We start from the raw sequence: 72,089 nt of genomic DNA on the forward strand, positions 1-72,089 counted from the left end.
CATAGTTTTGATGTCTATTATTGTACAGTGTGGAAAATAGTCAAACTAAAGATAAACCCTTGAATGAGTAGGTGTGTCCAAACTTTTGACTGGTACTGTATATATTTGGCATTAATGATTGTGGAGGATGTCTTCATTAATCACAGCTTTCATTACACATTGGATATATGTTATGGAAGTTATAGATTTTCTGTATATTTTGTTGGGTAATGTCCCATTTTTCTGCCTAATCTACTGTAATTTACAGTACTGTAGCATATTACTTTTCGCACTTCTAAAGGAGATTTGAAACACGCATCTTGCATTGTTTACTATTGGCTTGACTGGTAGTTAAAATGACTAAATTGAAAACATGTATGTTGTGCTTTGGTGATTAAACCAATGTTCTCATTACATTTCACAAACTTAGATTTGGAATAAATGGTTGTGTGGTAAAACACATGACAATGAATGCACAGTGACAGGTTTTGAATGAAAGGCATTACAAGTGTGACGAGTTTGTAGTTTTGTACTAAGAGTTGTGAAAATGTACCACATACTTGCAGTATGTGAGTAAAATCACTTGGGAAGCAAAGCCCCCCCCCCCCCCCCCCCCAAATCCATATTACAACATATGTGTTGTGATAATTGCCTTGTTTGCTCGATAACCTGTTAGTTCATATGCCTTGCCACTGTGACATATAGGCCGGAGGCAGAGACAATAAGAAGACACAGTGGCAGAATAAATTCAACCACAACGTTGTTTTTATCACCAACCCGATAGCAACCTCTGTCCAGTGAGTTCCACAAAGCATATTGCATGTACAGTTGCATGACCTACAGTATGGTTAAAGCAAGTTAATGTTTCCAACATTTTCAGATCACTAAACATGATTGATTTAGAAGTCGCCAAGAAAACAGAAGCTGCCTCCGCTATTCCAGCACCATTTCAACATCACCAAATCACCTCTGCTTAGTCTAATACAGTCAAAACTAAAAGATACCAAAAACAATTTAGTCCAATCAACATAAGCTAAATATGATGTGGCTGTCCATGGTTCTGATTTCTGTGTGTGTGCACATTCGTGCAAGTAGAAAAACGTGTTGGCTCACACTACTTGTAGTGAAATGCCAGTGCCATCCTCCCCTCTTTCATGTTGACGAATCGGTCTATGACTCTGTCATACAGTACACGCTTTAAGTTTTTGTTGTCATAGGCTACCTTGCTAAAAATGCTTGCTCGCTATCCTAACTTCCATTCATGGGCCAGGTTAGCTAGTTAACATTAGACTTTTACATCTAGCTACATATTGAACTTCCATCCTCTCAGGCCAGGGGTACAACAATGTATGAATTAATGGTTGGATTAGAATTGCCATTACAATCATTGGCCAGTACAGAGAATTAAGTAAAACCACAAGTCCATCTATGGCAGATTTAGGAAAGGGACACTTTTAGCTAGCTGGCTAGCTAGCCACCTGAAGACAACAACAATTCCAAGATGTAACAGTTCAAGTTTTTCTGTCAACGACTATATGCTCTCAATGGGATTTGATAGGAGTGACTCCAAATCCAAGCTGGCTTCCCTTGACACTTGTTTTTGGTACGCCAGGACCATTCACAGTTGAGCCTGCAAAGTATAGCTCAACACGGATTGGCTAATAAAATTTTTTGTCAAGGAAGGCCAAATTTTGCTGGCTTCCCTTGCCTTCAATGCTATGGGCGGCAACAATGTCATACTCATTTGGACCAGACAGCATCAGATAGATGGCCTACACGTAGAGAGACAGAGGGGCGCTGTTTCACTCGCTCGGATGCTTTCTCCTGTGAGATACATTTATCCTCTTGTGAATTTAAGGAAAATGTTGAAACTCAGAGAGACGAAATAAAAAAAAAGTATGTTTTTCAAATGTTTTATTGGTCCATTTTTGGGGGAAGCCTGGCTTCTCTTGGCATCCATGAATACACGGCACCGCATACTTGAGAAAATAATACCAAAGCAGGCCACGTTTTTCCTTTTTTCAAATCTGAAGTAGAATTGCAAAAACGATCTACATGTATAAAAACAGTGAAGAAGTGTCCTCTTTTGAGCCATTCATTCTACAAGGTCAGGTCATTCAGGGAGTAGCTCCTCTTTATTGCTACTTCTCCCAGTTCCAATAACACAATGGTTGAATTCCTATTCTCCCTCAGAGACCTAGTGATTAAAGGGACACCTCTCCAGAAGATTCCATCATTCTTAATGTGAGATGGGGGTCTGGAGGGGTACGCCAACCCCCCAAAGGGGTGCTCTGTGGCCCTCTGTGGTGAACAGACTGATCTGAATGGGCCCCTTTCAAGGGAAAGAAAAGAGCCTCACCAGAGGTTGGTTTTGGGATCTGTCTCATTGATCCAGCTGCCTTTGAAATGAATGTATTGGCCCAGTTTCCCCTGTTCATATGGAGTATGGACAATGACACTCAGCATTTATTATAGCGCTGTACTATTCAAGGAATGCCTCATAATGCCTGAGTTTGAGTATGACTCCCCTGTCGTACAACTCATCACCTCACTCGAACATACAAGGACATCAGAGGACAGGCAAAGCAAATCAATAGAGAATGGCTAAATTAATTTCAGTTGGTACAAGGACTTCCATTTAGTCTAAAGTGTCACTCGAGGCTAAATAAAAATATATGATGACAAAACAATATTGAACGCGATCTTGAGACTCTGGTTTACAATGAAGCCGAAAATGTGTCCTCAAAAGTGACTAGATGGAGGCCTTGGAAAGCCAAAATGAACACAAGTAATTTACAGTGAGGGGCTTTATCAGAGCATTTTCATTATCAGTCTAGTTGACAGGCTGATGCTAAGCCACACCCTGTTAGGAGCACAACCAGGACAGAGCCAAATGTGAGGAAGACATCAGGAATGAAAAGGCCAGTTCCTAAAGTTAATTTCTTTATTTGTTTCTGTTTAACTTTGGAACTGTAAAATGCTGTTGCCTGTAGCCAGTTTACACATGCTACTGTAACTCCTGAAATAAATAAAAGCAGTGGTGTAGTGTCATAATGTAAACAAACAGCAATGCTATGTATTACATTCAAGCAGCACTTTTCACTGAGGTCTTTAAAACACTCATAATTGCATGGGGTTAATTCATCCCATCCACTGACAATATGTAGCATCCACCTGGGTGATGCACAGCAGCCATTTTGGATTGTAAATAACATTGTGGGCTTTTCAACACATGGGTCGTGTTCCCCTGCTCAGACGTTACATGCATCAACCAATGATTGCGTGCCACATCATCAACTGTGCGGTCGGGGACCAGATATGCCTATACACGATGTGGTTAGCTGATACGTAAAATACCTATCCAGGTGTTGTAAGATCTGGCATGCATCAGTATGACTGACTGACTGACTGTCATCAGATTCCTGCTTACCATATCAGAGAGTGAGTCTAACTTTTCTCCACATTAAACCAAATAAGTTAAACATAGGTCATAATAAGGCATGACAAAGAAAATTACAAAACAAATGCCACTATTTAAATTCAAGACTCAAATTCAGACAATTTGAGTCTTGAATTTCAATTTCAATTCAGACAATGTATAAAATCAGTAAGTTTTTCCACTCAGTAAAAATAAGTAATTACTTGCCTGTTATAGTCTACAGAGAACTGTTAAATCATTGGGAATAATTTCACTATACACACACACAGTGTGCCAAACAGTATAAACTCACTGTTGTCAAAACCACATTCAAACAGGAAAGAATGGTTCTCCTGTTATGATTTTGAGAAGAGAGCACAGAGAGGTGTCGACACAGAGAGAGGGACAATATAAGGACACATGGTTGTGTTCCCCTGCTCAGGTGTTGTTGATGCATGCCAATCTTACAATTCCTGGATTGGTATTTAACGTATCAGCTAACCATGTCAGATAGAAATCTGGTGCTAGACTCCACAGTCGATGACATGGCACTTCAAGGAAAAATCCACTCATCTGTATTTTTTTCCTTTGGGACTATATCAACAGTGGACTAAGTGTTTTGCATGTCAGCAGTAAAGTTTTCAAGATATTGGACTTTCAAGAAGCAAAGTTGTCACTTGAAACTTCATGATGAAGTGACACTTGGCTTCTTAAAAGCTGCTGACATGCAAAACACTTTGGGACTGTATCAACAGTAGACTAAGGAAAAAAAAGACCAAATGATAGTTTTTGAGTGGAGTTTTCCTTTAACCCATGCAACATCTGAGCAGGGTAACTCAGCCCTTTACACAGGGAGTCTTTGGCAAGGCATCACTTTTGTCCATTTGTTTTGTACTGAACACACGTATCAGACAATACTGAAACACTAGGAAATAATTCAAATTGAAGCTAATGTTTTTCACTGGTAACATATGGATTAATATGAGTCTGGACACTATTGTCACGTGGCCTAACTCTTTCTAATCATCATCCAACAGCTGCCTGAAGTCAAATACTACAACAGATGCCATCATAATAATAATGCTGATAATGGATTGGATTTATATAGAGCCTTTCTACCGAGGTACTGAAAGCACTTTACACAGTAAGTGGGAAACTCACCTCATCTACAACCAATGATGACTCACTATATTAACACTTGTCCATTGGAAAATTGCTGCATTATTGAGTCAGAAACTGGCAACAGCTTTCAAGAAGAGGTACATACATGTATGCCATGCCTCTAGTGGCACTCTTCATTCCATCCTACAGTGGGTCATTCCTGCAGCGGGTCATCCCTGCAGTGGGTCCCTCCTACAGTGGGTCATCCCTGCAGTGGGTCCTTCCTGCAGTGTCCATGACTCTGGCGCATAGAGTTCAAGTGATCAGCGGTCTAAAGGTCCTCGATAATATTTCAGAACAAACCGGTTAAAAAATACAAATGTTTTAGATAATATAATCTTGAATGTAACCTCTCATGCAGTTTAAGTGTAATGGTTACTCAATCATGCCACTGCTGGCCTAGCCTGGCCACTGGGATAGGAACCCTCAGACATAAAACATTTGCTTTTCCTTGTGCTGTGCTTCAACTTGGCCAATTAGCAACCAGTAAGTCAGTAATTGGAAATTCTTGAGATTGAAAACAAATTCTAAAAATATATATATCTATTTTAATTTAAAGACAAACTAAACCAGAAATAATAAACACATGGAAATGTAGAAATACTGTTGAACCCAAATAAAGAAATACAAAAAAAGAAGAAAAAGAATTGCAAATGGTGACAGACGAGACAAACGATGCCTTTTTGGCCAATGCATTGTAAACGTATCTCAGCTTCTCCTCGATTGACATGTCAGGGAACAAATTAAAGATACCATTTTCAATTGATTTGTCTTGAACACATTTCTGAACTGAAACATTGTACAGTCCAATAACACATTGGTTGGTGTTAAGATTAGAAATGATTAGATACGGGCCCTCAAATACTGTATATACTGAACAGAAATATAAACACAACATGCAACAATTTCAGTGAGTTTACAGAGTTACAGTTCATATGAGGAAATCAGTCAATTGAAATAAATGAATTAGGCCCAGCCATTGGTGGGCATAGGGCCACCCACTGGGGAGACAGCTTTTCCCCACAAAAGGGATTTATTACAGACAGGAATACTCCTCCGTTTCATCAGCTGTCTGGGTGGCTGGCCTCAAGACGATCCCACAGGTGAAAATGCCGGATGTGGAGGTCCTGGGCTGGTGTGGTTAAAAGTGGTCTGCGGTTGTGAGGCCGGTTGGACGTACTGCCAAATTCTCTAAAACGTCATTGGAGGCAGTTTATGGTAGAGAAAATGACTTTAAATTCTCTGGCAACAGCTCTGGGGGACATTCCTGCAGTCTACATGCCAATTGCACGCTCCCTCAAAACTTGAGACATCTGTGGAATTGTTTTGTGACAAAACTGCACATTTTAGAGTGGCCTTTTATTATCCCCAGCACAAGGTGCACCTGTGTAATGATCATGCTGTTTAATCAGCTAATGTTATGGCAGACCTGTCTGGTGGATGGATTATCTTGGCAAAGGAGAAATGCTCACTAACATGGATGTAAACAAATGTGTGCATATGGAACATTTCTGGGATTTTTTTAATTTCAGCTCATGAAACATGGGATCAACACTTCACATGTTGCATTTATATTTTTGTTCAGTATACAATACATTTTTTTTAAAAATGATTTAACATAAAACGTGGTGTTCGTAGAGGTTCAATAAATCTTCTGTTGAACTAGTCACGAGGCATAGGGCTGGTAATAAGAGCCATGTGCAGCCGTTAACCGTTGAAGGTAACAATTTAAATCATGGACGCCAAACACTTTCATCATAAGAACAAGCTGAAATTAGGCAGGATTTATACATTCAGTGTGCACACTCCCCACCTTTCAAGAGAGGAACAAGTTAAGGTAAGACTGACAGAAAGCCTTCACAGGAAACAAAACAATGATTTTGTCATCCGATATAATGCTGTGTGAACATGTTGACTCAGTGAAATGACGTTCCCACGAGCAGCACAGCAGATATTGAGACGAGCGAGATGCAAGACTTCACTCTCACACAGTATCTGTGCTTGTGCACGGGTTCGCTTCACGCTGTTCACAGCTTGGTAGCCAGGGCACCAAAACAGCGGAGAAGTTGAGCTTCGCGCTTCAACGCTCTTAGTTGTTGTGGAAATTGACCAACTATGCGGTTTACTTTCTGCATCTACGTCACATCGCTGAATCTACATATCAATACGGAGTTAGTGTTACGATAACCATTGACCAAAACAAAGCTCTCTCTGAACTCTGATGGGTATACTGCAAAGATCAAGGGGGCTCCCGAGTGGTGCAGCAGTCTAAGGCACTGCATCTCAGTGCTAGAGGCGTCACTACAGACACCCTGGTTCGAATCCGGGCTGTATCATAACCAGCCGTAATGGGAGTCCCATAGGGCGTCGCACAATTGGCCCAGCGTCGTCGGGGTTTGGCCGGCGTAGGCAGTCATTGTAAATAAGAATTTGTTCTTATCTGACTTGCCTAATTAAATGTTAAATAAAAATATAAGATCAAAGAGTTAGCTAGCTTACTTGCCTAAATATTCTGAAATACGTTTTTAGAAAGATATGCTTGAAATGGGCATAGTCTGACTGACCAAACGTACATATCTACGTATAGCGTTCTTAATGATCCAGAAAATGGATTGTTATTTCTGGTTGTTTATCAGTTAGCAGACTAACTCATTGACCCTGCTTTGTAGTATACCCCTCTCTCCAGACACAACTGTCTTTTATTCCTGAACGGGCTGGACAATCATCCCTGTGTTCAAGCACATGACTGTGTGTGCGCATGCATGTCAGTAAGCCTGTGAATGTCTTGCTGCACATAAAAGATATGCACAAGCATATGAGTACACACTTGTGGTCTATTGATTCCTCATTAGGACTCTGAAGACAGAAGGCCGCAGGGTTGCTAGCAGACATCAAACAGACATCAAAACTAGCAGACATCAAATCCAAAGCCCACTGGAAGGGTCAATCTAACTTGGCATCTCTTTCAAAAAAAATATTCATAAATTCACAGAAAATCATAGTTTCTCTACTGGCTCTACAATGGGTGGAGGAGGGGAGAAGAGAGTTGAGGAGGGTGGAGGAGAGTGCAAGATGGCCGAGGAGAGTAGAGGGTCGAGGGTGGAGGAAAAGAGTCTGTGGCTTATAAGTGGCAGTTGACTTAACTCTTCTCCTCTGGATCAAAATGCCCTTTTAGTTTTTAACCGCTAGGCTATCTGCTGCCCACGGGCATAATGTATGCCAACATGACAGCAGGGATCTTACTCACATTCACATAGATACACACACATAACACATACACACATGCCAATCTTAGTTAACCCAGAACTAAAGTCTTGTGTAATTGGTAAAATGCTCATTTAAGTTCTGGTTCCACACGTTAAGAGAAGATAGCGAAAAAGGATCAGACCCGGAACGAAGACCTCCACCTTCTCTCTCTCTGCAGGTTACGGCATGTCTATGGGTCAAATGTCCCCTCTCCTTCCGAAACACCTGGGAAATCGCGATTTGTCCAAAGTACCGGAACTAATACCGCTCGTTATCTCACTCATCCCATTGCATCATTACAGATCTACAATACAATTTCTGTTTACTTTAGTCTGCACACACACACACGAGTATTAATCTACAGGGCTCACCTGTAAAAGAGACATTGGTGTGATTTCCCTGTCAAACTAAAAGATTAAATTAAACATCAGATGTTATTCCATTGAACATGCCCTGTGTGCTGCCCTACCTGACTGCTGTCACAGCTTGTCAGAAGGGGCACAAGTTTCTCTCAGCTCTTTCAGTATGGCACAGTTTGTACCAGGGTCAGGTAATATATACACCACAAACCATAAGAACACATTGCACAGTTTCAAGTGATGGGATCTCAGCAAGGAATGTCCCAGGTTCCCCTCCTCCTCTTCCAGCGGGAATAGCATCGCTTCCAGCTGTCCCTTCTCAAACCGTGACTTGCGAGCAGTGGTTTAGCTCTCATGTCCCATCACACCATCCACAGGTCCCAAGCCCCCACCACAGTATGCAGAGACAAGGTCGTTTCTGCTGCTCTGTTTAAGACTGTACTCACATTGAGTGTACAAAATATGATGAACACCTGCTCTTTCCATGACAGACTGACCAAGGAAATCCAGGTGAAAGCTACTGAATGATCCCTTATTGATGACACTTGTTCAATCCACTTCAAATTCCGTGTAGATGAAGGAGGGACAACAGGTTAAAGGAATTCTACGTTTTCAGACATGGATGGTGTATGTGTGCCATTCAGAGGGTGAATGGGCAAGACAAATATTTAAGTGCCTTTGAAAGGGGTATGGTAGTAGGTGCCAGGCGCACTGGTTTGAGTGTGTCAAGAACTACAACACTGCTGGGTTTTTAATGCGCAACAGTTTTCTGTCTGTATCAAGAATGGTCCACCCCCCCAAAATAAGTATTTGGTCAATAACAAAAGTTTCTCAATACTTTGTTATATACCCTTTGTTGGCAATGACAGAGGTCAAACGCTTTTGGTCCCAGCTCTCTGCAGGTCATTGACTAGGTCCCCCCGTGTGGTTCTGGGATTTTTGCTCACCGTTCTTGTGATCATTTTGACCCCACAGGGTGAGATCTTGCGTGGAGCCCCAGATCGAGGCAGATTATCAGTGGTCTTGTATGTCTTCCATTTCCTAATAATTTCTCCCACAGTTGATTTCTTCAAACCAAGCTGCTTACCTTTTGCAGATTCAGTCTTCCCAGCCTGGTGCAGGTCTACAATTTTGTTTCTGGTGTCCTTTGACAGCTCTTTGGTCTTGGCCATAGCGGAGTTTGGAGTGTGACTGTTTGAGGTTGTGGACAGGTGTCTTTTATACTGATAACAAGTTCAAACAGGTGCCATTAATACAGGTAACGAGTGGAGGACAGAGGAGCCTCTTAACGAAGAAGTTACAGGTATGTGAGAGCCAGAAATCTTGCTTGTTTGTAGGTGACCAAATACTTATTTTCCACCATAAAAATCCTACAATGTGATTTTCTGGATTTCTTTCCCCTCATTTTGTCTGTCATAGTTGAAGTGAACCTATGATGAAAATTACAGGCCTCTCTCATTTTTTAAGTGAGGGGGCATGCACAATTGGTGGCTGACTAAATACTTTTTTGCCCCACTGTAGCTGAATAAAACACAAAGGTCTTTTTTCAAACGATTTCTGTGGGAGAGCGCACACATGGCTATTCTGTGTTAGGTTACCAAAGAAACAAGTTCTCCTATATGCTTCATTTAGAGTTATTTCTGCAACCTTAGTTGTGATAAAGGTTGGGCTATATGTTTAGATTTTTAATACATTCTAAGCCTGTAAGATGCGAATGAGGATTTGAAAAAAAATGCATTAAAGGCATGACCTCTGCTTTCTTGTGCAGGCTGCACACACTTCATCAGTAACACCCCCTAAAAAACCCATGCCTTTTGCAGCCAAAGTGGACATTATGCCCTTGGGCTGAACATAATCATTATAATTCCCTTCTCCCGGCTGCCAATCGCCTTGCTCCAAAGCACCTCTCACTCACATGGCTCTCTCAGATATCTCAATTATTTTTAACCAATGCCCGTCATGTGATCGTGTCCTTCTTACAGGCATCTCAGCTAAGTAGGCTACAAGTGAAGACAGACACCCGCAACTGCGCTCGTCCCTCTTATCGAATTCCGAAGCGCATACTGAAGATGTTAGAAGAACTGTCCACATTTACATTTCGTCAGCCAACAAGATGAGTAGGCCGAACGAAGGGCAAAAACACTAGCCTATGTCAATCTGCTATCCACCGTACCACAAAAGTTTACCTATTCTATTGGTCAACTTGCCCTTCTGTGCAATAAATAAATATTCTAAACATAGTCTGAGACAGTTATGAGATGCGATAGATCCCAAATGAATACAACCACTCACATCAAAATTCATTTTAAAAGCAATGAGGCTGATCAGCACGTTTAACTTAAAATGTTGATAAATTAGGCTTTTTCTTTATATTATAAGCTGAGCAATGTGCGCACCGCAGTAGGGAAAACACACATTTTAATGGTAGGTTTATTTGAACAGTGAGACAGAATAACAACAAAAAAATCCAGAAAAACGCATGTCATAAATTGTATAAATTGATTTGCATTTTAATGAGGGAAATAAGTGATTGACCCCCTCTCAATCAGAAAGATTTCTGGCTTCCAGGTGTCTTTTATACAGGTAACGAGCTGAGATTAGGAGCACACGCTTAAAGGGAGTGCTTCTAATCTCAGCTTGTTACCTGTATAAAAGACACAGAAGCAATCCATCAATCAGATTCCAAACTCTCCACCATGGCCAAGACCAAAGAGCTCTCCAAGGATGTCAGGGACAAGATTGTAGACCTACACAAGGCTGGAATGGGCTATAAAACCATCGCCAAGCAGCTTGGTGAGAAGGTGACAACACTTGGTGCGATTATTCGCAAATGGAAGAAATATAAAAGAACTGTCAACTCCCTCAGCCTGGGGCTCCATGCAAGATCTCACCTCGTGGAGTTGCAATGATCATGAGAACGGTGAGGAATCAGCCCAGAACTACACGGGAGGATCTTGTCAATGATCTCAAGCCAGCTGGGACCATAGTCACCAAGAAAACAATTGGTAACACACTGCGCCGTGAAGGACTGAAATCCTGCAGCCCCCGCAAGGTCTCTGCTCAAGAAAGCACATATACATACCCGTCTGAAGTCTGCAAATGAACATCTGAATGATTCAGAGGACAACTGGGTGAAAGTGTTGTGGTCAGATGAGACCAAATTGGAGCTCTTTCGGCATCAACTCAACACGCCGTGTTTGGAGGAGGAGGGATGCTGCCTATGGCCCCAAGAACACCATCCCCACCGTCAAACATGGAGGTGGAAACATTATGCTTTGGGGGTGTTTTTCTGCTAAGGAGACAGGACAACTTCACCGAATCAAAGGGACAATGAACGGGGCCATGTACCATCAAACCTTGGGTGAGAACCTCCTTCCCTCAGCCAGGGCATTAAAAATGGGTCATGGATGGGTATTCCAGCATGAATATGACCCAAAACACACGGCCAAGGCAACAAAGGAGTGGCTCAAGAAGAAGCACAATAAGGTCCTGGAGTGGCCTAGCCAGTCTCCAGACCTTAATTCCATAGAAAATCTGTGGAGGGAGCTGAAGGTTTGAGTTGCCAAACGTCAGCCTCGAAACCTTAATGACTTGGAGAAGATCTGCAAAGAGGAGTGGGACAAAATCCCTTCTGAGTTGTGTGCAAACCTGGTGGCCAACTACAAGAAACGTCTGACCTCTGTGATTGCCAACAAGGGTTTTGCCAGCAAGTACTAAGTCATGTTTTGCAGAGGGGTCAAATACTTCCCTCATTAAAATGCAAATCAATTTATAACATTTTTGACATGCGTTTTTCTGGATTTTGTTGTTGTTATTCTGTCTCTCACTGTTCAAATAAACCAACCATTAAAATTATAGACTGGTCATTTCTTTGTCAGGGGGCAAACGTACAAAATCAGCAGGGGATCATACTTTTTTCCCTCACTGTACATAGCTGATGACTCCTGGACTGTTTCAATAACACGGTACCTCATTTTGTTAACCTGTCGGCCCCAGCCTCAAACTCAGGTCCTGTATGTACCTAACTGACCCACTCTGCCCATTCATCGCCATTTACCCGTTGTTGTCTTAGCTCTTCTGATCAACACCTGTGTTTGCTTTATGTCTCTCTCTAATGTCAATATGCCTTGTCTACTGCTGGCTTGGCTAGTTTTTATATCACTGTAGAGCCCTCAGTCCCACTCAAAATGCCTTAGCTCTTTTGTTCCACCCCACACACATGCGGCGACCTCACCTGGCTTAACTGGTGCCTCCGGAGACGAAACCTCTCATCATCACTCAACGCCTAGGTTTAACACCACTGTACTCACATCCTACCATAGTCTATACATTATGCCCTGAATCTATTCTACCATGCCCGGAAATCTGCTCCTTCTATTCTCTGTCCCCAAAGCACTAGACAACCAGTTCTTATAGCCTTTAGCAATGCCCTTATCCTACTCCTCCTCTGTTCTTCTGGTGATGTTGAGGTTAACCCAGGCCATGTAGCCCTCAGTTCCATTCCTATTCCCCAAGCGCTATCATTTGTTGACTTCTGTAACCGTAAAAACCATGGTTTCATGCATGTTATCAGACGCCTCCTCCCTAAGTGTGTTTTATTCATTGCTTTAGCACAGTCCTCCAATCCTGATGTCCTAGCCGTGTCTGAATCCTGGCTTAGGAAAGCAACCAAAAATTCAGAAATGTCCTTCCCCAACTACAACATTTTCCACCAAGATAGAACTGCCAAAGGGGGTGGAGTTAGCCTGCAGAGGTCTGTCATGCTATCCAGGTCTGTGCCCAAACAGTTCGAGTTTCTACTTTTAAAAATCCACCTTTCCAGAAATAAGTCTCTCACTTTTGTTATTGACCCCCCTCAGCCCCCAACTGTGCCCTGGACACCATATGTGAATTAACTGCCCCCCATTTAGCTTCAGAGTTTGTACTGTTAGGTGACCTAAACTGGGATATGCTTAACACCCCAGCTCTCCTACAATCTAAGCTAGATGCCCTCGATCTCACACAAATTATCAAGGAACCTATCAGGTACAACCCTAAATCCGTAAACACGGGCACCTTCATAGATATCATCCTGACTAACCTGACTGCCTGCATCCATAATGGGTCCGCGATCAAACGACCACCCCTCATCACTGTCAAACGCTCCCTAAAACACTTCAGCGAGCAGGCCTTTCTAATCGACCTGGCCCAGGTATCCTGGAAGGATATTGACCTCATTCTGTCAGTAGAGGATGCCTGGTTATTCTTTAAAAGTGCCTTCCTCACCATCTTAAATAAGCATGCCCTATTCAAAATAAATGTAGAACTAAGAACAGATAAAGCCCCTGGTTCACTCCAGACTTGACTGCCTTTGAGCAGCACAAAAACATCCTGTGGCGTACTGCATTAGCATCGAATTGCCCCCACGATATGCAACTTTTCAGGGAAGTCAGGAACCAATATACACATGCAGTTAGGAAAGCAAAGGCTAGCTTTTTCAAACAAAAATGTGCATCCTGTAGCACTTACCCCAAAAAGTCCATGGAGATAAAGAGCACCTCCTCCCAGCTGCCCACTGCACTGAGGCTCGGAAACACTGTCACCACCGATAAATCTACAATAACCAAGAATTTCAATAAGCATTTTTCTACAGCTGGCCATGCTTTCCACCTGGCTACCCCTACCTGGGTCAACAGCTCTGCACCCCCCACAGCAACTTGCCCAAGCCTCCCCCATTTCTCATTCACCCAAATCCAGATAGCTGATGTTCTGAAAGAGCTGCAAAATCTAACACCTACAAATCAGCTGGGCTAGATAATCTAGACACTCTCTTTCTAAAATTATCCACCACAAATAGTTGCAACCCCTATTACTAGCCTGTTCAACCTCTCTTTCATATCGTCTGAGATCCCTAAAGATTGGAAAACTGCCGAGTTCATCCCCCTCTTCAAAGGGGGAGACACTCTAGACCCAAACTGTTAAGGGCCTATATCTATTCTACCCTGCCTTTCTAAAGTCTTTGAAAGCCAAGTTAACAAACAGATCACCAACCATTTTGAATCCCACCGTACCTTATCCGCTCTACAATCTGGTGCACCTCAGCCCCGCTCAAGGTCCTAAACGATATCATAACCGCCATCCATAAAAGACAGTACTGTGCAGCAGTCTTCATCAACCTGGCCAAGGCTTTCGACTCTGTCAATCACCACATTCTTATCGGGAGAATCCACAGCCTTGGTCTCTCAAATGACTGCTTCACCAACTACTTCTCAGATATACATTACTGTTTCAAATCGGAGGGCCTGTTGTCCGGACCTCTGGCAGTCTCTATGGGGGTGCCACAAGGTTCAATTCTCGGGCCGACTCTTTTCTCTGTATACATCAATGATGTCGCTATTGCTGCTGGTGGTTTTCTGATCCACCTCTACGCAGACGACACCATTCTGGATACTTCTGGCCCTTCTTTGGACCCTGTGTTAACAAACATCCAGACGAGCTTCAATTCCATGCAACACTCCTTCCGTGGCCTCCAACTGCTCTTAAATGCAAGTAAAACTAAATGCATGCTCTTCAACCGATTGCTGCCCGCACCCGCCCACCTGTCTAGCATCACGACACTGGACAGTTCTGACTTAGAATATGTGGACAACTACAAAGACCTAGGTGTCTGGTTATACTGTAAACTCACCCTCCAGACTCACATTAAGCATCTCCAATCCAAAATTACATCTAGAATCGACATCCTATTTCACAACAAAGCATCCTTCCCTCATGCTATCCTACCGATCCTTGACTTCGGCGATGTAATTTACAAAATAGCCCCCGACACTACTCATCAAACTGGATGTAGTCTATCACAGTGCCATCAGTCTTGTCACCAAAGCCCCATATACTAACCACCACTGCAACTTGTATGCTCTCATTGGCTGGCCCTTGCTTCATATTTGTCACCAAGCCCACTGGTTCCAGGTCATCTATAAAGTCTTGCTAGGTAAAGCCTCACCTTATCTCAGCTCACCGGTCACCACAGCAGCACCCACCCGTAGCACATGCTCCACCAGGTATATTTCACTGGTCATCCCCAAAGCCAACTCCTCCTTTGGCCACCTTTCCTTCCAGGTCTCTGCTGCCAATGACTGGAATCAATTTCAAAAATAACTGAAGCTGGAGTCATATATCTCCCTCACTAATTTTAAGCATCAGCTGTCAGAGCAGCTTACCGATCATTGCATCTGTACACAGCCCATCTCTAAATAGCCCACCGAACTACCTCATCCCCATATGGTTATTTTTTTTTTTGCTTCTTTGCACCCCAGTATCTCTACTTGTACATTTCATCTTCTGCACATCTATCACTCCAGTGTTAATGCTAAATTGTAATTACTTCACCACTATGGTCTATTTATTGCCTTACCTCCCTAATCTTACTACATTTGCACACACTGTATATTGATTTTTCTATTGACTGTATGTTTGTTTATCCCATGTGTAACTCTGTTGTTTGTGTCTCACTGCTTTGCTCCATCTTGGCCTGCTCACATTTTTAAATGAGAAGTTGTTCTCAACTGGCCTACCTGGTTAAATAAACGTGAAATATAACATAAAAATAGAGGCCATCAAAACTCTGTTTTCTCACGCAATTGCATAGCCTATAGAAATGTTGCACATGAGCTCATGGGCTCACATGGAGTGTTTGATTTTCAATTTCTTTGTATTGATGTCAGAGTGACAATAGTGTGCTGAGTACCAGGCATTAAGCAGGTTTGGTAGTCTACTAATGACCATCAGCAGCAGAGCTTGAAGAAGCCAAGTTACCGTGACTAAATGGTCACATGGAATTTGACTGCTGTCATGAACGCCAGTGTGGCGGTAATACGATCACCATAACAGCCCCTAGGAAGGTGTTCTTAATGTTTTGTACACTCAGTGTATATTATCACTACCCTCATTTACATTAGTCTCATGGTAAGGATTTGTGAATCCTGCTCTCAAAAATAAGGTTGTAAAAAAACAAGGTTTAGAGTCATCCATGGAGGAAGCATTAGGGCCCCTAATGACAACTCAGTCACTTCTGAACTGGCCTAGAACAGAGCCTTGTGGGACACCACACTGACCCTGGGGCAATGCTGCTATGCCGCCATAAGATACTGATGATAGAAGAGGCCGAATATTGATGTGGAGAAGAGGCAGGCAGCGATCCACCAGGTGAAGAAGGAGAGGAGGCCGCGGAAAAGCAGGGGTGTGAACACTGTCCGCAGGCCCCCGAGAGCCACTGACAGGTGGGCCTCCACCTCCGGCCCTGGAGCTGCAGTTGGTGCTGCCACCATGGCAGGGTCAGAGTCCAGCGGACAGGGGAAGTCTTCCTCAGGGTACACACCCCAGGAGTGTCCACCTATAACACAGAGAGTAGGGGGGTACGTTAGCAGAGTGGTGGGCTAAAGACTGCTGTTAAAACGTTCAATATACTGTACAGACAATCATTTCTGATGATGATACCAAACTCACCTAAGGTTTTTAGCAGCAAGGTTGTATGCAGCAACATTACCAAGGGTGCCACATACTGCAGTGCGATTACACATAGGTAGTAGAAAATACGGGCCACCTGGAAAGCACAAAAAAAAGAGTAAAGACAGTCTTCAAACCCAGCGATTTGTGTGCCATTGAAATCCTTGGGCGGGCCTCTTAACCTCTCTAGGGTAGGTGAGACGCTAACGTCCCATCAGGCCAACATTCGGTGAAACTGCAGAGAGCTAACATTCTAAATACACTATTTGTTATAGTAAACATTCTTGTAAATACATGTAACTTACATCATTTAAAAGATGAACATCTTATTAATCCAGCCGCTGTGTCAGATTTCAAAAAGGTTTACTGCGAAAGCAAACATGCGATTTTCTGAGGACGGCGCCCCACACACACACGTATTACTAGCATTTTCCAACCAAGCATTAGCGTCACGAAAGTCAGAAATAACAATAAAATAAATAGCTTACCATTGAAAATCTTCCTCTGGTGGCAATGCCAAGTGTTTGTTTGATGACATCCATTTTTATAGCCTAACATGAAACATTTGTAACCTGGTTGCGTCGTGATTTCCGTCTCATTCAACTTTGGACGAAGCGTTCGTGGTAATTACACACACTAAACAAACGTTTATCCAGTCATGGTTGGTTTCATTGCAATCCTCTGGTTGTTACTAACACAACCATACATGATGGTTCTTTTCCCGGGACGTATTGACCGAAACAAACCGATTTGAAGACACCAATCAATGACCTCATTGCGCACCAATGGTAGGACCGGTCTATCGTTGATTGACTATATTTTGGCCCAATGACCACTGATCATCTTGAAATCTAGCTTGGAAGATAGCCAATGAGCTGAGGTAAACGGCAATATGTAATGGTTATACGTTCGAAGACCAGCCTTTGTCGTAAACTCTGGCGTAAAAGAGGTTCATTCGCCATTGCAAATCCTACTCGACCGAGCCACGAGTGTTACGCATAGCAGTAAATATTCAATAGCATTTTCAACAAGTTTAAATATTTAAATTATGGCGAATAAATCAGGAACAGCTAAAACAAAGTCTAGATATTCAGATTTAACCCAAATTATAGAGGAAAAAGATAGAGACAGCGAGACTGAGTTGCTTCAGGAAAATGAATCTTTCAGCAAAGGTAGTTTTGACTCCCAGGCGGAAGACATGTTTCTGCAATCCTTGCTGGAGTGGTAAATTCTAATGTTAATGTCATTGTTTGAAATAAATATGATCAAATATTCATTTGAGATTTTTTGGTGTTTATTTTCTTATTTTATTTGCAATATATAAAAATATCATAAACATTGGCTATACTGTGTGTGTGATTATTTTTTATTTTTTTCATAAACATGGAATGGAACAGCATTTCACCATAGTGATTATGTTCCCTGTACTCTATATATATCTGTTTATTTTATGTGTTGATACAGGGCTCATACATGAAAGTATTGTTACTGATTGTTAAAATCTTTCACAGTGGCAGTGATTCTGATTATGAGCCGCCAATGTCTAGGTGTGCATCTCCCTCTGAAGCTGGTTCCTCCAGCTGGACCCCAGCTGTCTCCGGCTCCACACCTACCTGGCCATCTAGAGATGTGAAGTCAGTGACAAAGAAGAGGAGGTGGGGAAGAGAGAAACCTGCAGACAGAGGGCCAGAGGGTCGTTGGCACTCTGTGTTAGAAGATGATGTGGAACCAAATCCACCAGTTTTTAGACCCAAAAGGCAGCCAGGACCTCAACTAGACATTACTGCAAAGTACAGCCCCCTTCAACTTTTTCAACTGTTTTCACCTCGTCAGTTGTTGACTCCCTGGTGGCGAACACCAATAAGTACGGGGCTAAGAAGCAGGCAGGAAAGAAAGAGGCATGGAAGACCATTTCCATGTCAGACCTTTTCTGCTACTTTTCAATGGTCATTTACATTTCCGCATGACTGTCATGTCTTGTAAAGGGTTTCTGACACGCTCACAGGCGCTTCACATCAGAGAGCCAGAAGTTGATGGGGAGAATGACAAGGAGGCACAGCAAGGTTTGATAGGCTGTGCAAAATCAAACCTCTCTACCCCAACATCGTTGAGGCCTGCAAGACCTATTTTCAGCTACAAACTGTTTGTGGACAACTTCTACACAAGCCCTACCCTGTTTACTGAGCTGAGGAAGCAGGATGTGTGGGCTTGTGGCACCATTCGGACCAACAGAGTGGGCTTTCCAAAGACAAAGGTGAACGACATGCCTAAGCGGGAGGGGGGGTACCACGCGATGGATCCGTGAAGATGGCCTACTCTTTGTGAAGTAGATGGATACCAGAGAGGTGGTCATGTGCTCCAGTATCCACAAGTCCTTCAGTGGAGATCACGTCGTCAGGCGTGTGAAGGACGGTCCCGGGGCATTGACCACAAAAAATGTCCCCATTCCAGCTGCTGTGAAGGACTACAACAAGGGCATGGGAGGTGTGGACCTGTCAGATGCACTGATAGGATACTATAATGTTCTCCACAATGTCCATTTCAGAACTGAAAAAACGTGTGCGAGCAAGGAGGCCAACAAACGTGACTCAGTTACACCAGCTCTGTCAGGAAGAATGGGCCAAAATTTACCCAACTTAGGCTACCCGAAACATTTGTCCCAAATTACTTACTAGGATTAAATGTCAGGAATTGTGAAAAACTGAGTTTAAATGTATTTGGCTAAGGTGTATGAAAACCTCCAACTTCAACTGTACACTACCGTTCAAACATTTGGGGTCAATTAGAAATGTCCTTGTTTATGAAAGCAATTTTTTTGTCCATTAAAATATCAAATTGATCAGAAAAAAAACTGACGTTTCCAGCTACAATAGTCATTTACAACATTAACAATGTATTTCAGATCAATTTGATGTTATTTTAAATGGACAAAAAAAATGTGCTTTTCTTTAAAAAACAAGGACATTTCTAAGTGACCCCAAACCTTAGAATGGTACTGTATATAAAATTGCAGGAAATTGGCTTAAAAATTTAAAAAACTTTTTTTTTTTTACAGAAATTTAACTGCGCCCATTACCACACCACTTAAGCCCCTTTTAGATCCAGAAAAACAATGGGGTTTTAGAGTTCTCATACTCTGCCCATCTGTCAAGGCCAAATTATTGTCCGATTCAAGGCGCTAGGCTTGGGACGATAAACCGAAAATTACAGACAGACATTGCCTCCCTTGTTACCGAAGCATTTTTCTTACATCTGTAATTTTGCTACATAACATTCCTGTAGATTATTCTAAAACCATTATTTGGTCAACATTGATAGCCTATGCACAAAGATGTCCGCATTTCTCTGAAGAGCCAAAAATAAATCTGATCATTCTGGATCCTATTTTGACAGGTTGCACATTGAAATATCAAATCATACATTTCCTGGATATGTTAGATGAAATAGTCTATGAGTCAAAAAGTAAACTACCATCTCAGTTGTCTGACTTGGCACTGGGGAAAAAATTGTCTAGATCCCTGCCGCTAATGTAGAGTAACTGTCCATAAAATTGTGTGTTATTGGGCCAAATAGTTACATTTATCATGATATAACTTTTTGTCCATATTGCCCAAATGTAACAATTTCCCCCCAAAAAACTTTAGTATAATGTATCGCTGATTTATTGTTTCCGAAGAACATTGGCCAATTTATTGCGATATGGATTTTTTTCTTCTCCATATTGCTCAGATCTGCAACATGTCACTCACCATCTTCTGCAGGTCGACGGTGCTGATGCGTCCCGCCTCCTTCTTCATCTGCTCCACGCCCTTCTGGGCCAGGCTGAGGTAGGCCTGGAGGTGGTGCCTCATCATAGCCAGGCGCAGCACACACAGCAGCAGGATGGTCCATAAACGCAACGTATCGTACGTCTCCTCAGTCATCCTGGTGGGGAGAAGAGAGACAGAGAGAATCAATGTGTGAGAGAGAGAGAAAGAAAGAGTGTGTGAGTCAGTGTGTAAAAAATTATTGGCCAACCCAAGTCAATAGCGTGAGAGAAGGTGAGGGTAGGAAATAAGAGAAGTGGGATGACAGGGAGAGGTGGAAAGAGAGGATGGGAAGCTGCTTTACATGATGCAACTTATTACAAATATTACAAACATTGGAAAGGCCTGGCTCTTTGACCTTGGGTGTGCCGTGTCATCACCATACATGTGGTTGAAAAGCACTGGGAAAACATGAAATGACAAACGAAACAACCCAGAGGTGAACTTACAAAGGCACACTCTCCTTCCCCAGGGTAGGGTTCAGGATGTAGTCCTTGGTTATGGGCTTGACCCACAATAATACCATAATAAGAGGGGCCAGGAAGTTGATATGAAGCAAGGTCCTGGGAGACAGGAATAACATAAATAGGTCACACATTTTTGTCAGCAAAAGCCTTGCCCTATCCAAGAGTCCTTGAGAAAAGTGAATGAGTCCTCATAGGATGTCTCCCAACTCCAATATGTGTTAATTGCACAGATCTGAAAACAACATAACACTCACACAACTACTGCAGCAAACTCATAGAGGAATGGGAAAACAGCAGCTGTTGAACTGTGGTCTGGTTGAGGAAGGAAGGAAGACTGAAAGGAAGAGAGGAACTCACTGTGTGACTTTAGCTGTGGTCAGGTTGAGGGCATCCAGGTGCATTTGGGCCAATCGTAGGCCGGGGAAGGTGAGAAATGCACCAATCAGAGAGCAGAGCAGGGCCAGGATCAGCTTAAAGGTGAGTTTAGATATGGGACCCCTACAGAAAAGAACAGAGACACAGTCATACTGGGTTAAAGTCTACTTTACATTCATGTGTCAAAACACACAGTCCAGGGGTCATTTAGATTCATGACACCATGCATACTGATAGAATAAGCTCTTACTTACTGGGACTCCAACCCCTGGTTCTCTAAAAAATGTGTGGCACTTTCGGAGAAATTTGCAAAACCTAGGAGGAAATGAAAACATCTCTATATTTTAATTTGTCCTACAAATACCAGAAAAACCAGAATTACAGTATATTAGAAAAATGGATTCAACTATGGTCCTGGGGAACCACAGGGTTTGCATGCTATTCTATCCCATCACTAACACACCTAGCTTGGGGAGTTGAATTGTATGTGTTAGCACTGGGCTGGAACAACAGCCAGACCAGCCTGTGAGTCCTAAGGGTTATATTAATATGGAAGCAAAGTTTTGCACTAATGAATAGGTTGCAGGCGCAGGACTGAAGAAGTGCTATCTAGCCCTAATGACAGATGGTTCATGGCCCACTCACCTGTCTCCAGGCCGAACTCCAGGTAGTTCTCGGTGACGATGAGGATGGCCATGGCTTTGACGAAGAAGAAGAAAGCGAAGGTGATGCAGAGCGAGCGCTCACCGCCCTCCTCCAGCTTGAAGTAGAAGGCCGTCAGGGAGAACAGAGTCTTACTGTGGGGCACGGGAGTTAAGGAACATACCAGCAGAAACACACAACTCATTAAATATCATACTGCTGAGCACCAAGGCTGTGCAGAGATCAAAAATATAACTGTCACATGCTGAATACAACATGTGTAAACCTTACTGTGATATGCTCACTTACAAGCCCTTAACCAACAGTGCAGTTCAAGAAATAGTTAAGAAAATCTTTACCAAATAAAAGCAAGCAAACAATTATAAAAAGTAACACAATAAAACAACAACGAGGCTATATACAGGGGGTACTGGAACCGAGTCAGTGTGCGGGGATACAGGTTAGTCGAGGTATTTTGTATATGTAGGTAGGGGTGAAGTGACTATGCATCCTACACATGTATCTGGAGTAATGGTGTAATATACCAGATGTATCAGAAGCACTACTGCATTGTGACCTGCAACACACCCACACACACAGTCTAGCATCTGTCTCCCTCCTCAACAGTAGCTGTCATACATTACCCTGGGGTTCAATTGGCCAGGCTTCCTCAGACCTAGAATGGTATTTTTTTGCTGTGTCTGGCTGTAGTGATTCTAGTAGGCTAAGTAAAGACCGTGTCTCTAGAGCTGGCCTGGCTCTCCACGGAGAGGGAGCTCAGCCTTTATTTCACAAACCAATGTCTCAGTGCATTCTGAATGGGGGAATCCAATGGACTTTTTCTGTGGGGTCACAAACGGGATACTAAAGGCTGCATTTAAAAAAGTTACTTGACAACTTTGAGCTAGCCTCTCAAAAGAGCAATGCAGCCCCATTGACAGAGCTGTCAGTGAGGCTGCTGCTAACGTACCCCTAAACACTATCTGGGAAGCAGCCACAGAAAGTAAGGTTCAAATATTGCAGCAGCATTTCTGTAAGAGCTTTTGCCCATTCCAGTTATACCATCACTGATTGTCTTGATAAGTCTAGGCTAACCAACGTCTACTTGATGTGTATTAGTTTGGGTATTCAACGTCATCAACATTTATAGAAACTCAGAGCTCAGGAACAATCATGAGTTCTAATACTGAGCCACTGCAACCTGTGTTTTTCCTAACTTGCACGAAAACATTTTTATCTGCTAAATACATTCAAACTTAGCCGTTTTAAAGATTCCATTCCATGGCTTAGATGCGTCAAGTTGAGGTTAACACAGCAGGTGCCTGGCTGCAGCCTCTGGCTCTTTACCACCCCGAGAGGGTTGCTGGAGATGGGAATCTGAAATCAAGTGTGGCATTAACACACAGACCATCGCATCCCCATCATCATCTTCATCATCCATCCAGCCGTGCTCCCCCCTCCTCCTCCTCCCACCACCTCAAAGTCTCTTCTTTTCCCAGGCAAATCAGTCTGGTGGGCTGTGAAAATTGGGCATCCAATCTTCCTCAGCAGGTAGGCAGGAAATGACATGCCTTCCGACCGCACTCAGCCAGTTCCCGACAGGGAGTGTGGGAAAGATTGACTGTGGCGAAGGATAACGCGTATGATATAGTGACGTGTCGGTGGAAGAAAGTAACAGGTAGGAGGAAACAGGTGGTGGCAGGCAGTGGTTGGAGCCGTGTCTGTCAGTTTATGGCCACTAACTGCCTACTCTCCTCATGATCTCCTGATGCTCCCTGACTACTGAAATGGAGCCTGGAAACAATCAAGGCTCTCGCTCAGGTTTTTTTCTGTTAACCAGCAACAGAAGGGATGATTCTCAGTGTGTGTGTGTGTGATACTACTGAAACTCTTTTACTAGGTCTTTAACCCAACATTTTGGGATTTGGCTTGACGGTGCTACTAGGTGAGATCAAATTGACCTTCAACATCCTCTCGACAAATGTCAAATTGATTTGATATAAAAAAGAGTGATTGAAAGAGAGAAGGATGTATTGAACGATGTATTGACTGAAGGATACATGACAAAGGCAAGGACCAGCAGGCACCACACCACACTGATGTTCATCTCTCCTGAGGGCTGGGCCACAGTGTAGTACAGCTCTGTGATCAGATACACCACTGTGGCTGCCACCGTGAAGTCCACCAGCCACTGGAACTCTGGGAAGTAGTGCAACGCTGCAGAGACCAGGAGAGGCGGGAAGAGAAGGGGCAGCGGGAAGAGGGGCAGCGGGGAGAGGAGGGGCAGCGGGAAGAGGAGGGGCAGCGGGGAGAGGAGGGGCAGCGGGGAGAGGAGGGGCAGCGGGGAGAGGAGGGGCAGCGGGGAGAGGAGGGGCAGCGGGGAGAGGAGGGGCAGCGGGAAGAGGAGGGGCAGCGGGAAGAGGAGGGGCAGCGGGAAGAGGAGGGGCAGCGGGAAGAGGAGGGGCAGGGGGAAGAGGAGGGGCAGCGGGGAGAGGAGGGGCAGCGGGGAGAGGAGGGGCAGCGGGGAGAGGAGGGGCAGCGGGAAGAGGAGGCGCAGCGGGAAGAGGAGGGGCAGCGGGAAGAGGAGGGGCAGCGGGAAGAGGGGGGGCAGCGGGAAGAGGAGGGGCAGCGGGAAGAGGAGGGGCAGCGGGGAGAGGAGGGGCAGGGGGAAGAGGAGGGGCAGCGGGGAGAGGAGGGGCAGCGGGAAGAGGAGGGGCAGCGGGGAGAGGAGGGGCAGCGGGAAGAGGAGGCGCAGCGGGAAGAGGAGGGGCAGGGGGAAGAGGAGGGGCAGCGGGGAAGAGGAGGGGCAGCGGGGAGAGGAGGGGCAGCGGGGAGAGGAGGGACAGCGGGGAGAGGAGGAGCAGCGGGGAGAGGAGGAGCAGCGGGAAGAGGAGGAGCAGCGGGAAGAGGAGGAGCAGCGGGAAGAGGATTAGTTTGTTAATTTATGACATTAGTTCTGGATGGGGATGTTGATATTTCGGGGAAAATGTAGATGTGCACAAATACTGAATTATGAAGATTTGTTGAGGTTCAAGGGACAAAACAAAGGTCATAAAGATAAGATGATAATTGAATATTGTTTGTAGATATGGCCTCATACCTAACGTATCCACTTCTGTGATGCACTTGGTCTCCAGCTGCAGGTCTATGTCCTTGGGAATGGTCAGAGGCTTGTAATCTATGTGGCCATTGTTCCTCCTGGGACAAAAGACAGTGCCAAATCAGTACCAGACAGACAGACAGACATGTCCCATGTTGCAGGCAGGTGTACTCATGTTTTTCGTGGTCATTGTTCCACCTCTAATCAAGTGCACAGCAAAGACTGCTTAATACAAATATACTGCTATCATGTCCAATTACTGGCTGCCCTAAAGAACAATACATTAAACCCTGGACTAAATCAAACTTGATTTGTGTACAAGGTAGTGATGAGGTTTGAAATAATTCCACTATTCAAATTGTATAATTTTGCCAGATATCGGGATATTCGAAATAAATGTATTTAACCTGAGCACTGCTGCATGATATCATCTAGCGACTTCCAGCGACAAATGGATCAACCAACAGATAACAGTACTTTCCTTGAAAAATTGTTGGGCAACACTGAGCAGATGGAGGCAGAGAGATGCCAAGGCAACTCGGCTACAGCCAAGACTAGATAACGTGTAACAGCCACGTTATTTATCATCCCATAATGTTAACAGTGCTCGTCTTGACTGGAGAAGCCTAGTAGTAAAGAAGATAGCTATAGTAGTTAGCTAAGCTATATCTTGCTAGGCTAATTGAGGCCACATGCTGTGCATTCTGCCCAACCCCATTCAAATAAAAAAAACTGCCTACCTGTTGGTTGCTCGTTGTAGCCTACTCCTCAATTCACCCACTTTTAATTATGTAATTTATTCCATCTGGCATTGCATTAGTGAACTCTCACTCCACTTGCAATACATTGAGCCTCTTTACATCTTTGCACGTGCATGTCATTAAAAAAATACATTGACAATTTTGTTTTATTAATTAATCATTTGAAATGTCATGGTATATTCTTGTATGTAACAATGTCACATGGATATTTTAATTTAGAAAAGCCTTTTCAACGTTATAATAGGCCTATATACATTTTAACTCTCATAAACGAATACTCACAAGTATTGAAATACTAATGTCCGTTCAGATATTCAAATAACTGCACATCCCAAGTACAAGGTCATCTGCTAGCATCAAACTGGATAGCGTCATCAAAGTGGCTAGTCTTCCTTAACTTAGTCTCTATTGTCAACCTAACCAAGGGGTACTGAGCACTGATGCTTTCTCTTTTGTAGTGCGGATTAGGGCCCATATAATTCATAAATCCAATATTTTGTCATAGGGCTAAAGGGGGCGAAGTGCAGGACAGGCTGCAAGAGCAGCACACGGCAGGGATTGGGCCAACTGTTCCTGAGACCAACTGACCTTTCTAGTGGGCCTTCGGGACACAGGGCAGTGTTTGCTCAGCTCTGTGTGTGCTGGATTCAGAAGACAATACCTCGGCAAGACACTGGAGCCAAACATGCCCTGGACACATTTCAATTCTGTGGCACCTGACTGGAGAAAAGGGCTTCACAACAAAAGGAATGGACATGTGTGGCACAAGCAGGCAAAAGGACAGTGATCCGTCTTTTGAAGCATAAGCAAATGTGTGGCGTTGAGCTACGACCTGCCTCATGGAAGCTTAAGGAATGGTCTAGGACTAACTCATGGCTCCCAGCGTGAACATCAACTTCATACACTTCAATTCTCAAATGTTCCAGAACATTTCACATTGCCACACCTTGCTTTCTGTGAGGCTAAAGGCAGTAACACAGAATGTAGATATGGAATATGATCATTTATCACTGACGGCCATACAGATTAGAAATAAAGACATTACATGGCATGCCTACTTTCAGAACTCGCCATAGCGTCGCCATGACCCCTGACGTGTGGGGTTACAGCTTGTTTTGTTGGAGTCTGAAAAAACTGCTGTTCATATACTACTGAGTTGATTGGTGAATTCAGGAAGCAGAGGAGGCGACATGCCCCAATCCACATTTGTAGTAGAGAGTCACAAGTTAAGTTCCTCTGTGTCCATGCTAGTAGATAACCATAGACTTCCTGTCAACACTAGTTAGCATTGGCTCACAAAAATAACTCTAAAAATGTGTATTTTTCCATATATAGACATATGATATGTGTTTAAATCAAAATCAACTATATGCACTGAGCTTGTCTGATACTTTAAGCGAACTGTTGGATTAAATAATTAAGAGAAATGACTAGGAATCAGACGCAATTGATTTCATTGTGCTGGGCCTGGCTCAGATTTGCTGCGCTGTGTTAAAAGAATAAAACAGAGGGACTGTGTGACTAGCACCAGTTGTCTCTCTCCTCCCTCCTGCAGCGACCACCACAGAACATCAACAGTGTACATTGCGCTGTCCGTGTTGCTGAAGCGGCAACATACAGTACCAGTCAAAAGTTTGGACACACCTACTCATTCAAGGGTTTTTCTTTATTTTTTACATTGTAGAATAATAGTGAAGTCATCAAAACAATGGAAGAACACATATGGAATCAGGTAGTAAGCAAAACATATATTTTATATCTGAGATTCTTCAAAGTAGCCACCCTTTGCCTTGTTGACAGCTTTGCACACTCTTGGCATTCTCTCAACCAGCTTCATGACGATCTAAGATGGCGTCTTGTCGTGTCGTGTCCCTTGTATTTATCGTATATATCGTTAAAAAAATATATATATATTTTTCTTCGCATATCTTTTAAAACATTTTGCTAAACCTCAACTTCTAAATACTCTCCTGCAACCCGCCTCACCCAATGTAGCTATTTTTCTCTAAAGTACTTATATTTACTTCGGATCCCCTCAACTGAAGCTAGCCAGCTAACTACCAGGTATCAGTCAACAAACCATTGCTAGCGGTCTTCAGCTAACCGTCATCAGCTAACCTTTAGCTCGGAAAGCTCTCGCCAGTTCGAACAACGCGACTCTAACCAGAGCATAACGGACCTATATATATATATATTTTTTTTATCCCCGGATTCCCACCGTAAACGGAACATTTTCAGCTGGATCTTCACAACTAGCTAACTAGCTAACCGCAACCCCGGATGATTACTCCTGGCTAGCGTTTCCACCCACTTAGCTTGAAGCTAGCCCGGCCAGAGCTCCTGTGCTACCACCGAAGCATACTCCTGGGCTACAATATCCGGACACACGACCGCTCTATCGATGTCACCGCATGAAGAGGCATAAACAGACTCACCCCATCGCGACACCCCCCAAAGGCTAACTTTCTAGCCCTTGCTATCTCCTTGCTTGCTAATTCGGCCTGCTAACTGCTAGCTTGTTTAGCCCCGGTCCGCTAACTGCTACCTCGTTTAGCCCCGGTCCGCTAACTGATACCTTGTTTAGCCCCGGCCTACTAACTGTTAGCTTGTTAGCACAGGCCTGCTAACCGTCTGAATCGCCGCGTCCCAAACACTCACTGGACCCATATTTACTTTCAATCTCTTTTCGATTTTTAATTTGTTTATACCTTCCGGTAACCTGCCTCACCCAATGTGATACGGAATCGCTATTATTTTTAATTTTGAGAACACACTCAAGAACCTCCAGAAGCTAATCCAGCTAACTAGCTACAAGCTATTTAGTCATTGTTAGCCACTGCTAGCGGCTTCTACCTTACCTGGATAATACTCTCCAGTCCAGCTTCCCTGCCCCATCCACCGCTGCCCCCTGGACACTGATGCATGCTGGACTGACCATTAATCACGGTACTCCATTCTGCTTGTTTATGTTTTATCTGTCGGCCCCAGCTGCACTCAGGCTCTGTGTGTAGTTAATCCGACCCTCCCTGCCTAGTCATCGCCATTTTACCTGCTGTTGTTGTGCTAGCTGATTAGCTGTTGTTGTCTCACCTACTGTTTTAGCTACTGTTTTAGCTAGCTCTCCCAATTCAACACCTGTGATTACTGTATGCCTCGCTGTATGTCTCTCTCAAATGCCAATATGCCTTGTATACTGTTGTTCAGGTTAGTTATCATTGTTTTAGTTTACAATGGAGCCCCTAGTTCCACTCTTCATACCCCTGATACCTCCTTTGTCCCACCTCCCACACATGCGGTGACCTCACCCATTACAACCAGCATGTCCAGAGATACAACCTCTCTCATCATCACCCAGTGCCTGGGCTTACCTCCACTGTACCCGCACCCCACCATACCTCTGTCTGCGCATTATGCCCTGAATATATTCTACCATGCCCAGATATCTGCTCCTTTTATTCTCTGTCCCCAACGCTCTAGGCGACCAGTTTTGATAGCCTTTAGCCGCACCCTCATTCTACTCCTCCTCTGTTCCGCGGGTGATGTGGAGGTAAACCCAGGCACCCTCATTTGTTGACTTCTGTGATCGAAAAAGCCTTGGTTTCATGCATGTCAACATCAGAAGCCTCCTCCCTAAGTTTGTTTTACTCACTGCTTTAGCACACTCTGCTAACCCTGATGTCCTTGCCGTGTCTGAATCCTGGCTCAGGAAGGCCACCAAAAATTCTGAGATTTCCATACCCAACTATAACATTTTCCGTCAAGATAGAACTGCCAAAGGGGGAGGAGTTGCAGTTTACTGCAGAGAGAGCCTGCTAAGTAATGTCATACTTTCCAGGTCCATACCCAAACAGTTCGAACTACTAATTTTGAAAATTACTCTCTCCAGAAATAAGTCTCTCACTGTTGCCGCCTGCTACCGACCCCCCTCAGCTCCCAGCTGTGCCCTGGACACCATTTGTGAATTGATCGCCCCCCATCTAGCTTCAGAGTTTGTTCTGTTAGGTGACCTAAACTGGGATATGCTTAACACCTCGGCAGTCCTACAATCTAAGCTAGATGCCCTCAATCTCACACAAATCATCAAGGAACCCACCAGGTACAACCTTAAATCTGTAAACAAGGGCACCCTCATAGACGTCATCCTGACCAACTGGCCCTCCAAATACACCTCTGCTGTCTTCAACCAGGATCTCAGCGATCACTGCCTCATTGCCTGTATCCGCTACGGAGCCGCAGTCAAACGACCACCCCTCATCACTGTCAAACGCTAAAACACTTCTGTGAGCAGGCCTTTCTAAATCGACCTGGCCCGGGTATCCTGGAAGGACATTGACCTCATCCCGTCAGTTGAGGATGCCTGGTCATTCTTTAAAAGTAACTTCCTCACCATTTTAGATAAGCATGCTCCGTTCAAAAAATGCAGAACTAAGAACAGATACAGCCCTTGGTTCACTCCAGACCTGACTGCCCTCGACCAGCACAAAAATATCCTGTGGCGGACTGCAATAGCATCGAATAGTCCCCGCGATATGCAACTGTTCAGTGAAGTCAGGAACCAATACACGCAGTCAGTCAGGAAAGCTAAGGCCAGCTTCTTCAGGCAGAAGTTTGCATCCTGTAGCTCCAACTCCAAAAAGTTCTGGGACACTGTGAAGTCCATGGAGAACAAGAGCACCTCCTCCCAGCTGCCCACTGCACTGAGGCTAGGTAACACGGTCACCACCGATAAATCCATGATTATCGAAAAATTCAACAAGCATTTTTCAACAGCTGGCCATGCCTTCCGCCTGGCTACTCCAACCTCGGCCAACAGCTCCGCCCCCCCCCGCAGCTACTCGCCCAAGCCTCTCCAGGTTCTCCTTTACCCAAATCCAGATAGCAGATGTTCTGAAAGAGCTGCAAAACCTGGACCCGTACAAATCAGCTGGGCTTGACAATCTGGACCCTCTATTTCTGAAACTATCCGCCGCCATTGTCGCAACCCCTATTACCAGCCTGTTCAACCTCTCTTTCATATCGTCTGAGATCCCCAAGGATTGGAAAGCTGCCGCAGTCATCCCCCTCTTCAAAGGGGGAGACACCCTGGACCCAAACTGTTACAGACCTATATCCATCCTGCCCTGCCTATCTAAGGTCTTCGAAAGCCAAGTCAACAAACAGGTCACTGACCATCTCGAATCCCACCGTACCTTCTCCGCTGTGCAATCGGGTTTCCGAGCCGGTCACGGGTGCACCTCAGCCACGCTCAAGGTACTAAACGATATCATAACCGCCATCGATAAAAGACAGTACTGTGCAGCCGTCTTCATCGACCTTGCCAAGGCTTTCGACTCTGTCAATCACCATATTCTTATCGGCAGACTCGGTAGCCTCGGTTTTTCGGATGACTGCCTTGCCTGGTTCACCAATTACTTTGCAGACAGAGTTCAGTGTGTCAAATCGGAGGGCATGCTGTCCGGTCCTCTGGCAGTCTCTATGGGGGTGCCACAGGGTTCAATCCTCGGGCCGACTCTTTTCTCTGTATATATCAATGATGTTGCTCTTGGTGCGGGCGATTCCCTGATCCACCTCTACGCAGACGACACCATTCTATATACTTCCGGCCCGTCCTTGGACACTGTGCTATCTAACCTCCAAACGAGCTTCAATGCCATACAACACTCCTTCCGTGGCCTCCAACTGCTCTTAAACGCTAGTAAAACCAAATGCATGCTTTTCAACCGTTCGCTGCCTGCACCCGCACGCCTGACCAGCATCACCACCCTGGATGGTTCCGACCTTGAATATGTGGACATCTATAAGTACCTAGGTGTCTGGCTAGACTGTAAACTCTCCTTCCAGACTCATATCAAACATCTCCAATCGAAAATCAAATCAAGAATCGGCTTTCTATTCCGCAACAAAGCCTCCTTCACTCACGCCGCCAAAACTGACTATCCTACCGATCCTCGACTTTGGCGATGTAATCTACAAAATTGCTTCCAACACTCTACTCAGCAAACTGGATGCAGTTTATCACAGTGCCATCCGTTTTGTCACTAAAGCACCTTATACCACCCACCACTGCGACTTGTATGCTCTAGTCGGCTGGCCCTCGCTACATATTCGTCGCCAGACCCACTGGCTCCAGGTCATCTACAAGTCCATGCTAGGTAAAGCTCCGCCTTATCTCAGCTCACTGGTCACGATGGCAACACCCATCCGTAGCATGCGCTCCAGCAGGTGTATCTCACTGATCATCCCTAAAGCCAACACCTCATTTGGCCGCCTTTCGTTCCAGTTCTCTGCTGCCTGTGACTGGAACGAATTGCAAAAATCGCTGAAGTTGGAGACTTTTATCTCCCTCACCAACTTCAAACATCAGCTGTCTGAGCAGTTAACCGATCGCTGCAGCTGTACATAGTCTATCGGTAAATAGCCCACACATTTTTACCTACCTCATCCCCATACTGTTTTTATTTATTTACTTTTCTGTTCTTTTGCACACCAATATCTCTACCTGTACATGACCATCTGATCATTTATCACTCCAGTGTTATTAATCTGCAAAATTGTAATTATTCGCCTACCTCCTCATGCCTTTTGCACACAATGTATATAGACTCCCCCTTTTTTTCTACTGTGTTATTGACTTGTTAATTGTTTACTCCATGTGTAACTCTGTGTTGTCTGTTTACACTGCTATGCTTTATCTTGGCCAGGTCGCAGTTGCAAATGAGAACTTGTTCTCAACTAGCCTACCTGGTGAAATAAAGGTGAAATAAATAAAAATAAAAATGAGGTAGTCACCTCGAATGCATTTCAATTTCAAGTGTGCCTTGTTAAAAGTTAATTTGTGTAATTTCTTTCCATCTTAATCTGTTTGAGCCAATCAGTTATGTTGTGACAAGGTAGGGGTGGTAAACAGAAGAAATCCCTTTTTGGTAAAAGACCAAGTCCATAATATGGCAAAAACAGCTCAAATAAGCAAAGAGAAATGACAGTCCATCCTTAATTTAAGGTTAGTCAATCCGGAACATTTCAAGAACTTTGAATGTTTATTCAAGTGCAGTCACAAAAACCATCATCATGATGAAACTGGCTCTCATGAGGACCGCCACAGGAAAGGAAGACCCAGAGTTACCTCTGCAGCAGAGGATAAGTTCATTAGAGTTAGTAGCCTAAGACATTGCAGTCCAAATAAATGCTTCACAGAGTTCAAGTAACAGACACAGCTCAACATCAACTGTTCAGAGACTGTGTGAATCAGGCTTTTAAATGGTTGAATTGCTGCAAAGAAACCACTACTGAAGGACACCAAGAATAAGAAGAGACTTGCTTGGGCCAAGAAACACGAGCAATTGACATTAGACTGGTGGAAATCTGTCCTTTGGTCTGATGAGTCCAAATTTGAGATTTTTGGTTTCAACCGCCATGGTCTTTGTGAGATGCAGAGTAGGTGAACGGCTGATCTCCACATGTGTGGTTCCCACCGTGAAGGATGGAGGAGGAGGTATGATGATATGGGGGTGCATTGCTGAATTTAAATACCTTAACCAACATGGCTACCACAGCATTCTGCAATGACAAGCCATCCCATCTGGTTTGCGCTTAGTGGGACTATCATTTGTTTTTCAACAGGACAATGACCCAACACACCTCCAGGTTGAAGGAGGAGAGTAATGGAGTGCTGCATCAGATGACCTGGCCTCCACAATCACCCGACCTCAACCCAATTGAGATAGTTTGGGATGAGTTGGACCGCAGAGTGAAGGAAAAGCAGCCAACAAGTGCTCAGCATATGTGGGAACTCCAGGTGAAGTTGGTTGAGAGAATTCCTAGAGTGTGCAAAGCTGGCTACTTTGAAGAATCTCAAATATATTTTCAGTTGTTTAACAATTTATTTGCTGTAGGTTGCCGCTTCAGCAACACTGACAGCGAGATACACACTGTTGATGCTCTGTGGTGATCGCTGGAGGAGGGAGGAGAGAGACAACGGGTGCTAGTCACACAGTCACTCATTTTTTTTTTTTTTACAGTGAAAATAAAGAAAAACCCTGGAATGAGTAGGTGTGTCCAAACCTTTGACTGGTACTGAATATGGTTGAATAATAAAGCTGGGCACATTTAACAGTTAGGCTATTGATTATAGACCTAATTAATTTGGGGTTTCCTCTCTCCTCACTTTTCTTAGACAATTAAGGCAAGGGCTGTTTTCTCGTCTCCTAACTCCGCTGCTTCCTCCACTGCATTGTTCTCAACACCAATATGCTGGTTAACTTTGCTATTATGTACATAGCAACATGGTCTAGGAAGGCGACAATTCAACAGCGCACTGATGTGTTTCAGAACCACAGACAGCGACCACTATGCAACGCGGGAGAAAGCGCATCTGTTATAAAATATTAAATCTTTTTCTTCTTACATAATACAACCATATACAATTTCAGTAGCAACTGTCTTAGACTGATGGAATGTGCCATCCCCACAACCTCCACAATGGATTAGTGCACTCAGACGAATCAGACAGGTGTTTCCTACTGCTCGACTAAAGAAATCTCGGTCGACCATCAGCTTATTGACCAAACAATCGACCAGTCGACTAAATGGGGTCAACCCTAACAGAGACATAAAAATGGTATCTACGAGTTCATCGGACTCTGGGGAAGTAGATAAAAATCCTGAAGTATCCCTTTAACTCACTACCACAAGATAGTCAGAGCCCATTCTAATAAGCAAAGGCTAGCTTTGCTCACGGGCAAAAACAAACAACAAAAATACTTCAGGCCTTAAACAAGCTTCCTAAACACATCTGCTTCATCTCTCCGTTGTCTCACCTGTGTTCTCCACCCTTCTCAAACGTCTGCCACTCCTCTTTAAATTCCTGCCTGATCCAAAAGGCACCACTCGCTCCCCTTTGTGCCACTGCCGTCCCCACCCCACCCCTACCCTCCTCATCCCTACCCTCCCCACCTCACCCCTACCCTCCTCACCCCTACACTCCTCACCCCTACCCACCCCTACCCTACCCTCCTCACCCCAACCCTCCCCACCCCTACCCTCCTCATCCCTACCCTCCCCACCTCACCCCTACCCTCCCCACCCCTACCCTACCCTCCCCACCCCTACCCTCCTCACCCCAACCCTCCCCACCCCTACCCACCTCACCCCTACCCTCCTCACCCCCACCCTCCTCACCCCTACCCTACCCTCCCCACCCCTACCCTCCTCACCCCAACCCAACCCTCCCCACCCTCCTCATCCCTACCCTCCCCACCTCACCCCTACCCTCCTCACCCCACCCCTACCCTCCTCACCCCACCCTCCTCACCCCTACCCTCCTCACCCCACCCCTACCCTCCTCACCCTACCCTCCTCACCCAACCCTCCCCACCCCTACCCTCCTCACCCCTACCCTCCTCAATCTGCCTTCTTACCGGTCCTTCTTGCTCTTTGTTTTTTGTTGTTTTCCAGCAAGGCTCCTCAACTCATCTTCCGTAGGGTGCTGGTACCACCGAAGACTGGGGAAGGAGAGAGGAGAAAGAGGAAGGAAGGAGACAAGTGAGTAATCTAGGTAGCTTTAGAACTACACCTGAGGTCCCCAGTCCTGGTTCAGGAGGGATACAGGGTAGGCAGGCTTTTACTCTGAAGCCTAGCAAGGAACCACCTCAATCTATTAACCAATTAATAGCAGAGAGTGCTACATTTAGATTTTTTATCCCAGCCCCCATCCCCGCAGGAGGCATTTTGCCTCTTGGTAGGCCGTCATTGTAAATAAGAATCGGTTCTTAATTGACTTAATACCCTAGTTAAATAAAGGTTAAATAAAATAATCATCAATGACAGTAGTAATGTGGATTGGAGGTTTTAGTGCTGTGCAATAACAATATAGGCGTTTCTACATCGGCTGTGACCCTCCAGGACCCAGTATTGGTGACATAATCCATCATCATACTTAAAAAAGGAAAATAGTTTGTCGTTCCAGGCCTACATGATTGAACATGATTAGGACCATCACTTAGCAAATGAGCTGGATTTGAGATCCTTTACCTAACAAAATACACACATAGGACAAAGAAAACCCTCAAATCATTTTAACATATTCAAATCAACTAATACACTCCTGACAGCAAAGAGGCTAGTTTTTGTGTTCCTTGAGGACCGGACTTAAAAATAAAAGAGCCAATTTAAGCGCAGCCTTTTGAAGACTAAGATTTCATACAACCTCTAACTTTGTTTAGAAATCCACTTGTCACAAGCTCTGAGAGGCATAAGGGAAGGAGGGGTGGAGGGCTCGGATTTAATTTTGTGTACTTACTGTGGATCCTTCTCCCCGTATGTACGTCCGTCCATCCATTTGTCTGTCCGTTCATTCATACGTTAGTCACACATGATATATCAAACACCACTGTCCTGATTTTCAGAAAACTTGGTGAATTTTTTTATTTAACCTTTATTTATCTAGGCAAGTCAGTTAATTAAGACCAAATTCTTATTTACAATGACGGCCTACCCCGGCCAAACCCTAACAATGCTGGGCCAATTGTGCGCCACCCTATGGGAGTCCCAATCACGGCTAGTTGGGTTACAGCCTGGAATCGAACCAGAGTGATGCCTCTAGCACTGTGATGCAGTGCCTTAGACCGCTGCACCACTCAGGAGCCCTAATGATGCATCTTGCCATAGAGATCAGGCATTTATAAAATTACACTGATTGGCCCAAGGCAAGAGCTATAGTGATTAACTGAAATTTGCGAGTCACACCAGAGAGGAAGAGGCGAAGATAGAGAGGGATAACTGGGCCCAAAATATGTCTTATCCAGCATGGAGCGTTTTTCCACACACACACAGATCAATGAAAGTGGCGAATTTGGCTAACAAAACATTGAATGGATTATTTCCTACGTGTGGCTTATTTGATCAAAGAGAAGTTTCGTAGTACTTAGGTTGTTACGAGTGTACTGATAAGTAAGACATCACAACCAGGGAACTTTTTGAAAAAATATGTTAAATCGGAGATGCCTGTTGTTCACACATGTATCTGCCCCTCATTGGCTAGAATGGTCCTACCTGATCTTGCCTCCTCCCAGTCTCTTTTGCTAACATTCCAGTCCTTGTCACTGCCGAAAACGTTTAATATGCACTGGATTTATGGTGGAGTTGCTCATTGGTTGTTGGAAATAACATATTTTCCATGACAACATGTGGAGACTTGAACATTTTATTGGAATTTATAACAAAAGTCAAAAAGGCTAAATGTATTAAAACTAGTCTTAGAACTAAGACATTTTGTGGTTGGAATTGCAGGATGTATTTCCCTAAAAAATTTAGACTTGAGCTAGCAACTTTTGACAGACTGGTATTATCTGGACAAACAAAAAATGGTTGTTTAGCAACCATATACAACTGTGTTCTGTGGAGAAAGTGATGAGTTCCAATATTTGCATAATTGTTGTGATTGAAAGGATAGCTGTGAGGGTGATCGAATCAGGATCAAAGCCTCTGTTCTCCCAGAGCACAGTAATGATCGAATGTTGATATTTGAAGATGGCAGAAAGGCCAGTCTCTTTGGCACATCACATGGCGTAAAGGGAGAGGATTATCTAAAGCGACTTGTACCAAGGCTAACTGCCTTCCATTTTTGGAGACATTTATTTTCATTGTTAGAGTGGCCACTTGAGTATCTGGTCAAAATAATGGATAATCTGTGGTTACACACAATAACTGAAATGTTTTAGTCACACAGGATACCTCAATTGGCCCAAGGGGGTGCTGCATCATTTGTGGGGCACAACATGTTTACTGCTGCCTTGTTTATTAGGGGAAACTTAATTGCGGATCTCTCTGGAGCGACACTATGGGCCTCCAGCTTGCGTCAAAGTTGTTTTTTTATGCTTCAAAAGCCCCCTGAAAAAAGCACTGATTAATTATTAAGTGTTCTGAGGAGCTGTTTACTCAAAAACACATCTGGCGCTAATTATAGGAAACGAGACGGGCGCTATATTTTAATTCCCAGTCCTCTTGGGTCGTCCCAATAGCTGATGATGCCCTTTGGTCTATGCAATACGACTAATTATGTTTGTTTTTTTTATGCTTTTTGTGTTTTCCGAAAATTTGCTTTCAGCAGACAACTTGTAAACAGAGAGACTGTTTACAAGTTGAGCAAACACTCTGTTCCACATTGTTAAGCACCCTTTGAAATGAATTAGTCTGAAGGGTAAACCAGTGAGGAGATTAAATCATGGCTCTTACAGACACCATCAGAAAAAAAACAGCAGGTACAGACTTCTACATTACCCTCCACTGCAGAGAAGCCATCTTGCGAAGGAATAATGAGGTATGATCTTCTGAATGACACTGGCCATTACCATGGTAACCACCAGCTGCACACCAATCACACCCTAAGGGAGGGAAAACAGATCAAGTTATATTCTAATATGTACAAAACATTAGGAACACCTGCTCTTTCCATGACAGACTGACTAGGTTAATCCAGGTGAAAGCCATGATCCATTACTGGCACCTGTTAAATCCACTTCAAATCAGTGTAGATGAAGGAGACAGGTTAAAGAAGGACTTTTAAGCCTTGAGACATGGATTGTGTATGTGTGCAATTAAGAGGGTGAATGGGCAAGACAAAATATTTAAGTGCCTTTGAAAGGGGTATGGTAGAAGGTGCCAGGCACACCAGTTTGAGTGTGTCAAGAATGGTCCACCACCCAAAGGACATCCAGCCAATATGACAACTGTGGGAAGCATACCAGACCACACCTCAACACTCCAGCCAGAGAGTATCCGGCATGCAGCTCCGAAAGACTGTGTGGGGGGATAATCACTAGTTAACTACACATGGTTGATGATATTCCTAGTTTATCTAGCTTGTCCTGCGTTGCATATAATCAATGCGGTGCCTGTTAATTTCTCATCAAATCACAGCCTACTTCGCCAAACGGGTGATGATTTACTAAGCGCATTCGCAAAAAAAGCACTGTTGTTGCACCAATGTGTACCTAACCATAAACATCCATGCCTTTCTTTAAAATCTATACACAAGTATATATATTTTAAACCTGCATATTTCGTTAATATTGCCTGCTAACATGAATTTCTTTTAACTAGGGAAATTGTGTCACTTCTCTTGCGTTATTTGCAACCAGAGTCAGGGTATATGCAGCAGTTTGGGCCGCCTGGCTCGTTGTGAACTGTGTGAAGACCATTTATTCCTAACAAAGACTAATTCATTTGCCAGAATTGTACATAATTATGACATAACATTGAAGGTTGTGCAATGTAACAGCAATATTTAGACTTAGGGATGCCACCCGTTAGATGAAATACGGAACGGTTCCGTATTTCACTGAAAGAATAAACGTTTTGTTTTCGATATTATAATTCCCGGATTTGACCATATTAATGACCTAAGGCTCGTATTTCTGTGTGTTATTATGTTATAATTAAGTTTATAATTTTATAATTAAGTCTATGATTTGATATTCAATAGAAAAGTCTGACTGAGTGGTGGTAGGCAGCAGCAGGCTCGTAAGCATTCATTCAAACAGCATTTTCATGCGTTTGCCAGCAGCTCTTCGCTGTGCTTCAAGCATTGAGCTGTTAATGACTTCAAGCCTTTCAACTCCCGAGATTAGGCTGGTGTAACCGATGTGAAATGGCTATCTAGTTAGCAGGGTGCGCGCTAAGTGTTTAAATCGGTGACGTCACTCGCTCTGAGACCTTGAAGTAGTTGTTCCCCTTGCTCTGCAAGGGCCGCGGCTTGTGGAGAGATGAGTAACGATGCTTCGAGCGTAGCTGTTGTCGATGTGTTCCTGGTTCGAGGCGAGGGATGGAAGCTATACTGTTACACTGGCTATACTAAAGTGCCTATAAGAACATCCAATAGTCAAAGGTATATGAAATACAAATGGTATAGAGAGAAATAGTTCTATAATTCCTATAATAACTACAACCTAAAACTTCTTACCTGGGAATATTGAAGACTCATGTTAAAAGGAACCACCAGCTTTCATATGTTCTCATGTTCTGAGGAAGGAACTGAAACGTTAGCTTTTTTACATAGCACATATTGCACTTTTACTTTCTTCTCCAACACTTTGTTTTTGCATTATTTAAACCAAATTGATCATGTTTCATTATGTATTTGAGGCTAAATTGATTTTATTGATGTATTGTATTAAGTTCAAATAAAAGTGTTCATTCAGTAATGTTGTAAATTGTCATTTTTACAAATGAATTCATTTAAAAAAATAAAACTTTATTTAAAATCGGCAGATTAATCGGTATAGGCTTTTTTTGGGTCCTCCAATAATCGGCATTGGCGTTGAAAAATCATAATTGGTCGACCTCTAGTTCAAATTATCCATCTCAAATTGCACACCAGCCTCCATATAGAAGTCTCTCAGAAGCGATGCAAACGAAGCGGATCTAACAACAGCGCTGGCAAGACGTCACAGAAGACAGGATTGTTTCAAAACCAAGAGAAACACACAGATAGGCTAAATCGATGGCTCCATCTTTACATGAAAATACCTTACGGAATGAGAGGGCTGAGAGGTGCTGACAGTCATCAACTCCTTAACAATATCCCTGCTCTTCACAGTCACTGACATTCACAGCCATTTAGACCATGAGTATGAGATCCAACCTGTGGCCTTCTCTTCTGATGAGCGCATAATTCACTTGGCTTAGTATGCATGATCTCTTCCAGTATTGGCACAGCATGGACGATTTGGGCTTAATTATAGCCTAGCCAAATCTATACAGGATGGAAGTGGTGGGCTTAAGTAGGCCTACATGGAATAATACCCTCTTTGCAGTGTACCATTAACAAACAGGGTGGTACTACTGGTCCCAGAGTTCCCACAATTTGGAGATAGTGGTGTGGCTGTTCATATTAAAAACACAATAGCCTTTTATTCTTCTGTAACATGCAATATGTCTGATTAAAACAGTGTTCACTGCAAAGCAAAGAATGGTAATACGTCTTTCGTTGACCTTTTGATTAGATTATATCAATTTGGGAAGGGTAGGCCGACTTCTACAGTGACCTAGAATTGAGTTGACACAGGGACAGGGAAAGAGTGCTAGCTAGGTTACTTGTTCATCTGAATGTCAATTCACCTTCCTCATCCTCATGACCACAACATGACAGTAAAGGTAAGATTTTTTTCCCTAAAAACTCAGGTATTGTAGTTCATAATGTTGCGCTTTCTGCTATGTATTGTAGAGTTGTTGAACATTTCAAAAGGCTTTGGTAATTGTGCTTTGAGAGTATTCACTTAATCTATTGCGAGGACAGAGAAGAGCTTGAACTGGGCTGAGTGGGAGCTGCCCTCCTGTAGGGGTGGGAGGGCCAAAAGACCAGTATGTGGCAGAACGGAGTGCTCGGGTTGGGGTGAAGGGTTTGAGCATAGCCTGAAGGTGGGGTGGGGGCAGTTCCTCTTACTGCTCTGTAGGCAAGCAACATGGTCTTGAAGTGGATGCGAGCTTCAACTGGAAGTCAGTGGAGTGGGCAGAGGAGCGGGGTGACATGGGAAGGTTGAAAACCAGGCAGGCTGCTGTGTTCTGGATAAGTTTCAGAGGTTTGATGGCACAAGTGGGGAGCCCAGCCAACAGTGAGATGCAGTAGTCCAGATGGGAGATGACAAATTCCTGGATTAGGACCTGCACCGCTTTCTGTGTGAGGTAGGGTCGTACTCTACGGATGTTGCAGAGCATGAAACTGCACGAGCGAGTCACTGCTTTGAGGTTTGCAGAGAACAACAACCTCTTGTCGAGGTTGAGGTGGTGGGCCGACATCCAAGCTGAGATACAGTGGCAAGAAAAAGTATGTGAACCCTTTGGAATTAGCTGGATTTCTGCATAAATTGGTCTTCACATTTGATCTGATCATCTAAGTCACAGTAATTGACAAACATAGTTTAAGCACACAAATAATTGTATTAATCTATATTGAATTCATAATTTTACATTTTCACAGTGTAGGTTGGACAAAGCATGCGAACCCCTAGACTTTTCCAAAATCGAATTGGAGTCAGCGGGGGCGGCAGGGTAGCCTAGTGGTTAGAGCGTTGGACTAGTAACCGGAAGGTTGCAAGTTCAAACCCCCCAGCTGACAAGGTACAAATCTGTCATTCTGCCCCTGAACAGGCAGTTAACCCACTGTTCCTAGGCTGTCATTGAAAATAAGAATTTGTTCTTAACTGACTTGCCTAGTTAAATAAAGGTAAAATCGATTTTAAAAACATGGGTCCAATCAATGAGACAAGATTGGAGATGTTGGTTAGAGCTGCCTTGCTGTATAAAAGACACTCACAAAATATGAGTTTGCTATTCACAAGAAGCATTGCCTGATGTGAACCATGCCTCGAACAAATGAGATCTCAGAAGACCTATGATTAGTAATCCATAAAGCTGGGAAGAGTTACAAAAGTATCTCTAAAAGCCTTGATGTTCATTAGTCCACAGTAAGACAAATTGTCTAGAAATGGAGAAAGTTCAGCACAGCGCAGAATGCTCAATGAGGTTAAGAAGAAACCTAGAGTGTCAGCTAAAGACATACAGAAATCTCTGGAACATGCCAACATCTCGATTGACGAGTCTACGATATGTACAACACTAAACAATAATGGTGTTCATGGGAGGACACCACGGAAGAAGCCACTGCTGTCCAAAAAAATGTCTGATGTTTGCAAAAGTGCACCTGGATTATTGGCAAAATATTCTGTGGCCAGATGAAACTACAGTTGATTTGTTTGGAAAGAACACACAACACTATGTGTGGAGAAAGAAAAAGGCACAGCACACCAAAACCTCATCCCAACTGTAAAGTATGGTGGAGGGAGCATCATGCTGCTTTGCTGCCTCAGGGCCTGGACAGCTTGCTATCAGACGGAAAAATGTATTCCCATGTTTATCAAGACATTTTGCAGGAGAATGAGCTCTCTGTCTGCCAATTGAAGCTCAACAGAAATTGGGTGATGCAACAGGACAACGACCCAAAACACAGAAGTAAATCAACAACAAAATGGCTTCAACAGAAGAGTCCTGACCTCAAACCGATTGAGATGCTGTGGCATGACCTCAAGAGAGCAGTTCACACCAGACATCCCAAGAATATTGCTGAACTGAAACAGTTTTGTAAAGACGAATGGTCCAAAATTCCTCCTGACCGTTGTGCAAGTCTGATCCGCAACTACAGAAAATGCTTGGTTGAGGTTATTGCTGCCAAAGGAGGGTCAAACTGTTATTAAATCCAAGGGTGAATATTTACACGGTGTGTTCAATAGACGTGAAAAAGTATACTTGTTTGTGTGTTATTAGTTTAAGCAGACTGTGTTTGTCTATTTCTGTGACCTAGATGAAGATTAATCAAATTTTATGACAAATTTATGCAGAAATCCAGGTATTTGCAAAGAGTTCACATGTTTTTTCTTGCCACTGTATCTGCCAGGCACGCAGAGATGCGTGTCACCACCTGATGCGTTTTATACCGTTCCATTAATGCCCTTCTAACCATTCCAATGAGCCCATCCTCCAGTAGCACCTTCCACCAGCCTCCTCTGATTTATACATTGTACAATACAGAAGAGCACCCCCCCCCCCCTCAGATATGTTCAATTGTATTCTTTATACTATAAAATAATGCCACGGAATTCTAAACAAATCTTGTCTGCTTAATGAACTAGGGTAGCCCACAGCCATATGGCATTGCCAGATCAGGGCCTAACAAGGACATCTCAGAATATGCTATTCTGTTTTTCTGAAATAGGCTACCTATTCTTCATATCATGCTTCTTTAGACTTGTCTAAAATAGATCATGGATTTATTGTGAAGGTTTAGGCTATATTACATGGATTTATTAGAATTTTTCAAATGTTCCAACGGTCTCCATCAGTGGATTGTAGGCTATGCATGGAAGTCAGGAGATGCTAAACGTGTTTATGTTAATTAAAAGGTAAATTACAGTGACAGCCACAGGCCTACTTCTTCCCTTATGATATACAACTGCAGTAACAAAGAAGTGAGAGCATTTTATTGGCACGTTTGAGGCACTTGCACAAAATGCCCTCAGTGCAATACAAAAATTAGTGTCTGACTCTCAGCACCCATGATGCTCAGCTGAGAACAAGCAGCAGTCAACAGTGGACAGCTGACAGTGATAGCCAGATTTAGCACAGGGGGTTCAATTAACCCTTACAGATCAATATTTCATTAACAGGTTGGCTAGAAGTGTGCTGCTACTTTATCCCTCACTGTAGGGTAGTCCAACTTTTACCCTAGTAAGTGGGCTTAGTGATATCAGCACACGTGTGTTGGTGAATATAGGCCTTTGAATAGCACACTTCAGAGTTTTTTGTTGGGCATATTACATAGGCAATAATCAAATGTATTTATCATGCCCTTCTTACATCAGCTGATGTCACATAGCACTGTACAGAAACCCATAACATATTGCATAGCAGCTATAACTCTCCCATATGATATTAATTATCACCTCCAAAAGCAGAGCCAGACACCAAATGCCACCAAGATCCATCCTCTCTCTCCGTTCACCTAGCTATCTGGCTGTGATTACACACGGGAGACACCCAACTGAAGGCCTGCCACCTTGCCCCTGAAAACAACAAGAGCCCAGACAGGGAAGCCCTGGGTGCCCCCTGCTCCCTAGTTAAGCTGGCAGTTGTGGGAAGCTTCAAGGTTCTCCTCACAGAAAATGTTTCTCACTACTAGCAATATGGACTCAAAGAGACAACATACAATCTCATCAAAAGTGGTCAAAGAATTCTGTGTAGGCCTACAGTGCATTCGGAAAGTATTCTGACCCCTTCTTTATCCAAACTCTGTTACTTTACAGAGTTTTATTCTAAAATGTATTTTTTTTCCCTCATCAATCCACACACACACACACAATACCCCATAATGACAAAGCAAAAAAACAGATGTTAAGAGATTTTTGCAAATGTATAAAAAATATAAAAACTGAAATATCACATTTACATACAGTACTCGTCAAAAATTTGGACACCTACTCATTCAAGGATTTTAACGAGACAACAAAAACAATGGAAGAACACATATGGAATCAGGTAGTAACCAGAAAAAAAGTGTTAAACAAATCAAAAAATATCTTATATCTGAAATTCTTCAAAGTAGCCACCCTTTGTCTTGATGACAGCTATGCACTCTTGGCATTCTCTCAACCAGCTTCATGAGGTAGTCATGATGCATTTGATCCAATCAGTTGTGTTGTGACAAGGTGGGGTGGTATACAGAAGATAGGCTTATTTGGTAAAAGACCAAGTAAGCAAAGAGAAATGACAGTCCATCATTACTTTAAGACATGAAGGTCAATCAATCTGGAAAATGTCAAGAACTTTGAAAGTGGAGTTGCAAAAACCATCAAGCACTATGATGAAACTGGCTCTCATGATGACTGCAACAGGAAAGGAAGACCCAGAGTTACCTCTACTGCAGAGGATAAGTTCATTAGAGTTACCAGCCTAAGAAATGCCATCCCAAATAAATGTAAAAGAGACATCTCAACATCAACTGCTCAGAGGAGACTGTGTGAATCAGGCCTTCGTAGTCGAATTGCTGCAAAGAAACCACTACTAAAAGACACCAATATCATGAGCAATGGACATTAGACCGGTGGAAGTCTGTCCTTTGGTCTGATGAGTCCAAATGTTTGGTTCTAACTGCTGTGTCTTTGTGAGATGCAGAGTAGGTGAACGGATGATCTCTGCATGTGTGGTTCCCACCGTGATGCATGGAGGACAAGGGTGATGTGGGGGTGCTTTGCTGGTGACACGGTCTGTGATTTATTTTGAATTCAAAGCACACTTAACCAGCATGGCTACCACAGCATTCTGAAACGACACGCCATCCCATCTGGTTTGCACTTAGCGGGACTATCATTTGTTTTACAACAGGACAATGACCCAACACACCTCCAGGCTGTGTAAGGGCTATTTGACCAAGAAGGAGAGTGATGGAGTGCTGCATCAGATGACCGACCTGGCCTCCACAATCACCCAATCTCAACCCAATTGAGATGGTTTGGATGAGTTGGACCAGAGGGAAGGAAAAGCAGCCAACAAGTGTGGGAACTCCTTCAAGACTGTTGGAAAGGCATTCCAGGTGAAGCTGGTTGAGAGGATGCAAAGAGTATGCAAAGCTGTCATCAAGGCAAAGGGTGGCTACTTTGAAGAATTTCAAATATGAAAAAATATTTTGATTTGTATATTTCCCGAAGGCACTGTATGCCACTTTTGAACAACACAATCATGGTGTGCTACACGTACATTGATTGATTAGGCTATTATCCATATTATTTACTACTGTGCAGCCACAGTGCATCCCGTTAAAACGGCTTACTACAGCAAACTTGAGAGCAGCGAGCTCACAAAAGGCAAATCAGTGACTGAGTCAGTCCCACTGACCATCACAGATTACAATGTAGCTTAATATTTTATCTAAATGTCCAATGTGAAAAGCCTAGGCATCATAAGACAAATTGCATTAGAAATGGTCTCCATGACAATCTCTGTTATAAACCTCTTATAACTGGCATATAAACCACCAAATATAGTGAGTGAGTTCATCCTTAGTGACACTGAACAGGTTTCCTATATCGCACACCTGTGCTTCCATTACACAAAAACATGAGTGCTTTCCTCCAAGTCCCTTTTTTAAATTGCCATATATTACTTGCATGGCTAACGATGCCACGCCCACGGACGTTAGTTTCTTCTCTGCAATGAGTCTGGATCGGAGTTCATCCCCGACAATTTCTAGAACGCAAACACATTCTAACCATTCTGATTGGTCCAGAAATCGATGGGTTAGGCCAGAACACATATGGGTGAAGCAGCATTTTGAAAATATGTCATTGGCTTTGATATTCTGATTGGTTAGAAATTATCCAATCGCTTATTACTTTGTGTTGTACAACAATGCTCATTTTGACATTATCACAAACGACTTCATTGATCACAGTCTCAGAGTGATGTATGTAGCAAATCGTAGAGCAGCAGAAGAATTCCGCTTGAGTCGTCAGGCAAGTTAATTACAGACATTTCGGTAAAAGATGAGGCCGCTTTGGTGTAGCCTACTAAATTAGGAATCTAATCTATTTCAGCAAACCTAGGCCTATAGTCTAGGAGACCTTATGATAACACCCAATTCACCTAAACATTAAATGGACATCAAGAGTCCATTTACATTTAAACCAGAGAAGGTAGGCCCATCTTCCCCTTCAAAATGTTTTAAATTGTACTGTTTTGGTCTTTGGTAGTGCATTTGACTTTTATAACATGCCATGGGATGCTATGGCATCTGCTCCTGCTTTTATGTTGCATCTTTTGAACATCCAGTGCCAAAAGTTCTTCTTAACCGGTTGCCCTGGCGATTTTGCAAACAATACCAGTACCCTAACATTATAAGATTCGTGTATGGCTCATCAAAAAGCAGTTTTACAGTGTATACATTTAGCTCTGAATAGGTAGAAAAGAACCCTAAAGCATACCACCTCACGGAGGGCAATCTGAGGTCAAAACGAGTCGTCTGGATGTGAGAAAAACACCTTTCCCTACTTGAACGTTCTCAGGGAGCGACATAAACAACGTGAAGCTAGCAAACCAGCACGTATCTATTTGCTGCGCATCACGAGCGCCAAATTAGCAATCTAAGCAGTTGTCAGAAAACGATGGATAAAAACATTGATTAGTGATATTAGATCATTTGCTTTACTACCTGTCGGTAGCTACCCACAGTAGGTAACGTTAGCTAGTTAACGTTAGCTACTAACTAGCAAGGGAGATGCCAAGCTAACGTTCGCTAACACAGAGGGACTGCACATTTAGCTAATATTACAACTGGTTGTGAAACACTATTAGCATGTTCTACCTATATCAAGATGCGAACCATTGCTGAAGTGCAGCTGCATTAGTTCTGATATCAAGCTAACGGCTAACAGCTAGCTTACTGCAGCCATAGCAGGATACTCACCATGTTGATGCAGTGGTGCTGAAAAGGACTCAACGCCGACACCTGTCACATTAAGCTCCCCGAGTCGAAAATCGAGCGTCGCGGAGCACATAAGCCTTTTCTAAAGTTAGTCATATTTAAGAGTAATGAATTTGTAAATCAAACTGCTTCCCGGTTGCTGCAATTATATTTAAATGATCCATTCATTCAACCTCGGTTCCCGAGTGTTTTGAACGGTCGTCACTAGGTGACACAGCCACAAAGTCATAAACCCCGACTATTTCTACAATTTATCTTCTTAAAATGTGATCTTAACCCTTACCTTGACCAGACTGCTAATCTCAAGCCTAACCCTAAAATTAAAACCAAAAAGCAAATGGTTGTTTTCATACATTTTTACGATAAAGCCAATTTATATTTTGTGGCTGGGGTAACTAGTGGAAACAGTTTTCAACTGGAGTAGAGGTCATGCTAATAGGCGTCATTGGATATGCCAGTTTACAGTATGACGGATGTGAGCGTTATTTTCCTTTTTACCAACCACTTGCGCACTGTATTTAAAACCGTATTCAAGAACAGTGAGATATTGCATACGTTCTACTGTATTATATTGATTTTATTACGGCATTATTGACCCTAAAACGGAAAACTTAAAGGTACACGTGACTTTTATTTTAGAGCTGGGGGATGGTGTTGCCATTTAGCAACTTTGTCGCTAGATTTAGCGATTTTTTTCAGACGCCTCCAGCGAATTTTATTGGTTAAAGTCTATAGCAACAAATGTATAAGGCTGCCCAGCGACTTTTGCTTGATTTAGCGACTTCCCTGTTTGTGTATGTGCCTGCTCTGCTGTGCTGCTCGCAGCTCCGCCGGCTGCTACTGAATGTGTGTGTGCATTCGTCACTTGCGAGCATTTCCCCCGGCTCTCGGTCTTCTATGGAATTAATATCATGCCAAATGTATTCACAAATGTAAATCACTTTCCACAAATGCAAATCACCAATTCTGAAAAGATTTGACATTGGTCCCTAGATCCTCAAAAGGTTCTACAGCTGCACCATCGAGAGCACCCTGACCAGTTGCATCACTGCCTGGTATGGCAACTTCTCGGCATCTGACTAAGGCGCTACAGAGGGTAGTGCGAACGGCCCAGTACATCACTGGGGCCAAACTTCCTGCCATCCAGGACCTCCGAGGAAAGCCCATCAAATTGTCAGAGACTCCAGTCACCCAAGTTATAGACTGTTTTCTTTGCTACCACATGGCAAGAGGTACCGGAGAGCCAAGTCTAGGACCAAGAGGCTCCTCAACAGCTTCTACCCCCAAGCCATAAGAGCCACCGGACAATTTACATTGACCACCCCTCCCCTCCCTTTTGTACACTGCTGCCACTCACTGTTTATTATCTATGCATAGTCACTTCACCCCCACCTACATGTACAAATGATTCAACTAACCTGTACCCCCACACACTGACTCGGTACTATATAACCTCATTATTGATATTCTTATTGTGTAACTTTTTTATTATAATGTTTTATTATAGTCGACTTGGTAAATATTTTCTTAACTCTTCTTCTTTTCAAGGAAAAGTCTACACTTGTTGTATTCAGAGCATGTGACAAATAAAGTTAGATTTGAATCCACAAATGTAAATCACCAATCCACAAATGTAAATCACCAATCTACAAATGTAAATCACCAATCCACAAATGTAAATCACCAATCCACAAATGCAAATCACCAATCCACAAATGTAAATCACTTTCCACAAATGTAAATCGCTATCCGCAAATGCAATTCACTATCCACAAACAAACACCTTTTGATTTGCATTTTCAAATTGATATATTGCATTATATATTTTTTTATAACTGCAGATATGCGGGTCATTTCCAAGGGCCTTAAGTAAAATGACTGCCATACAGATTTGCACGTAGGAGATATGCGCAAACATGACAGATATGGTAAACCTGCAACTCCATAAAGCGCTTAGGTCACCTGACTTTTGACAGGGATTTGAGGACAAGAAAAAGACAAGAAGTTATCACGCATAGAAAGCGATTTGTATTCATAGAAAAAAGGTTTGTATCCATAGAAAGCGATTTATATAAATCGCTGGCAGCCTCTCGTTTGGTCATGTTGATGCCTGCCTTTCAAGGCTGCAGAAATTATAGTATGGTAACCATAATATGTTAACCATATGTGTAACCAACGTAAATAATCGAAACCCTAGCCCTAGATTATTCCATATTTCTCCACACGATGAGCATTAAGATAAATATTCCTGAGGGCTCTAACCGTTTTCCTAGGAGAGGCATGCAAAAGGTAGAAGGAAGATGTAGGGGATATGGGATCAGACTTTGTAACAGTATTTCTTCCATCCTTCTCCTCGCTCCAACCTTGGCTTGAATCAGGGATTCTCTGCACACATTGACAACAGTCACCCTCGAAGCATTGCTACCCATCGCTCCACAAAAGCAAGGGCAACAACTACTTCAAGGGTTTAGAGCGAGTGATGTCACCGATTTAAACGCTATTAGCGGTCACTAGCTAGCCATTTCACACCGGTTACACTCAACCCATTTGACCACCTCCTTTTCGGCAGTGATCCAGGTAAACAACAGCATCAATGGGATCAACTTTTTTTCTACGACTACAAATAGCTTTTTATGCGTGAGAACTTTTTTTGTCTTTATGGCAGTCATTTTACTTAAGGCCCTTGGAAATGACCTGCATATCTGCAGTTATATATATTTTTTATATCGATTTACAGCTACAACTCAAAAGGTGTTTGTTTGTGGATAGTGAATTGTATTTGTGGAAAGTGATTTACATGTGTGGATTGGTTATTTACCTTTGTGCATTGGTGATTTACAATTGTGAATACATTTAACATGATACTGATCCCACGTTCTCCCTACAGCTGCAGCAGCAAATGAAGTGCGTTTATTAAATTGGTTCCTTGTTGTTAAATGACACCACAGCTTTCCAAGGCATAAATATGAATTATAATACTCTGTTTTGTCTTTTCTGTTAAATTTTTAAAACATTTTTGTTCTCCTTCAAACATGCTATTTAGTTTTGCTTTGGGGAATTTATCTTTCATCATGGAGTTGAGATGGGAAACTGGGATGCTAGCAAAGCCGGGAGAAGATTAGTTCTGGGACATGGATATGGGAAGTTGGATTTCAGAGAGGGAAGGATGAAAAAGAGGAGGAAGGGGAAGAAGAGAGTGAGGAAAGCAGAGGTTGAGTTTGAATCTGGTGGGGATGACAATAGAGGGGGAGCTGGTGTGTCGAAGAAGAATGAGGTTACGTACAAACATAGAGAGCCGTGTGCCAGACCCGAGTTCTGGAGGTGAAATGGAATTGAATGAGGGACATTTAAGTTAGGTGGAAGGTGTGGTGAGGAGCTTGGAGCCCGAGCCTTGCATCGATAGACATGGTTATGATAAAGATGAGTTTGGTCCAGTGGGAATGGGATTTTTGGAGAAAGTGGATCCAGACCTTTTGGCTGATCCATATGTGGCATCAGGTTTGGTGGAAAAGATGTTGGGCGCTGTTGAGTCGGTGAAGGTAACCCGAAGTGGACTTGTGATGTTAGTTTGTGTTTCCTCTGTCCAGAGGGAGTGGGCACTCTGTGTGACGCAACTTGATCTGTATCTTGCTTTTAGGAACAGTGCACCATTGAAAGGAGTGATTTCTGGGGTAGCGTTAAGTGTGGAGGTGGAGCAATTGAAGATTAAGATTCCTGGTGTTTGTGATGCTTGTGGGGAGCGTGGTGAAACAGAAGTGACACAGTCTGTTCTTTGGAACATTGAATCAGTCTTAACCCAACAAAGTCATGTTAGGATATTTGAGTTATGCTGTTAAAGCTTTCGTGCTGAAACCACTGCGATGTTACAGGTGCCACATTTATGGTCATGTCACAGCAGTGTGTAGGAGGGAGATTTCAGAATGTGGGAAATGTGCAGGAGGACAGAGGGACAGAGGAATGTGTAGTTTCAGGGGAAAAAGTGTGTCAACTGTTGGGGTTCCCATGTTGCTGGGGATCAGAGGTGTCCGGTGCAGGAGAGGGAGGTTGAGGTGACAAGAAGTTGTCGGATGCTGAAGCAGTGAAGAAAGTAGAGAAGGATTCTAATAAGATCCCTGTGAGTAGTAGATCTATGCCAGCACAGAGGGATAGGCCAACTAGTGATATATGCTTCAGTAAGGTCGGCTTGTTAGCGTTCATAGCAAAGGTTATCAAATGTACCATAGAGATGGAATGTTAGTCACATGAAAACAGATGTTGTGGTGGCAGCTGCAGCAAAGTACTTTTTCCCTTTTTGTATCAAAGTGTAATTGATTTATACTATAGTTGCTTTTATTTTATTTTAATTTCACCTTTGTTTAATCAGGTAGGCCAGTTGAGAACAAGTTCTCATTTACAACTGCAACCTGGCCAAGATAAAGCAAAGCAGTGCGACAAAAACAACAGAGTTGCACATAAACAAACGTACAGTCAATAACACAAAATAAAAGAAAAAAGGAAAAATCTATGTACAGTGTGTGCAAATGTAGAAGGGTAGGGAGGTTGGCAATAAATTGGCCCTTGAGGCGAAAATAATTCGAATTTAGCATTAATACTGGAGTGATAGATGTGCAGATGATGTCGTTTAAGTAGAAACACTGGGGTGCAAAAGAGCAAGAGGGTAAGTAATAATATGGGGATAAGGTAGTCGCTGTGCTATTTACAGATTGGCTGTGTACTACAGGTACAGTGATTGGTGAACTGCTCAGACAGCTGATGCTTAAAGTTAGAGGGAGATATAAGACTCTAGCTTCATAGATTTTTTAAATTCATTCCATTCATTGGCAGAACTGGAGAGCTGGAAGGTAAGGTGGCCAAAGGAGTTGTTGGCTTTGGGGATGACCCGTGCAATAACCTGCTGGAGCGCATGTTAAGGGTGGGTGTTTGTCAAGAAAATCCCAATGATAATAACTAACAATCAATAAACTTTGACTAATTCCCGAGGTTGAACCATGGGTTTAAGAATAATTAGGCAAAGACTCAGCTTATGCACAAGGTTAGTACAGTTTATTCAGAGAACTTTCCAAAATCAAAAATGCAAAGAGTCTTTATAACACACAAACAAGTTCAAATCTTAATCTATGCCTTGCTCAGACAGTCAGTGTTTTTCCACTACACATATACATTGTTTCTTTAATCTGCAACATGTTTCATAATTTTCTGCAAGCCTAACAGTCTCTCCCCTCCACGGGTGGAGACAGAATGTCCTGTAAGGAACACAGTAGTACAACTCGTCTGTCGATAGCTCCTCTTATCATTTGTTTCCCACTTGCACCCTGCTTACATACTAAAAAGGAACAAAAGTTCCTTGTTCTAATTCTGACTAAAACTACACACATCATCAGATTATAGTTTTATGATTCTAATACATTTCATACAATTATATGGTTTCAGAGTGGAATTATTTAATCATTATCTTTAAACATATAAATTATTTTATCAATCCACCCTTAATGACTAAATAATACACACTGATATATCAAACACTATATGGAATAAATGTATAAATGTTATACAAGAATATACCAAACCAATACCGGTATTTACATTCGATACTCATCAATGACTGTTCTAGGCCTATATCCAATTATAACTCTTCCTGTTAGGATTTTCATCATAATTTTCATGAAAGGAACAGTCTGTCTAAACATTACAGATAGTCTCATCTAACATTGGCTCCTCGTGGTTAAAAGAAACAGAGCATTCTCCTAGGCCTGGAGGCCTGTATTCGTCATCCCACTGGTCGGAGCTTGGAATCGGTCCGTATCTCACCATCTGTTGCGTCATCGACCTCTCTAGAGTTCTGGTGATCAAACCTCTCACACATGGGACCAAACAGCATCCACACAAAATCAACACTCATACAGGTGAAAGCAGCTCACAATACAGTACTTACAATATTTTTCTATTTCCCAAACATGCTATCGAACCACCCTGTCAGGGAAGTATCCACCCCAGAGTTCTCTGCTAACTCATGAGCTAATGTGGTCAAACCTGCCAGGGCCTTGGTCACTGATCCGTCTGGAGCTGTGTTATTTAAAAAAAATAAACGTACAGCAATGAACCCCAATCATTCTACATACCCCGCCCTTTTCTGCCAATAACATATCGAGAGTCAGTCTATTTTACCAGGTCATGAGGGAGGTGGCGGATAATTGGTCAGAGAACCACTTTACTGCATCCCCAGTATCATTCACAAATCGCTGTTGATTATAATAGATGTCATTAATCCAATCCACATTTTTATTTATTGTCAACCACCAAAATAATGTAGTGGTAAAGCCTTCACATATTTGATTCATAGCTTTGTATTCATCTGGAATTTCCCTGAGGATGCCAATAGCATCCATCTAGACAAAGCTACTCTCATCCTGGTCAAAACGCCTCCTGTGCCTACTTTAGCCTCTTATAACTGGCCTCTGATGACTAACTTGAACTGGTTGGACCAATAACCCCGTGGTGTAATTTTCTAACCACCCTTTTTGGTAGTTTATTTCGTATGCATCTTTGTTACTACGATGCTATTCTTAAAAAATGTTTTTAGCAACCACATTGTCCACTCCACATTGTGTTTACCTTTCACCACTTGTGTTGTGTTGAGTTGTGCATAGCTATGGTGAGTCTTTCCATTGTCCCTTGGTTGTGAAGGATATACGTAGATGCTAATTGATCTATAAACAGTTGGACAGGTTGAATGCCCCTCCCTCTGTTTATATGATACTGTATCAAATCAAATTGTATTTGTCACATGTGCTGAATACAACAGGTGTAGACCTTAAAATGAAATAAATGCTTACTTACAAGCCATTAACCAACAATCCAGTTTTAAGAAAAATAAGAAATAAAGTAACATATAATTAAAGAGCAGCAGTAAAATAACAATAGCAGTTGCTATATACAAGGGGTACCGGTACAGAGTCAATGTGCGGGGGCACCGGTCAGTCGAGGTAATTGAGGTAATATATACATGTGGGTAGAGTTGTTAAAGTGACTTATGCATAGATAATAACAGAGTAGCAGCAGCATAAAAGAGGAGGGGGGGGTGGGGGCAATGCAAGTAGTCTGGGTATCCATTTGATTAGATGTTCAGTAGTCTTATGGCTTGGAGTAGAAGCTGTTTAGAAGCCTCTTGGACTTAGACTTGGTATTCTGGTACCGCTTGCCGTGCGATAGCAGAGAGAACAGTCTATGACATTTTGTTAGTGCCTTCCTCTTACACTGCGTGGTATAGAGGTCCTGGATGGCAGGAAGCTTGGCTCCAGTGATGTACTGGGTTGTACACACTACCCTCTGTAGTGCCTAGCGGTCGGAGGCCGAGTAGTTTCCATACCAGGAAGTGATGCAACCATGCTCTTGATGTTGCAGCTGTAGAACCTTTTGAGGATCTGAGGACCTAATCCAAATCTTTTCAGTCTCCTGAGGGGGAATAGGTTTTGTCGTGCCCTCTCACAACTGTCTTAGTGTGTTTGGAACATGTTAGTTTGTTGGTGATGTGGACACCAAGGAACTTGAAGCTTTCAACCTGCTCCACTAGCACCGTCGATGAGAATGGGGGCGTGCTCTGTCCTATTTTTCCTGTAGTCCACAATCATCTCCTTAGTCTTGATCACGTTGAGGGAGATGTTGTTGTCCTGGCACCACACGGCCAGTTCTCTGAACTCCTCCCTATATGCTGTCTCATTGTTGTTGGTGATCAGGCCTGTTGTATCATCGGCTAACTTAATGATGGCGTTGGAGTTGTGCCTGGCCGTGCAGTCATGAGTGAACAGGGAGTACAGGAGTGGACTGAGCACACACCCCTGAGGGGCCCCCGTGTTAAGGATTAGTGTGGCGGATCTGTTGTTACTTTCCCTTACCACCTGGGGGTGGCCCGTCAGGAAGTCTAGGATCCAGTTGCAGAGGGAGGTGTTTAGTCTGCAGTAGTTTATGTGTCTGGGGGCTAGGGTAGTCTGTTATATCTGGAGTATTTCTCCTGTCTTATCCGGTGTCCTGTGTGAATTTAAGTATGCTCTCTCTAATTCTCTCTCTCTTGGAGGACCTGAGCCCTAGGACCATGCCTCAGGACTATCTGGCATGATGAGTCCTTGCCGTCCCCAGTCCACCTGGCCTTGCTGCTGCTCCAGTTTCAACTGCGGCTATGGAACCCTGACCTGTTCACCGGACGTGCTACACTTTGATATATCAGCTGATGTAAGAAGGGCTATATAAATACATTTGATTTGATTAGTCCCAGGGTCCTTAGCTTAGTATTGAGCTTTGAGGGAACTATGGTGTTGAATGCTGAGCTGTAGTCAATGAATAGTATTCTCGCACAGGTGTTCCTTTTGTCCAGGTGTGAAAGGGCAGTGTGAACTGCAATAGAGATGGCATCATCTGTGGATCTGTTGTGGCGGTATGCCAATTGGAGTGGGTCTAGGGTTTCTTGGATAATGGTGTTGATGTGTGCTATGACCAGCCTTTCAAAGACCTTCATGGCTACAGATGTGAGTGCTACGGGTCGGTAGTCATTTAGGCAGGTTACCTTAGTTTTCTTGAGCACATGGACTATGGTGGTCTGCTTGAAACATGTTGGCATTACAGACTCAGTCTGGTAGAGGTGCTATATATACAAAAGTATGTGTACAACCCTTCAAATTAGTATATTCGGCTATTTCGGCCACACCCATTGCTGACAGGTGTATACAATCGAGCACACAGTCATGCAATCTCCATGGACAAACATTGTCAGTAGAATGGCCTTATTGAAAAGCTCAGTCACTTTCAGCGTGGCCCCATCATAGGTTGTCAACTTTCCAACAAGACAGTTTGTCAAATTTTTGCCCTGCTAAAGCTGCCCCGGTCAACTGTAAGGGCTGTTATTATGAAGTGTAAATGTTTAGGAGTAACAATGGCTCAGCCACAAAGTGGTAGGCCACACAAGCTCACAGAATGGGACCGGCACGCGTCAGCACAGGACCTGTTCGCCGGGAGCCTCATGAAAGGGGCTTCCATGGCCGACTAGCCGACACACAAACCTAAGATCACCATACGCAATGCCAAACGTCGGCTGGAGTGGTGTAAATCTCGCCGCCATTGGACATGAATCACACTTCACCATTTTTATTTATATATTTTTTATTTCACCTCTATTTAACCAGGTAGGACAGTTGAGAACAAGTTCTCATTTGCAACTGCGACCTGGCCAAGATAAAGCATAGCAGTGTGAACAGACAACACAGAGTTACACATGGAGTAAACAATTAACAAGTCAATAACACAGTAGAAAAAAAGGGGAGTCTATATACATTGTGTGCAAAAGGCATGAGGAGGTAGGAGAATAATTACAATTTTGCAGATTAACACTGGAGTGATAAATGATCAGATGGTCATGTACAGGTAGAGATATTGGTGTGCAAAAGAGCAGAAAAGTAAATAAATAAAAACAGTATGGGGATGAGGTAGGTAAAAATGGGTGGGCTATTTACCGATAGACTATGTACAGCTGCAGCGATCGGTTAGCTGCTCAGATAGCAGATGTTTGAAGTTGGTGAGGGAGATAAAAGTCTCCAACTTCAGCGATTTTTGCAATTCGTTCCAGTCACAGGCAGCAGAGAACTGGAACGAAAGGCGGCCAAATGAGGTGTTGGCTTTAGGGATGATCAGTGAGATACACCTGCTGGAGCGCATGCTACGGATGGGTGTTGCCATCGTGACCAGTGAACTGAGATAAGGCGGAGCTTTACCTAGCATGGACTTGTAGATGACCTGGAGCCAGTGGGTCTGGCGACAAATATGTAGCGAGGGCCAGCCGACTAGAGCATACAAGTCGCAGTGGTGGGTGGTATAAGGTGCTTTAGTGACAAAACGGATGGCACTGTGATAAACTGCATCCAGTTTGCTGAGTAGTGTTGGAAGCAATTTTGTAGATGACATCGCCAAAGTCGAGGATCGGTAGGATAGTCAGTTTTACTAGGGTAAGTTTGGCGGCGTGAGTGAAGGAGGCTTTGTTGCGGAATAGAAAGCCGACTCTTGATTCGATTTTCGATTGGAGATGTTTGATATGAGTCTGGAAGGAGAGTTTACAGTCTAGCCAGACACCTAGGTACTTATAGATGTCCACATATTCAAGGTCGGAACCATCCAGGGTGGTGATGCTGGTCAGCCGTGCGGGTGCAGGCAGCGAACGGTTGAAAAGCATGCATTTGGTTTTACTAGCGTTTAAGAGCAGTTGGAGGCCACGGAAGGAGTGTTGTATGGCATTGAAGCTCGTTTGGAGGTTAGATAGCACAGTGTCCAAGGACGGGCCGGAAGTATATAGTCCAACGGACTAATCTGGGTTTGACGGATGCCAGGAGAACTCTACCTGCCTGAATGCATTGTACCAAGTGTAAAGTTTGGTGGATGGGGAATAATGGTCTGGGGCTGTTTTTCATGGTTCAGGCTAGGCCTCACTAATGCTCTTGTGACTGATTGGAAGAAAGTCCCTGCAGCAATGTTCCAACATCTAGTGGAAAGCTTTCCCTGAAGAGTGGAGGCTGTTATAGCAGCAAAGGGGGGACCAACTCCATATTAATGCCCATGATTTTGGTATGAGATGTTTGACGAACAGGTGTCCACATACTTTTGGTCATGTAGTGTACATCAGAGATTGGCCTAGTGTTGGAAGTATCCATTAGGGTAAATTGTGTTTTTGTATTTCTGAATTGTAGTACATTTTACTTAGAAATAGCCTTCATCAACAGTGTAAATAGGACAACAATAGCCTATGGTCAATTAACATATGTATGCTACACAGTGTTCAAGATAACAACAATAAGAAATATTCAAATCTTACCATGGGAGTCCAAAGTGCTGCTGGTTTTCAGTTTTACCTGATTATGTAACAACGGGTGTCGTCGTTTGAAGAAGAGGAATCAGACCAAAGCGCAGCATGGTAAGTTTTCATGCTTTTTATTTAAACTGAACACTATAACAAAATAACAAAGAGAATAAACGAAACCGAAACAGTCCTGTCAGGTGCAGAAAACACTAAACAGAAAATAACTACCCACAAAGTATAGGTGGGAAAAATCTACCGAAGTATGGTTCCCAATCAGAGACAACGATAGTCAGCTGTCCCTGATTGAGAACCATACCCGGCCAAAACAAAGAAATACAAAACATAGAAAAAGGAACATAGAATGCCCAACCAAATCACACCCTGACCAAACCAACATAGAGACATAAAAAGCCCACCCGGTGTCCCAGGTCTAGATCCGTTCGCAACACAAATACAATACTGCATGTTTCCACCAGACCAGAGGATTTATTTCAGATATGTAGTAGGGGAAGACAGGATACAACCTAGTACAAGACGGTACTTAGTCTGATTAATCAGGCTGTAATACATAATTAATTGGTATATACAGCCTGAAACTAACAAATTCAAAATCATGTAAATGTTCTGTACAATCCAGAATGTCGAATACAATTACATTTGAACTTACTCTAACGGTTGTCCGTGGTGTTGGTCCTTCAGATGGTTGAAATTTGAGACAAAATAACCACGCAAAGGTATTGCCTGACTTTTTAGAGCACCTGTACTGAAGTTGTTTCTACCCCAGGCACTTGTGCAAAACTCTGTAAACACCTGCTCACCTCAGTTATTATGCATGCATTGTGTGCATACCCATGCCAACACATGACCGAAGGCACGTGCACAAGACGAAGTACATACACACAATTGCGCATGTGCCAGGGGATAGAAATATCAACCGGTAAAAAGTAATTTTATTCAACATTCTGGCTTGTAAAGAACATTTACACAATTTTGCATTCATTCATTTCAGGCTGTATATACCAACTAATTGTGTATTGCAGCCTGATTAATCAGAAAAGGCGGTACGGTAAGTTAGCCTAAACAATCTGGCATCCTGTCGCTAAAATATGGATTGATGCACTGTGGCCTACAGTCATTGCGTATTGAGTTATCGACAAGTCTACACTTGTTTCTAAACTTCGCAATCTAAAAGCAATCTAAATATCTGTAGTGATTAATTGTAGGCCGCCTCTGCAGTCACAAAAATGACTTGTGTCATGCTTACCATTGATGTGACATGGTGGGGGATGGGGAGGAAGCATTGTGTGTGAGAATGTGCATCTGCATGGGTGTGTACAGCCAGCTTGAGGGCACGCGCACGCCTGTGTATGTATTTGCACATGCGCATATGTCCATTCGCCAGTCCAGAGCCCTCCTCTCTCATTGCAGGGATCCCTACCCACATGATGCATCACTCCAGCCCCCAGTGGCATACAGATGTAAGTGCTCATACACAAACACACACACACAGGAGGAGTGAGTTTCTCTTCTCTCAATCTGAAACATCGCTCATCTCCCCGTGTTGGCTTCAGGCCTGAAGTGAGCTCACAGAGAAAGCAATTGATTGTGGAAATATTGTGATATGCATTCACCACAAGTGCTGTGTACATATTTCATTTATACGGTAGGGCATGGTTATTCAAAATGTAATACTTTTCTGACAGTACAGATGTAGGATCGTAATTTGATCGCTCTTTTGTTACTGATGATCTTCTTGCACCGCAGGAAATGCGGATGAACTCAAAACCCACACTAACACATGGTTATAATAACAGTATTGCACTTTTCATGTAGCCTACTTTTGGCCAGCTAATAGCCTAACCGCTAATCAAGCAACATTATGGAATAAATGTTAAAATCCTGTTGCAGGATTCTTTTTCTGTGACAATATAGGTCAAATTAAGATCCTACATCTGTATATACTGTGACATGGGGACTCCATACATTTCAAAAACATTTTACATTCGTAATAAAAAGCCATGCTCTGTATTGTATAGTGTCCATATTGTAAGTGCCCATACATGCTCTATCATTGTTATAAACATGGACCATATTCTCTCTGGAGCAGAGGAGTTCTGTTCTGGAACTCAGCCCAAATCTCAACTGTAGTTTTATTTTTGTCTGAAGCATATTAGTCAGCATCCAGTGTGTGCTGTTGAGTTTCACCCATGATTCTAATCCATGTGTCATCTCCTCAGTGTCTCCTGCTCTGTTGAGGTCCCCCTCATGAGCCCTGCCAGATAAATAAAGATAATAGAAATATTACAGTAGAACCTCTGCATATTCAATCCAACACACACATTGCACAATGTCACACTTCATTTTTAATGGCAGGGCTTTTTTCGTTAATCAAATAACAGTTTGAAATGCACTCGATTGATCTCAGCAATATACTAGCTTGGAGTTGAAGAAAATCGAACAAAAAAACCCTGTCAACTGCTCACCGACGGCACTGAAAACGGTTTGTCTGGTGTAGCGCTTCCTTCCCTATTCAATCTAATCTACAAGAATGCAAATGACATGCAAATGAAAATACTACTGAATAATTTATGCATTGTGTTGCTTAACACAAACCGAGAGCTTTTGACTTAAACAGAATAATATAGTAGTGCTGCATACATTGGATTTGCCATAGCAGTGCAGCATACACACACACACACGGTTCTGCTTGACAATATGGCAGAAGCTGCACATGCAGAAATGTACTCTACTTGTATTTAAGTAAGAAAGTAAATACATCCTTCTAAATCATATTATTGTGTGACAGTCTGGGTTGTTTCTGTGCTGTGATCAACCAGACCTCCACCTCTACCATGCCTGAATGTTAGTAGGACTACTGTAGTCTATACCAGTGAGCTCATATACAGGCCTCAAATCCATTGTCGTTGCTTGGAGATGGATGGAATGTTGCTGGGTTGTTGTTTTGACTGTTATGTACCAAATGATTTCTCACAAATGTTTTGTGAAATTTGCTGAAGCTATAGGTTAGACATCATTAGGTAATTGTAGCAATTGAAACATGTGGGTTATTTTGATATTATGAGCTGCTACTATTACTGTTGTTATTTTGATATTATGAGCTGCTACTATTACTGTTGTTATTTTGATATTATGAGCTGCTACTATTACTGTTGTTATTTTGTTGTTATCTATTTGTTCATTTTCTTACTTTTTAACCTCTTTGCTGGGACTGGGCTTGTAAGTAAGCATTTCACAGTAAAGTCTACACTTGTTGTATTCGGCACATGTGACAAATAACATTTTATTTTATTTAGATTTGCTGCTATTTTAATATGTGAATATTACCCCTGTTGACTTTAGATCATACAACACAGCAACATGGACCTTCCAATGCCCTTCCTTGGACCATATGAGATTCTCAATTGGATACATCTGTCCACTCCTCGACTCCTCTGTCCTCCATTTCCTCCATGAGGAAACTGATAAATGGTCACCACAAGTTAGTAGGAGAACGGAGGAGTTTGCTACTCTCCTCGATAGCCTCCTCCGATGGAGGATGCACAAGTTAGTAGGAGAACGGAGGAGTTTGCTACTCTCCTCGATAGCCTCCTCCGATGGAGGATGCACAAGTTAGTAGGAGAACGGAGGAGTTTGCTACTCTCCTCGATAGCCTCCTCCGATGGAGGATGCACAAGTTAGTAGGAGAACGGAGGAGTTTTCTACTCTCCTCGATAGCCTCCTCCGATGGAGGATGCACAAGTTAGTAGGAGAACGGAGGAGTTTGCTACTCTCCTCCGATGGAGGATGCACAAGTGTATCCTAGCGCAGAAGAGATTTGAAATCAGCTGGATTGTTGCTGGATTGTTTTTCGTTTTTTGGGGTGGTGATTCTGTAAGACTCCTTTTAATATGACTGAATTATTTCATTGGGTGCATTTAGGGGCCATCCAAAAGGGCCTGAAAAGGGGGAGGGCTAGGCCTGAGTGGGCACTATGAGGGGTCCATTGGGTCAGAGCGACCCCATGCTAGGATACACCCACACCTTTCACTGCCCTCACCTCCCCTCTCGCCTGCAGAACCACCTTCTAAAGTATCTGTCTAATGGAAGGGGAGTTGCCAGTGTGCTTGGAGCGAGGTCAGCCACCCTGTGTCCTGCTTTGACTGTTGGCGTACCCACTCCAAAATGTGCAGTGTAAAACAACAATGGCTCGCTTTTTACCAAGCAGCATTTTCTAAAGATAAATAGTTGTGAAATGAGTGCAGCCAACAGTCATTTTATGCTATCTACAATAATAGAAATATAGCTTAATATAGGTACGCCCTAATTGTACTGATTGTAATGACAATGATTGGTGTGCTTGTGATTGACAGAGAAAGAGATGGAGGGGGTGGGGGTGGGGGGAAGGAAAGGTTGGGAGGGAGACAGACTTCATTATAATCAGCTAATTACGCCAGTGGAATTAGAAGTGTCCTTATTTTCTCAGGCGGCAGTCAGAGTGTGGGGACGTTGAAGTGATTCTTAAACCATGGATTGAGCAGACTCTCTCTGGGCTGACTATGGGGAGCGGGTGTAGCTCGTTGTAAAACAACAGGATTTGGAGGTGAAAGCCTGTCCCCTCAGCGAACTGGGAGCGCTGGGTCTTGGGTTCCCCAGGTTCTGGACACTCATTTGCATTGATGAGGATTTTCTTTATGCTTTAGCTCGGCACATCCACAACCAGCGAGACAGGCATCCCTCTCACCAAATCCTCTGGCCTCACTGGTTGGAATTTAAGCTGCATTTATACAGGTAGCCCAATTCGGATAATTTTTTTCACCCAATTCTGATCTTTTAACCCAAAATATCAGAATTAGGCTGCCTATGCAGCCTTACACAACCACCCAAATGCCATCTAATTCCATATTTATTTCTACAATTTCATTTTTTTAATCCAATGTAATAGTATAACCTCTGTGCTGTTTTGTAAATAGAAACAACATTTATGTACAGTGTCCATATGTCTTACATGTACGAATAGGCCTATTCAAATATAGTAAACCATGAATTGTGTTATTAATGGATTTATGATAATACCTGCCAACTTAATTCACTTCACTTGGCACTGATTGTATAAGGAGGAGTAAGTGCATGAGATGTGTGTCTGGTGTATGTCTGGTGTGTGTCTGGCATGTGTCTGGTGTGTGTGTGTGTGTGTGTGTGTGTGTGTGTGTGTACATTTGTCAAGAGTCTTGCCAGTCAAATGAATTAGTTAAATTTAAATTATAGATTACATTTATGGGCTGCTTTAAAGTAGGTTATTTATTTTAGATAGGCTATTTTATCAAGATAAATGTTTCATAATGTCAATGTGAAAAGACGCACAGTTTTGCGTTAGGCTTAAATAATTAGGGGCATTTGGTCTTCCACAACAGTCAATATTTCCAAAAAACACCCACACACATATATATATATATATATATATATATATATATATATATGAGAGAGAAGAGACCTATTTATTTTATAGGCTAATTATGGAATAGACTAAATGTTTCATGTATTTTAATAAATGTGATGCTCTTTTGCATTTGATAGTCTATAGCAGCCTAATACGAAAGTTATTTCAAACGGCAGTTTATTGAGACCCGAATCGATTGTAACAATATGTTTCTGAAAGACATTGACCTTGGGGTTAAGGGTGTTTGACCATCATTTGACATTTGACCTCAAATATGTTACCTTATCAACCCCTGCTTGTTAACTGCTATTGATCACCTCTCCCCGGAGACATAACGGTACGGAAATATAAAGAAAATAAATCAATATGATAGGCCTAAATGTTACTCTTGACTCGTGTCTCTTTCAAATAATATCCAACAACGATTTCCTCAATACTTGAATATTCACTGGATATTTACGTTTTTTAAAGGTAAGAAATATCTAGCATATTGTTTCTATTCCACAACAAAAATTAAATATTTAATTGTATAAATTAATACTCCCTCTCCCCACTCTTCCCGTCCCATGGTAAGCATTTTTTCTTCAGTCAACAGCAGGCCAAATCAACCTGGAACAATAATTAAATATTGATTTACAGTATTTTGTATTCATTATGTATGTAAATTATTGTGCTTTGTTGCTCATGCGATTTGGGAAATGTGATCATTTAAAAACGAGTTTTGAGGAATAGGATGTCAATCATTTGTAGATATATTACAGGACCATGCAGTAAATCTTAGAGTGTTTAAAGTCATGAAACATTTGACTTCAAATCCTCATCAATAGTGACACATGTTTTTGGACACGATGGAACAAATGACTATACTCTACACTTTAAAATCAAATGTCAAATTCACGAAAATAAACTTCATTAAGCTGATAATGTATGCACAGTATCATAAACTTCATTAAGCTGATAATGTATGCACAGCATCATAAACTTCATTAAGCTGATAATGTATGCACAGCATCATAAACTTCATTAAGCTGATAATGTATGCACAGCATCATAAACTTCATTAAGCTGATAATGTATGCACAGTATCATAAACTTCATTAAGCTGATAATGTATGCACAGTATCATAAACTTCATTAAGCTGATAATGTATGCACAGCATCATAAACTTCATTAAGCTGATAATGTATGCACAGTATCATAAACTTAATTAAGCTGATAATGTATGCACAGCATCATAAACTTCATTAAGCTGATAATGTATGCACAGTATCATAAACTTCATTAAGCTGATAATGTATGCACAGCATCATAAACTTCATTAAGCTGATAATGTATGCACAGTATCATAAACTTCATTAAGGTGATAATGTATGCACAGCATCAGAATCTTTGACAATAAATGAGGATGATGTGGACTGAAGCATGCACAATAACAGGCTTAAATTGCAGGCTATATATTGATGCACTGAGGCACAGTTTTAGAAGAAGAAGAACAGTAAAGCGGGATAAAAGTGTAGTATGTAATAACATATTAACAATGATTTGTTATTATGCTAGATTTCTCCAGTTGTAAGTTGATAAGATAGTGATCATTTGATGCATCTGCTCATCAATTTGGCAAATGAACACACACACACACACACACACACACATGACCGCACACATCCATAAAAAATAAAATGTTCACGTTTGTGCAGGGGAAAGGAGGGGGAAAGGCACACATTGGAATGATGACTCCAGAAAGTTCTCAGGGAAGTGCTTGTGTCTGGCCATGAAGCAGGCGACTGATTTGGGATTGGGCGTTAGCATAACAAAGGGCCAGACCCTGTGAACTTGGGGCACCTTTCGACCCTGGTGCTGTTGGGATGAATAGCCCCCAGGCCTCCCCATAGAGCGCCCCCACGGCTCGCCTGTTCCTGGCTAAATTGTTAATCAGGGTAATTTAATATAGTTTTCAATATGCCTCATCTCTCATCGGGAAAGCATTCACAGGTCCCTTGCACTCCTGCCGCAAAAAAAAGCCCCCCCTATTCACCCGAGCAAGACGGGCAGCTGCAGGACTTCTAGCCCCCTGAATTGAAATGTTAAAACATCAACAACACGGAGGCCTGAGAGCCTGTATGTGTGCGTGCGTGTGCCTGTGTGTGTGTGTGTGTGGTGAGGAGGGGTGATGGGAGGAGTGCTTGTATGAACTGGTCCTCTGTCTGTCCTCCAAACTTGAACGTGAACAGCCATTCATCCATGTCTAAACAAACACATGCAGCCTTAACTTGCCCGAGGAGAAATGGCAGTGGCAATAGTAGCTGAAATCATTTGTGAAAATGTTTGCTTATGAAATGTACTTTTTGATATTAGATTGTGTGCCGTACAAAATCAAAGTCAGCAACAAAGTCAGCAATTTGGTGGAGAATGTCGCTTTAGTAAATACAATACCAATTGTCACACAAATATTTTAACTGAGTAATTATTGTCACTTTATCGTTGTGTAACATAAACATAAGAAATAAAATGTGCCAAATCAGGTAAACTGCATGTGATGATACCAATGCATAAACTACCAATTAATAGTCCTTAATCTGAATGACTGTTCATCGCCTTCCCAGTGTGTTCAGAGTCTGTGCTCGGGAGGAAATCACTTCAACCCTGCTGTGGCAGAACCTCCATGATAGGTTGGGGCTGAACCCTTCTCCTCTTCATCTGCAGCAGATGAGGCATCGCCATGGCTGTCTGCACTGACATGACACATACTGTAATCCCAGGCCGTAGTTCAGCCTGGCCCAGAGTGATGTCATCTCTCTGCGCAATAACTCTCTGTGTCGTCCGGGTGATGTCACGACTGGGCTGATGTGTTTTGTGACTATGGTGAGTCACTGGACTGCTGGCTACTGCGTTTGACTGACTGCGAGGAGGGGAGAGACCCAGGGCCCGCACTTGACTCTGGCTTCTATAAATACTACTGTAATCATGGATGACTCAAGCCCTCCCTTGACTCTGTTTGTGTGGAGGAAGGGAAATGGATGGCGTAAGACTGTGACACGACACAGGCTCTTTTCTGACTAGATAGGTTTATGTGTGTGTGTGTGCGTGTGTGTGTCATGTTGAATTATAATTTACATTAGCTTTAGACATTAGTTTTAGAGTGGTGTGTCCACTCTGTCTGCACCTGGCTGTCACAGTCAGGTATCCAAGTCTCCATGCCTTCCAACCTCCCTCTATACCACAGCCTTCTGACAAGAACACATACTCCTCTCTGCAATAAGTCTGAATATGTTGGCCAGGTGCATTTTGTAAATCTTTCTGCCATTGCTGTAGTCTTCCTTTGGTTCCCAGCAGATGTAGAAAAGAGACATGTTTGGTGTGGCTATGGGTGCATTAACTAGATGTAGACGAGTAATGCATGACTGTGGGTGGAAAGAGGACCTTTGTAGGGGGTGTTCTATAATGTGACAGTCAGTTAGAGGAGGGGTTGATGGAAGGCGCGACAACATGGAGTCGTGTATGCAGGAGATTAGTCCAACATTTAGAGCTCGAACCAATATGTTCATGTTTATAAGCTAAACTGTGTACAACTCTCTTGTGCTTCCAGAGTGGTCTTTTGAAGATAAGTAAACAGATACAGTGCATTCTGAAAATATTCAGATGGATTTTGTTACGTTACAGCCTTATTCTAAAATGGAATCCTCATCAATCTACACACAATACCCCATAACTGTCATGCCCTGACCTTAGAGATCCCGTTTATGTCTCTATTTTGGTTTGGTCAGGGTGTGAGTTGGGGTGGGTATTCTATACTCTATTATTTGTATTTCTATGTTTTGGCCGGGTAGGGTTCTCAATCAGGGACAGCTGTCTATTGTTGTCTCTGATTGAGAACCATACTTAGGTAGCCCTTTTCCCACCTGTCTTTGTGGGAAGTTGACTTTTGTTTATGGCACATAGCCTGTAGCTTCACGGTTTGTTTTTGTAGTGTTTATTGTTTCGTTGGCGTCATTTTTTATAATAAAAGAAAATGTACGCTGACCACGCTGCACCTTGGTCCACTTCCTTCAACAGCCGTGCCAGAACTTCCCACCACAAATGGACCAAGCAGCGTGGTAAGGAGCAATGGATGTGGGAGGATATTTTGAATGGCAAGGGATCCTGGACGTGGGAGGAGATCCTGGCTGGGAAGGATTGCCTGCCCTGGGAGCAGGTAGAAGCAGAGAGGAAGGCGAAGGCAGCAGCTAAAGCAGAGCAGCAGCGTTATGAGGGAACATGGCTAGCAAGGAAGCCTGAGAGGCAGCCCCCCCCCCAAAAAAATTGGGAGGGGACACACAGGGAGTGTGGCAGTGTCAGGATTCAGACCTGAACCAAGTCCCCGTGCTTACCGTGGCGAGCATGTGACTAGTCAGGCACCGTGCTATGGGGTAATGCGCACGGTGTCTCCAGTGAGCATTCACAGGCTGGTGTGCTCTGTGCCAGCGTCCCGCATTTGCCGGGTGGAAGCGAGCATCCAGCCAGAACAGGTTGTGCCAGCTCTGCGCTAGAGACCGCCAGTGCGCCTCCACGGCCCAGTGTATCCGGTGCCTTTGCCAAGAACTAAGCCTCCTGTATGTCTCCCCAGCCTGGTGAGTCCTGTGCCTACGCCTAGAACTAAGCCTCTTGTATGTCTCCCCAGCCTGCTGAGTCCTGTGCCTGCTCCCAGAGCCAGGCCTCCTGTGTGTCTCTCCACTCCAGTGATGATCCATGGCACAAAGCCTCCAGTGATGATCCATGGCACAAAGCCTCCATTGATGATCCATGGCACGAAGCCTCCAGTGATGATCCATGGCAAGAAGCCTCCAGTGATGATCCATGGTACGAAGCCTACAGTGATGATCCATGGCACGAAGCCTCCAGTGATGATCCATGGCACGAAGCCTCCAGTGATGATCCATGGCAAGAAGCCTCCAGTGAGGATCCATGGCACGAAGCCTCCAGCGACGGCCTCTAGTCCGGAACCACCAGCGAAGTCCTTCTGTCCATAGCCTCCAGAGACGTCCTTCAGTCCGGAGCCTCTCGAGAGACGGTCTCCAGTCCGGAGCCTCTAGCGATGGTCTCCATTTCGGAGCCTCCAGAGACGGTCTCCAGCCCGGGGCCCGCAACGAGGGTGCCCAGTGTTCCCACACCAGAGGTGCCACCAAAGTGGAGTGAGCCAGTGGTGGAGCGGGGTAGGCGTCCCGCACCTGAGCCACCACTGCGGATAGATGCCCACCCAGACCCTCCCCTATAGGTTTAGGTTTTGCGGCCGGAGTCCGGACCTTTGGGGGGGGGGGGGGGGGGGGGGGGGGTACTGTCACGCCCTGACCTTAGAGAACCTGTTTATGTCTCTACTTTGGCTTGGTCAGGGTGTGAGTTGGGGTGGGTATTCTGTACTCTATTATTTGTATTTCTATGTTTTGGCCGGGTAGGGTTCTCAATCAGCGACAGCTCTCTATCGTTATCTCTGATTGAGAACCATACTTAGGTAGCCCTTTTTCAAGGCACACAGCCTGTAGCTTCACGGTGTGTTTTTGTAGTGTTTATTGTTTTTTTGGCGTCATTTTTTATAATAAAAGAAAATGTACGCTCACCACACTGCACCATGGTCCACTTCCTTCAACAGCCATGACAATAACGACAAAGTGAAAATAGGTTTTCTGACTGTTTGCAAAGAAAACAGAAATACCTTATTTACGTAAGTATTCAGACCCTTTGCTATAAGACTCGACATTAAGCTCAGGTGCATCCTGTTTCCATTGATTATCCTTGAGATGTTTCTACAACTGAATTGGAGTCCACCTGTGGTAAATTCAATTGATTGGACATGATTTGGAAAGGCACACACCTGTCTATATAAGGTCCCACAGTTGAAATTGCATGTCAGAGCAAAAACAAAGCCATGAGGTGGAAGGAATTGTCTGTAGAGCTCTGAGACAGGATTGTGTCAAGGCACAGATTTGGGGAAGGGTACCCAAACATTTCTGCAGCATTGAAGGTCCCCAAGAACACAGTGGCCTCCATAATTCTTAAATGGAAGAAGTTTATGCCACCAAGACTCTTCCTAGTGGTGGCTACCCAGCCAAACTGAGCAATCGGGGGAGAAGGGCCTTGGTCACGGATGTGAACAAGAACCCAATGGTCACTCTGACAGGGTTCTAGAGTTCCTCTGTGGAGAAGGGAGAACCTTCCAGAAGGACAACCATCTCTGCAGCGCTCCATCAATCAGGCCTTTATGGTAGAGTGGCCAGACGTAAGCCACTCCTCAGTAAAAGGCACATGACAGCTCGCTTGGAGTTTGGCAAAAGGCAAACTCTTAAGACAAGATTCTCTGGTCTGATGAAACCAAGATTGAACTCTTTGGCCTGAATGCCTAGCGTCACGTCTGGAGAAACCCTAACACCATCCCTACGGTGAAGCATGGTGGTGGCAGCATTATGCTGTGGGGATGTTTCATTGGCAGGGAGACTAGTTAGGATCGAGACAATAGATTAATGGATTAAACTACATAGAGACACTTGATGAAAACCTGTTCTATAGCTCTCAGGACCTCAGACTAGGGCGAAGGTTCATCTCCCAACAGAACAATGACCCTAAGCACACAGCCAAGACAACGCAGGAGTGGCTTCGGGACAAGTCTCTGAATATCCTTGAGTGGCCCATCCAGAGCCCTGACTACCCGATCAAACATCTCTGGAGAGACAGCAGTGCAGCAATGCTCCCCATCCAGCAATTTAATCAATTTTAGAGTAGATTAAATGTAATCAATTTTAGAATAAGGCTGTAACGTAACAAAATGTGGAAAAAGTCAAGGGGTCTGAATCAGATATCAACTTATTATTGTCTAGTTTTAATATTTTTAAATGATTAAGGCCTCTGCACATGCTATTTCCTCCTATGCAAGACCTCCAGACAGTGATGGGATTTTCATACTAGTCAGCCATGCAGAGGGGCCTGTAGGATAGCACAGACACTAGAAGGAGGTGCATTGGCTCCACGTTCCCATGTGGGACATTGAAAAGAAGTGGCCTGCTCTTGTCTCATCTATTAATGCCTGTCCAACGCCTCTGTCCCAAGCCTGTCTGAGGCTGTATGCTAATCTATTATGCTGCAGATGATTTCCTGTCCTTAAATCATTGCACCCCCAACCCTAACGCCAGACACACATACAAGCTAGCACCCAATACCAATCCATTGTCAACGTATACATACTCTTATAATACCCCTACCATACTCCGATCCCAGACACATCCCCACCCCCACCTCTAGACACACCAGGCAGGCACCCACCCCTACCACAGCAAACCTTAACAACAGTCACCAACAAAATCTTAAAATTCATATCACAATTAGAATTCTAAACTTTTTGAACACCAACCAAATGCTTTTCAGTTTAAATCTACCATTTTAACTGTTCTAGTGAATTTGGAAATAACTGAATGCAATTGGCATGATAGTAATATTATGTTGAAAATTCATATATTTGCCAATATTCTAGGTCCTTTGTAACAATTCTTATTTCTCCTATGACACATGCCCGGAGTCCAAGTTGAAAAGCATCCTGAAGTTAGGAAGTAACTGTGTTTGTCATGGTGTCAGTCAGGCAGGAAATAGTATCTGTAAATAAGAGGACAATAGTCTTTTGGGCCCTTGGGGCCCGGGGTCTAAATCTGGGGTCAGGATCGTGGGACGACGTCTAGACGCTTTGCCTTTGTGCCTGGTCTCAACCCCCATGTCCTCCTCTCTGAAAGGAAGAGCCTGACCTGTGCCTAGTCACCATGGGATACTGGGGTAGGAGAGAGGGAGACAGAGCGAGAGGCAGAGCGAGAGAGCGAGAGGCAGAGAGAGTGAGAGAAGAAAAGAGAGAGGGGCAGAGAGAGAGGAAGAGGCAGAGAGAGAGAGAGGTGGAGAGAGAGGCAGAGAGAGAGGAAGAGGCAGAGAGAGAGAAAGAGGCAGAGAGAGATGGGCAGAGAGAGAGAGGCAGAGAGAGAGAAACAG

General features: G+C 43.3%; 1 protein-coding gene across 1 annotated transcript; it reads right to left on the reverse strand.

The window, feature by feature from the left end:
- Positions 1 to 15,430: 15,430 nt before the first annotated feature.
- LOC109871392 (transmembrane protein 161B-like) lies at positions 15,431 to 48,225 on the reverse strand. Its single transcript, XM_020462251.2, has 12 exons — positions 47,805 to 48,225; positions 38,075 to 38,178; positions 35,215 to 35,298; positions 25,038 to 25,135; positions 23,998 to 24,154; positions 21,941 to 22,092; positions 21,550 to 21,610; positions 21,278 to 21,418; positions 20,903 to 21,016; positions 20,397 to 20,571; positions 16,648 to 16,744; positions 15,431 to 16,534 (listed from the first exon to the last, which is right to left on the reverse strand). Exons 1-12 carry the CDS (start codon positions 47,805 to 47,807, stop codon positions 16,272 to 16,274), a joined length of 1,449 nt encoding a protein of 482 aa, XP_020317840.1. The 5' UTR covers positions 47,808 to 48,225; the 3' UTR covers positions 15,431 to 16,271.
- Between the last annotated feature and the right edge of the window lie 23,864 nt (positions 48,226 to 72,089).

The sequence above is a fragment of the Oncorhynchus kisutch genome, linkage group LG3 (assembly GCF_002021735.2).
Source record: "Oncorhynchus kisutch isolate 150728-3 linkage group LG3, Okis_V2, whole genome shotgun sequence".
NCBI classification, from domain to species: Eukaryota; Metazoa; Chordata; class Actinopteri; order Salmoniformes; family Salmonidae; genus Oncorhynchus; species Oncorhynchus kisutch.

Bases quoted from the DNA above. Each gene is read 5' to 3' on its own strand.
- LOC109871392 (XM_020462251.2), bottom strand. The intron at 25,136-35,214 runs GTAAGAAGGCAG...CTTTTGTCCCAG, and splicing joins ACAAAGAGCAAGAAGGACCG to GAGGAACAATGGCCACATAG. The intron at 21,017-21,277 runs GTGAGTTCCTCT...CCTGTCTCCCAG, and splicing joins ACCACAGCTAAAGTCACACA to GACCTTGCTTCATATCAACT.